This window comes from Thunnus albacares, chromosome 18 (assembly GCF_914725855.1).
Source record: "Thunnus albacares chromosome 18, fThuAlb1.1, whole genome shotgun sequence".
NCBI lineage: Eukaryota > Metazoa > Chordata > Actinopteri > Scombriformes > Scombridae > Thunnus > Thunnus albacares.
This window is the reverse complement of record NC_058123.1, coordinates 6,052,059-6,113,006: the sequence shown is the minus strand read 5'-3', so window position 1 is coordinate 6,113,006 and position 60,948 is coordinate 6,052,059. Positions and strand designations below refer to the sequence as shown.

Here is a 60,948-nt window from a genome sequence, read left to right as displayed (position 1 = left end):
CTATACTGATACTTTGCACTTTTTACATTTTACATTTAAAAGAATAAACAGTTGTGTCAATGTCAACAGTTTTTATAGGGAGAAGTTGGTGAGAAGAAAGTATTTCCATAATGTTTTAAAAAATGTTCCATCAACACATTGTGGAGGCAGAAGTCTCAGAGACAGATATCTAAAAATTTGGCAAATAAAACCAAACCTTAGCGGTAGAGATGCCAAAAATAGGTCCACTGAGAGGCAAGAAAATGTATTTTGTTCGGGTGAGCCAACTGTTTAAAAAAGGATTTATTTGTGATTAAAGTTAGCTCTGCCAAATTACAAGTTAGAGGCAAAAATGTTAAGATGTCAATGACAAACACCACAGTGTAGAGTTTGCACATCCAAAAAAACATCAAAACCAAAAAAAAACAATGCCCCATGAAAACATTGCACCGTTAAATTAAATGTATTGTAATTACTGTCTGACCTCTGCTGTCAAATGTTAAGAACTTGTAATGGAACTAAAAGCAGATATAATCATTTCTATTAAAAAAGTAAGTTGATGCTAACTATTAATGCATGTTTAATGAGCTGCTACTTACCACTCTGTCCTGACTTAAGTAAACACAACTACAGTATATTTACCCAACTCATGACCGTCATGACCTAAAAGATTTAGTAAAACATTGACCAATTGTTTTTACTTTTTATGCTCATCTAAAATGTGATCATCTCTCATCTATAAAAGTGTTTTTTGTGTATTTATTTGTTTTGGGTTAGGGTTAACGAAGGTTAAGGTGGCTGAAGGAAGGTGGTGCAGCCAGTGTAGTGGGGGAAGCCTCTGCTGCAGTCAGTGGCTCTGCATCAAGTTCACACAGGAAGCAGGGCTGGGCTAGGACACCTGTGTATTGACAGGCTGAATCGGGCTGAACCACACACAGAACCGTCCATGTGGTAGCATCACTTCTAGCATCACAAATAGTAACTGTAGAATTGCACAAACCACAATGTTCACTGTCATGAATACCCACAATATGCTGCATAAGTTTCAAGCCTCTGTGCTTTGAACCTCATATCGCTTCCCTCACTGTAGACGTCCGTTATCCTTTCAATTGACTTGAATGCCATTATAAGTCAGACGTGGTACTGTAGCAATATGCTTTGAGTTTCACATAGCTGGCATTTACTGCAAGGAAAAGTTTCGTCCTTTAACCTTTGACCTGGTAGCAGGAAAAAAGAAATGGTCTGTTGAGTCACCTTTTCAGTGTCTGGTGGACCTGGATGCCCTCTCATTAGGAGTCACTGACCCAGATGATTTCTCTTGCATGGTCATGAAACAGCCAGAATATGCAATCATTTTACAGGCACCTTATGACAGAAACACCTTTGCTTCATCATGTTCTTATATTTCAAAATGATAATGCTTCCATACACGCTGTCAAAAGGCAGGACATTTCTTCTCCAGTTAACATCATGAAGCCATTACTGGTATGTTCTGGCTTTCAAAAAATATTTCCTTTTCATCTCAAAATAGCATTTAGCCATTGTAAAATGGTCCAGTGTGTCTGCTGCTCACAGTTCAAGACCGGAAGCTGATTTGGAGGACCAAAAAGTGGCCCTAAACACCTTATTAAACCATTCTGAACACTTCCCATACTTAAGCCTGCTTTAAGTTTATTTTCTGGCAGTATCCATGGAAAGTATTATTCATCACAGACCCCCTGCTTTGTCTCAGCTTGTCATCGTTACCCTGGCATCAGCTCCTCTTCCCTGTCGTGTACAAGGGGAGCCATTCTCACTCAAGCGGATGACGACCGTAATTCTGCTAGAGAGAGAAAAACCGCTGAGTCGGCAAAGCCTGCCTGTCTCGGGAAGGTCACAGCATTACCGTGTCACTGACAAATGAGCTGTATTTCAGGCTGCCGTTCTGCTCTGTTGTCTTTAAAACGAGGGCGGAGGGAGGAGGGAACACACACGCATACAGCACTGATTCAAGATTCAAGATCCCTTTATTCTTACATCCCATTTTACAAGTATAAGAGAGTAAAATTCTTCCATGTGCATAGGCATATTGTGAAAAAATGTACTATGTTCTTCACCCAGATTACAGTTTCCTACACTTATAAAACTTAACATAACTTTCAGCACAACAGTACTTGATGCAGATTGAATATCAATGTCGATGTAAATTGATTGTGTCGACTTTACATTTGCTCTGTAAGACTGAATAATCAGTGTAACACCTAACTTGTAACACTTAATAGGTTATATTGATAAGTATTTCCTGTGTTTCACACTATTACAATGACTTTTTTCTTTTATATCATTATTATTATTATTATTAAGCTTTATTTATTTAGGAAATCTCTGTGAGATCAAGATCTCTTTTGCAAGAGAGACCTTAGAACAAGTTACATTTACACTGGATCACAACAAGATGGTTCATTCACATCACAATCACAATCAATCATCAAACACACTCAGACACACTGCTTAAAACAATCACGAACGTTGTGAAGAATAGCAGCTAGTAAAACTTTAAAGTCCCTCAGAAGAACAAGTGTCTCTAATTTCAAGCTGTTTTGCAGTTCATTTCAGAAGTGAGGTGCATAGTAATGGAAACCAGTTCAGAGTTTGTGTGAAGAACTTTTAAAGCTAACCTGCTGTGTGATGTGGTGTCATGGGTATTGGCTTTGAGCTTAACTAAGGATGTTAAATAACTTGGCAACTCAGATAGAAAGGCCTTATAAATGAAGACACAACTGACTCCTGTACTTTATATCTGGACACCAATATATTGATATACTAGCATATAAGCCAATACACAGATGCTTTGTTTTCAGGGTGTCAACATTCATTAAATAGGTTTAAACCTTTATATGGTCTTGTTTTTGCCTTTTGGATTTATCACTTCAGTGCGCTCCTTTAGCTTTGATTCCACTTAACTGTAAATTACTCTAAAACAGCAGGCAGTATGTGGTAAATGACTGAGAGTCCCGATCTCTCATTGAGTCATCATGGCTCCTGTGATGCAGTTTGAAGACTGGGACACTGCCAAGCTTATTATGGCAGCTATGAAAGGGTTTCTCCATTATGAAGCTTCACACAGTTCAGTGGCTCATCCTCGTCCAGGAGACAAGTTTGATTCTGTAAATCAATTATGGAAATGGCTTAACAAGTGTAGCATGACAAAGTACTTTACTGTGGGACTGCAGGTGTGAAGAAGTGTGTGTGTGTGTGTGTGCATGTCATGCTCTGTATTGATGCACAGTGCAGTCATCACCGCTAATAACAGCTGATACTAAACAACACACACATGCAGGCATATAATGTAATCCTATATATTAATAAGCAAAATCTACAGATTTATTCTTAACATGGAACTTAAACATGGACTAATGTAAACTTTCATTTCCTTTTGTTGTCATTTTCTGTTGAGCCAAACAGCAGATACAGTGTTCTTTAGTGATTATTTATTATAAAATTACAATATCAGGGTCAGGTTGACAGCTGCAGTCAACTCTGAAGATATTCTTTTTACAGAATTAAATTTAAGTTTTGTGACAAAATGAAGGGACTAGTTAGTTAAGGGTTTGGTTTCTGCATACATATTAAATCCTTGTATTTCAAGTGACTACACAGCATTTTATGTTCAATACAATTTGGCATAATCTACTGCTATCAGTGGGTGGCTAACAAAAGCTAAGACTAGAAACTTAAGAAAATCCTAAATATAAGAAAATGTAAATAATTGTTTTAAGTAGAAGTTATGATATAAATTTGAGCATCTGTTTCAAAAGAAGGACTTCAACACACATCAACATACTTTTTCTCAGAACAGAGAGCTTCAAACTCAGATCCTCATTATGTCAAACTGGTGCAAAGGACAAAAAAGAAATAAGGGACCATTTACCAAAACACCACACTGCCTTCTACTGGTTACCATGGATACAGAGCGACTCTGTGGTTTGTCTCTCTGTGGATTATTCTAGCAGAGGATGACTTTACTCAAGGAGCCATTATAGCATGCTGATCCAACAAACTACTCTCTTTTACTTACTATCTATATTTCTATTCCTTTAGACACAAAAGCACTATTTCTACTGAGGTTGCTGGTTCATAAACATGCAATTTGCAGGTTGACCCAACGTTAGCGTCCTGCCTCCTGGAGGTAAAGAGTTCACATGATTCATTTTCATTTTTAAACAGTTTACACACTGAAAAAGAAAGCAAGAAGAAACTCCAGTCTGTGATAGAGAAACGTATTTGTTCACAGCTCATCTGACATTTTTTTCATCTCATAGTGTCACTAGCGTGGAAACTAATCAGCTGGGATGTCTGGATTTGTCTAATAAATATGCTGTCTGCAGACTTCTTCCCCTCTGAGTAGTTCACGTAGGATGAAGTGATGTCTAAAGGAAAAAAACTAGTTATCTGTCTGAAACGGCTCAGTCAGACAAGTATCATCGACCTGATTTGTAATAAGGCTTTGTGTCATTTCATAGAATCTTTTGTACGCTTGAAGGACTGTCTGTTCAGTTAATCTCTGAGAAGCCTAAACAATGACACCCAGATTAAACCGGGGGGAGACAATGACCCCGAGTGTCTCAGGAGAGAACTGAAATACTGTAGGTTACACAGATAACGCCTGTTGCAAGAAACAGAGAGTGTATGGTGTTTTATTCACATAAGAAATAAGTGCAAAACATCAAAAGAAAGAAAATAGCGATCATGCTGATAAAATTACTGTAGTTTAATAACATTAATTATTAATAATATTGGCAGTCCCAAACAAATTATCCTTTTTAAACCTTATATCTACATACTGATGAATCAGTCATCCATTGGCATTAACACTAACAACATTTTAGTTTATTATCCTTTCAGAAATTCCTTAATATATAATATAATACCAATATAATACCCCACCACAACATCACCATCAATCAAAATCAAGAACTACAACAAAATGCAAGTGGCACAACTCTTATATAACAATGATTTTTTTTAACAAAGCTATACTAGAAGATATAAAGGTGGTGCCCTGTACCTTCATCCTGGGGATAACAACTCATATTCACCAAACAAGGTGTGATACATCACTACGGATTGCCTAAGATCACATTGATTTCATAGTGATAATATAATTGCATATTAACACAGTAATGACATTGATTCAGTTATATTTACAGGCAGTCCAGTGCAGTGCCTTGTCACATTTAGGTACTTAACTCTTGAAGGTAAAATACAACACATGTGTACTCTGGAGGCACAAGAAATCTTTCCATAGTATCACATCTCAAGTAGCGATGATCATTTGTAGATGCAGAATGATGGACTATAATGATTATAAGTTAAAGAAATTACAGTATGTCAATTAATAGCTCATGAAAAATCTTAGCATCAAAGCCAATGTTGATGTCTCTTAATGAGTTTTATAAATCTGTGGGTGAAATTCTGTATTGAGCCACGGTTTCTTCAGTTGGTTTTCTGCGGATCCTTTACTTTGTCACTTTGTAACCCTAACCCTATTTTACTTTGTTTGATTTAGAGTATCTGTCAAAAGTTTGACAACATTTTCTCATTCAAGTGAATGAGAAGGTGTGTCCAAACTTTTGATTAATACTGTAAAACAACTAGGATTTGAAAAATTATGTATTTAATACTATAATGGACTGGATGGATACCCTGGATAAACAAACACCATATCAGACAGAGTTGCAAGAATTTAAGCTTTAAGAAAAGAACTTAACACAATAACTACAGTATCGTTAGATTAAGTTACTTAAAATTCTTCAGAGAAGTGTGACATGAGGAGATGTGCTGCAATAATTCCATTCATATTCAACAGTGATCTCATTCTGTTGCTGAGGAGGAATTTAGAGCCTCTCTAGGCAAATATTTCTCATCTGTCTAGACAAGAGAGCAGCGAGGACAAAAACTGACTAGCCAGCATCCATAATGCATGAGTCCAAACTGAATTATCTGACTGGACACACTTAGAAAATATTCTTGTTGCTTTATACAGTTTATCTTTCCATTCCTATACTCTCTGTGCTCCACAGACATGAAAGATAGACTATAGAAATATGTCTCGGATGTATATACAGCATGTGAGTGAGTATGGTGGAGGATAAAAATATCACTATCTTTTCAAAAATTATACTCAGTCCATATTTAAAAGTTTGTGATTGACACAAAGATGTGCCAAGGATCTAATGGATGGATATCAAAGCAACGGTGATGACCGCAGGCCCTAAAAGAAGAATTCCTGATCAGGAAGAATGAAAGAGAAGATGCCTTGTGTAGACAGATATACCAAATACTTGTACAAAGTAGCTGAAAGTATTCTTGAGACTTAAAAATGTTGGGATTTTATTTGTTATTGCAGCAGGATTAAAGTCCCCCTCCACTCCAAAATGTGTTTTTCTTCTTGTTCCTTCTCTTGGATGTTTGGTATTCACCGTGTTGAATTATGTAATCTGCAGAGTTTGACACTAGAAGACTGTTTTTACATTCATCTGCTGAAAGTGGAAATTTTCTCTGAGTTTAAGGTGTGTACCTACAAGCATGACTTTGTGAAATAAAAACTCGTTTGGAGCCAATTGTGGTTCAATATGCACCTTACAGTGTGAAACTTGAAGTCCTCAATGAAGTAGAAGACGTCTTGTACCCAGCAGTTAAACTTTGAAATGAAACATCGCATATTCATAAAAATTGGATTCTTAAATGAGAGAGAAGGAGTAGATGTCATTTTAAGGATTTTTTTAAAAAAAAGTTATGGCCCTGGTGCTGTGGATTGGTTGTTTTTGTGTCGCTGTCCTCTCTCCTTTGCCTCAGGTACCGCCCCTCCCTCAGTGGAGCAGGTTAATCACACTCAGCTGACTCCACTCACTCATCAACAGGCACACAAAGGTGGAGAGAAGGAACCCGGCTAAGGCCAGCGGGCCATGTGGCAGCTTCTGTGCTGTGTGTTTCTGCACCGGGATTGGTAGGTTTACTCCTTTTTGAAGGGAGGGTGATGATTGGTTTTTAACTTTGGTCCATCTTGGGTTTGTTTTTTAACTGTAGTCTAATTTATTATTCCAAGCAGACGTCCCTAAGCATGTCAGGGGTGGAAATTATACTGTATGTACTGGTCTCAGCCAACAGAGGGCACTATCTCTTAAAAATAAAATGAAGAGAAACTGTAAACACAATGGACATACTATCCTGTATGTGTGTTAAGCTTATTGCAACCAGACCAGACTCCACCTCTGTAAGCTTGGTGTGAAAGAACTAAAAATGAAGTGTGTTTTATTTTTATCTTTGTAGTGAAATTCAAGGCCATATTCACAACATGTCACAAAACATCTAGGCTCCAGGAAATTCAATTCTAACTACGACTAGAAAATGAAATAACACAGTAAAATTAAAGATTTTACCCCCTTTATAACTAGTCCCAATACCAAAATTTGAACCACAAATGTATTTTGCATCCATTGATATCTTATCAGTTATTAATAAATGGGTGATTGATCCTTCATTCATGTTTCAGAGAGAGGAGAGTGTTTTCTTTAGGTTTGACACAATCACACTATAGTATGATCTCATGTTATCTAAAACAGGAGAACGTGACAGTCATAATTACTTCTATAGGATGCAACAATATTTGAATGGTAGGTTTCATTATAACCATTAAAACACCCTCTATGTGCAAAAATGTAAACCAGCTGCACAAATTTAAATAAGTTTGAAATATTTCCATTTTTTGTATATTCTGGGTCACTTTAGGAAAAGTCATAAAATTTCAGGCTTAAAGAATGTAATTTAGGGTGTTTTTATTGTTTTCAAATGTATAATTGGGTCAAACAGTATGTAAGGGTTAAATTAATCCACACTCGTGCACATGACATACGCAGCCTGTAGACAGTTTAATGCTTCCTCTTGGGGACTATTTCCATGTCGTCAAGTAAGGGATGTAAAGGTGTCAGGATCTGTGTCACAACTGTTGCACCTTGATGAGATAAAAGCACACACACAGACAAACACACACACACACACAGTTTTATTAATGTGTATGTGTCTCTCAGCACCAGCAGAGGGCACAGCGAGCTTATGAGGCGAGTGACACTCTGGTCCAATGTTTACTGAGGTTTCTGTGCTCGACTCTCCCTGATATCCTCCCTGAGACTACTGCTTGCCAGTCACGTCCACCACACATGCAGCTGGTGTAAATTAGCACATTACTAATAAATACATTTTGAAAAACTCACCCCTCTGAGACTTAAATTAACTGCTGCAATCAGAAAAACACCCTATCGGCACTGCCAAACAATATGACAGAGTGACTGAACATGTTTAACTTCACTCCCGTATATAAATGAGTGTCTGACACCAATATGAAGTAAAATAATCCGTCCTCGCTGGCCAGCTGCTTCCTTCCCTTTTGCCCACTTGGAGCTGCTGACCCGTGAGGAATATGCTGCCCAAAAGAGGATGTCATTTAATCACATTACTGCCCGATCAGCCCTGCCTGAGTCATGGTCCTTGACTCCTGGCCTCTAAATGAATCACAGATCTACTAAGTCAGGGACAATTTGTATGTCACCGTGATTAAATCAACTGCTTAAATCCCGTCCAGCGAAACAACAGGTTATCTTCAAGCTCTTTCCCAGGCACTACTGGATTTTCAAGGACTTAATGTGAAACGAAGGGATTGACTGCTAAACTAGAGCTGATTTTACTGGTAAAGACTGAAAGAGGAGGGAAATGTCTTGTTTTACTCACCTTTTCTAGCAAATATCATACTTTGTCTTTCCTCTCCTGCACTGTATCACAGCTAGTGTACAGAATACAGTTAAATTGTGACATTTAATGGCTTGAAAATAAATGATTTTAACAAGGAAATAGATAGTATTTCCCAAAAAGCCCACCAATGAAAACGATTGTGTACATTTTCTATCAAGTATAGGTTGAAATAGTGAGTTCGCTGTATTGCGGTGGTGGCTACAGCTGTCAGAAACTTGTTAGCTGAGCTATGTCTAAAATCTCAGCTTCCTGCTACTCAGACTTTTCCTTTTAATGGAGGAGAAGAGTCGGATTGTGCAGCTAATAGAAGTCTTGTGGTTTCCTTCGTTTCTAGGTCTCATGATTTCATGGAACTGCATCAGACTCACAAAACCCATGACATGGCTAAAAGCTCTCCTCTCCTCTCCTCTCCTCTCTTCCCTCTCTTCCTTTCCTCTCCTGTAACTAGTAATCTCTGAAGAAACAGTGGTGTTTGAGTTGCATGGCGACTAGGTGTGTGTGTGTGTGTGTGTGTGTGTGTGTGTGTGTGTGTGTGTGTGTGTGTGTGTGTGTGTGTGCGCCAGCCAAAGGATTATCACATGACTCAGGGTTACCATAAGAACAGGCTTATGTCAAGGAAGGAAAGGTTGACGGAGAGAGGGAACATACTTCATGAAGGAATATGTTATGTCATAAAGTATTAGGATGTTAAATACTTTAAAGCGTTTAACTTGAATTAGAGTACAGTACGATATTTTAATACCATCATTTGACTATTATGCATGTTTGTTTATCAGGCTTTTTGGTTTATTTCTCCTATAGGGGAAACCTAAAACAATTTTTTATTATTTTTAAGCTCTGACTGAACTAGGGCTGCAACTAAAGATTATTCTCATCATCGATTAATATGCTGATTATGTTTGTTGCTTAATTGTTTTAAAAAATTGTCACAAATTGTCAGAGTGATGTCTTCAATTTGCTTGTTTTGCCCGACCAACAGTCCAAAACCTAATGACGTGTAATTTCTGTCACGTATGACAAAAAAAAGCAGCAAATCTTCACTTTTAAGAAGCTGAAACCAGAGAATATTTGTCCTTTTTGCTTGAAAAATGACAAATGATCAATCAAAATAGTTGCTGATTTATTTTCCTGTTGATCAACTGATCGATTAATAGCTCCATTGACATCATAAACGGTGAGAAAACCCTAAAAAAAAAAAAAAAGAAAACAGACAAAACTTGTACTGCAAACATTAAACCAACATGGCAATTTATTCTGATTTATGATGGAATCTCAAATTTCTAATGGTTTTCTTCCCATTTAAGATTTTTCTTCCCTTCAGAAACAATCAGAGATAATTAGATTTCTCAGTGGATTATGTCTCTGCCTTTGCTCTGCCATTTCAACCCTCTTAATAATTTGACTTCACAGATATGTGCAGGCCTCACGAATGTCTGCACCAAGTCTTTGCTGGTTGTGAAAGAGAGGAGAGGGTGCTGCTGGGACTCGAGCGGCCCTCATTATGAAGAAGAGGTGTTGAATTTCACCAGGATTTAATTACAAAAAGTATGCCCTAAAGTGTAAAGGAAACAGTTACAGCAATTTAAACAACTCTCTCTCGGCACAAAATCTTATTAAACTTGCTAAACATAAAACTTTCTGTATATTTTTCCAAAGTTTAACTGTGATTATTGCTTATTTAATCGTGCATGATCAGTGTTTTAGAGAACTATGCAAGAGTTTAAATCACATTTGCAGGAGCTTTAAGGCTCACATAAATCATGACGTTAAGGAAATGCGTCAGTGACAATACTCGTGGGTGGGGGGAGGCGTGGAATGCAAAAACGTGAGAGAATGTGCACTTATTGAGCATATTAAATTCTCTCACTTTATTGCATTTCATGGCTCCACTCCTTTTTTTCCTGAGTTTTTTCACTGACCCATTTGGGAGGCCGTTTTCCACTGTTTTTCATGGAAAAGGAAACGTGTGTCATGAAGGGTGGGATACTATACCCAGGCAAAGCAGCAACTACCCGGGGCCTCAGACTCTCAGAGGCCCTGATTATATTCATTAGGTTTTAGTAATTTGATCAATTGCAAAGTTGCATCTTCAGCTCAAATGACACAAGCTATGCATTATTATATACCTCTATTATATAACTGCTGCTCCAGTACTTCACCAGAAGTCCTGTAAATAACTGTTGTAAATAATGTAATATCACTCAGACCATGCTACTTTTGATTTTTTTTAACTTTAATCATTTAAATTTAATTTAAATTTAATTTTAAACTTATTTCTCTTCTTAACCTGACTGAATGAACCGCACAAGAACTCCAACGTGCGTGTTTTTCACAACATACAGTATTTGTTTTTAAAGAAATTCAAATGAAGAAGCACATCAAAATTACCTTGTGATGTTTGGAAATGTATAAAAAGTAGTTTTCAACCCAATCTTCCTGTTTGGCCCCAGATAAGTGCTCCTCCTTCAATTAGTCAAAGGGTTAAAAAAATTTTACCACAAACAGGAAGTCAGTGGGGAACCGCAGCTTTTTTTTTTTTTTTTTTTTTTTTTTTTTTGCTAATAATTCGGTTATGAAATAAAAATCAACACCTAAAATCAATAGCTAAAAGTCTAAATTATTGTTTGTTTTGGTGGGGAGAGCACTGCAATGGTAATTTAATCGAGTTCAGGGATTTCCTTCCAGTGTGTTAAAGCTAAATTCGGTTAAGTGTTGCACCTTCAGTAATCTGGAGCATCGTATTTATGACAGTTTTGTGCTCTTCGACTCTATTTTCAGAGCGCCGTAAATTGGTTCCAATTTAGGAGTGGATTTGGTGACGTCACCCGAGCCAGCGCCCCTGCGCGCCACACAAGTTAGAACACGCGCTCGCCCACCGAGGAGAAGACGCTCGAGACGTCAGTTGAACATGGCGTTGAGCTGGAGAGCTGTCACTAGTCTACAGCAGGGGGAAACAAACGCCGCCAGGGCCACAACGTTTATCTGACAGTCAGCGACGGGTGTACGTCAGACTGCCGGAGCCTGCCCGAGCATATTTATCTGCGTTTCATCCTTTTTTTCCGCCACTTCGGGGGACTAAAGCTGAAGAAAAAGGGGCGGTGGAACAGCGGAGTTGACAGCCAGCCTCAGCGAACGTTAACCCGGACAGTTTGAGCACAAAATGCGGGACAACCTTTCAAGCTGACTGACGTTAACGTACGCGGTGGGGAGCTACTATCGATTTGAATCGCTCGGTTATTTGGGTTAACTCTTCCTGCACACAGAGCGGTTATAACGATAATAACAACATGGTTCCGTGATCTGTTGCCTGTAATTCGCTTGTCAGGTCCACAGCTAATACTGTCAGCTCAAACCGACTCACCTGAGCGTCGTATGCCGTGTTTATATTGTGTTGTTTTTTTACGATAAAACGTTAAAGAAATGTCAGATAACCAGAGCTGGAACTCCTCCGGTTCCGAGGAGGATTTGGAGCCGAGAGAGGAGCCGGGACACCCTGTAGGTATCGCTGAGTTCAGCGGTATCCTCAGCAAGGTAAGTCACGTTTGTTTCGGCCGGAGTCACTGCCAAATCCTGAGGGCGTAAGTGCCAAGGGAGGCACCTGTCTGCTAATCAGGGTGAAAGGAGGTAGTCTGGTGTTTTACCACAAATCCTGGTATGTCTATTTGAGGAAAGGGTGCATCAGGATCCTTTCCTGTCTGTCAACATTTACACGTTGCTGCTCAGCTATATTAGACCGGTAAAATCCCCGCTGAAGCAAGAGGAAAACCCCCTCTTGAAATTGAATCGGGGGGGTATGTAATGCATGTACTGGTGGCAATGGTTGAAGTTTATACCTCATTCCAGGTTTATGCATGTACGATTATAAAACCTGGATCATGGCCATGGTAATGTTTACACAATGCTGTTACCAGTAACGTTATAAATAATTGGGACAGCTGTTATTTTGCAGACATTAGCGTTTCCTTATCAAAAAGAGATCAAAGGTCTTTGTGTTGATTTTGTAGTCCATCGACTATTTAATGACTCCTTTCAAAGGTCAAAGCAGGTCTGCTACACATTCTCATATGTACTATAATAACAGTGTGGATGCAGCAAATGGTGTTACTGAGTGCTGTGGGCAAATGCAGTGATACTGTAAACATTGCTTTGACAACAGTATGCAGGGTGCAAGAAAACATTTGCTGGGTTACTGCTACAAGTTACTGAGTGACTGTTGATGAGGAGTGCACCATGTAAATAACTCTGCAAGCTATTGTTTATCTTTAGTAAACAGACAGTTAAGTCTACTGCCAGACAAAGTCTCAATAACCTATTTTGCCATATGCTTCTGTTCCCTTGTGCAAGACTTTGTTTTGGGCAAATCAACCACAGTTTTAATTAGTTAAGCTGCTGGCAAGCTAACGTGGTGTTAAGCACTGTACAGTGGATATCTGTAAACAGATTGCACGCTGACCCGCTAACCAAGCATATTGTGAGATTAAGCAGATCCAGAAAAGCTCACCTGTTCGATCATACAAATCCCTATATACGTCATATGTCATGTGAGGATTAATGAGTCTACACCCTGCTTAAATCCCATGTGTCCCAACTCAGGGTTTACCCAGAAGTTTTAGCATCTGGGCACATACTGTTTGTGTTTGTAATAAACAACACAAACCATTGTAACAATCCAGTACAACAGTCATTTAATAAAGACTGACTTTGTTCATATACATGTTTTTTTTTTTTTAGCATTTATTTGACAGTCGATGGTGTAGAGCAAGACAGGAAACATTGTGGGGGTGGAATTGGGAAACTGTGACCATGTGATATGCACCTTCACCATTAAGGCGTGCCAACATTGAATGTTTTTATTGTTGTTCACACTGAGTCAGAGAGGGGTTGACTCAACTCTGTGCTAATTGTTGAGGCTGTACTTTGTGGTTTTCTCCTATTAAATTTTATATTATAACATGTAAATGGGTTGGACAAACCACCACAAAGTGCAGCCTTAAGCATACATGCTATACCATACCTACCAAATATGCCACAGTAGTAGTCTCAATAAAAGCTGAACATTTTATAAAGATGTATCATGTTCCATTACATTGTACATGTGTTTGTCTTGGCCCTCAGCTTACAAAGACATTGATAAGAGTGCTTTTATTTTTCAGTGGACAAACTACATCCATGGGTGGCAGGACCGTTGGGTGGTTCTGAAGAACAACACACTGAGCTACTACAAGTCTCAGGATGAGACAGAGTATGGCTGTCGGGGTTCCCTCTGCCTTAGCAAAGCTGTTATTACTGTGAGTACTGTTGCAATTCTTAACTACAAACTTGTACTTTTCGTTCTTTTCTGTGCTGCAACATGCTGCAGTCACTTAACTGTAAGTATTTTAGAAGGTACAGTTTAGTTGTGCACTGCTGAATGCAGCATTTGTGCAATTTGTGCAAGTGTCTTAACAAGAATGAACGCTGTTGTTTGTGCAAGAGGGCAATATTTGCTAAGAGAGAGGAACGGTCAACCTAGCTGTTTAAGCCACCAAACAGTAGAACTTACTGTGGCACACATCCAGTGCTATTCAAGACCTGAGAGGACACTCTGTAAATGTTTATGTAAATTTCAAAATGTAGCCACAAACTACCTTTCCGTGTTACTTCACCTGCTGCTAGCTGATTCTCTGTAGACTCAGTGTTGCTCCTGTTTGACCTTTCATTAAAAAAAAAAAAAAAAAAAAGCCAACAAATAGTTGGTCATACTAAAAGGGATGGTTGTTTGTGGAGCCTTGACCATCTCCTTATCTTGGTTGCTTCTGGGCACATTGACTTAGCGGGGATTAGTCATTGTTGTCTGACCTAATTATTTTGTTATTCAGAGTGTACATAGCTGTGTAAACCAAATCAGGTGGGAGATTTGGAGGAATAGCAAGTAAAATGAGGAAGATCTGTCACCGTCGGCTGATAAACTCACTCTACACAGGCTATCAAGACAGCGATAGACCCGCTGAGTCACTGACAATATCTATCTAAATGATGCTCGGATAGCTACATGTACTGTTTGTTAATGGTTTGGTTCTTGCATGACAAATTCACCAATGCATGAAATTCAAAAAATTTCACCGCTGGTCACACTTTTTCCCCACATTGCATGCTTTGTTCACATTTCAATCAGTCCCTGCATGTGCTGCAAAAAAATATCAGTTTCTCATTGAAAATATGTTTTGTTTTGTGTTGCAAGTCACGTTTGGTTTGGCTTGCCTTTTGGAAAAAAACTCCACTTGTGTGAGTGACATTTCATCAGAACTGTGTAATAAACTTTCAGCAGCAGCAAAAACACTTTTTCAACATTTCATATCAAAGTGACTCCAGTTGTAGCAGCGCTGTCTTAACCTTTTAATATAAAATGCTGCTTTGATTTTCCCTGACCAAAGTATAAAAAACAGTCTCCACTATATATATTTTTTAATTTAACACAAAGTCACTTTAGGAGCACGTAACAAGAAATCTAAAGAGCGAAGACAGACTTTTCTGTTTCTGCTTCTATGGGCGTTGTATCTCCCCCTCTCTTTCTCTTCGAGCCTCTCACATAGTTTTGAGAAGTATGGTGTATGATATATAAGATGTGATTCATACGTAAGGCATCCACCATATGTTTCTCTTTAATTCTTGAAGGAAAGACTCGGCTCTTTCCTGGATCCATGTTTAGGCCTGAGGCTTGACTCACTGTTGACAACTCTAATCAGATGAGAAACTTTAGCCTGTATTTTCTCAAACATGTTCTTCAACTGCAGGTGGTAACCTATTTTTACAAAGATCTCCTGATTGTGTCCCAAGTTTTGCTCGAGGGTTAACTGGCTCGTCAGGTGACTGTTCTAGTTTCAAAACAACAAGCTATGTGGTAAGACTTAACTGTAAACTTCATCATGAGACTAATAATGTCACTGTATAGATTAGACCAAGAAGTGCAGCTCTGTGCAGTAGCATACAGTATATAGACACAGTACACTGAGACTTTTAACAATATCCTGTCTCAGAGTTTCAAAACAGCTGTCACACTCACAAATGTTCACACACCAAATGTGTCAACAGTGTTAACTTCTTGATGTTTCACCTTTCATCATGTTTCAGTGAGAACCCGGGTCAGTCATTGACTGAAGCTCAGCCTGTGCCTTTCTCCACATACTAACAAGTGAAATGAATAAGTTACTGTTCCCAGGCCGTATTTAAAACAGGCTTTTCTATTAGCTGTATTTGTACAGCTTTATCCATTTCCAGCCTATGTAAATATTAACCTCCATGTGGTGCACTAGTGTTGTCACTTCTCATTCCAGTGATTCTGCCAGTGTATTGCAAGCCCGGCAGCCCACTGGGCCTAAGTATCAGAGGATTTTTTTTTTTTAAGTATTTTTAGATGGGTTCTAAACTAAAATGTGTTACACAATGTGCATATTGGTCAAAATGTGCATAGCGAGTGTGTAGTCGAGAGAGAGAGCGTGTGTGTGACGGTGAGGCTGCAGCGCAACTGGTCTGCAGTGCACGCAGATGCGGGGATGGGCCAGAGGATGGCCGCTGCTTAGAACCAGAACCGGAGCAACCCGCCTGCCTACCAGAGAGAGACATACCAAGAGCAAGCTGAGCAGGCAGAGAGCGGGAGAGTTTCTCCCGAAAACGAGCACCAAGACCCGGGGAGACACGAGAGCAGCTGCTCACTAACAGCTACGTGTGTTTACAGCAGAGAGCAGGAGGGAGGACAGATGTCTCACTCTGCTACTCTTTGCTGCGACCCTGCTGCTGCTGTGGATAACACGATGTTGATAACACGCTTAGTATTTTACAAATTAGACTTTTTTATTTGATGAACGTGGGCGCTGATATGCGACATGATAAACGACAGTGGGGGCAGTGGCCAAGTAATGTAATCAGTGCCCGAACACCGTGTATCACCGTTAAGACCTTTACACATAGTAACATGTTTTGACTGGTATTTCTTGAGATACATTTAAAAGGTAAGAGGGTATAGCTATTTTCACATCCATTGCAACAACATTTGAATATGCAGGGCTGTCGTATTATACTGAATTAAAAAAAAAAAAACTGGCAAATGAGTGTATGTCTTTAGTTCAGAGGGAAGTCAGCGTTGTAAGTTGCAGCATGAGTTATTCACAGATTTCAGTTAAGATACTGAAGTTGAGAAACCTAAGCAGACCTGTAAGATAACTTGATTTCTCCATTGTAGAAAAACCAGAGCAAGTGCTTGGAATCATTTCTCAAAAGAGTAAATTGAGACAATATAATAACCCAAGATTGGGCAGGACTGAACACGACTCCTGCAGTTCAATGCTGGTGGCCCACTTTTTTTTTTTTTTTTTACGGTGTTTCTTATGGTTAGTTTTCATTATTGACACTAATCTAACTATGATTTTAACAATTAATCAATTCATTGTTTGTTCTATAAAACATCAGAAAACAATGGAAAATGTGCATCACAGTAACAGAGCAGTAAGTGATGTCGTCAAATGTCTTGTTTTGTCTGCCAAACAGTCCCCAAAATACTCAATTTTACTATTAATACAAGTTTGGTGTTTTTGTTTGAAAAAAATACTTAAACGATTAATTGATTAATAAAAAAGTTGCCGGTTAATTTTCTTTTGATCAACAAATCGATTAATCGACTAATCATTGCAGCTGTAGTTCAGTCATACCCAGCATACCCAACAGGAGTAAGTAAGTAGGTGTGTAGGTGTGTTTGGGACGTATGTTATATTGGCTACAAGAACTGTTTACAATACAATGCCATTAAATAGACCTACACTTTAAACTACAGCCTTAATTTCAACAGAAACAGTAATGTAGGCTTTTAAAGGGAGAATTCATTTCAGGGCTGCTGGACTGCATGGCTTTATACACTCTTCATTTCATTGTGTCTGTCACTTGTCTATACAATAGTAGGTAGTAATAGGTAAGTCATGCACGCCCTACCCTTCCTCCATTACTAGGGAACTTGATAACACTTACTGAATTTGACGACACATCTGTGACTAAAGGTGGACACAGAGAACTAATGTTACATAACATCAGCGTTAGTAGTAGACATTTTGGACATTAATTTACCAAGTAAGTAAACATAAGTTATCCAGTGATCTTGAAATGATCTTTGATTGGATTCATTCTCTTTGAGTGTTTGGTTGTGTATATTTAATACTGTATATATCATTTGATTAATTTGTTATTCATTTTGGTGAAGATTATGTTGGCAAAGGCTCATAGATAAATATGTGTAGCTATATAGTATTTTAGGAATTACTACGGCCTTTCTTTTAGCATCATTGTACAATCCTCCAGCATGCATTAGCTCCCGATTTAGATCCTCTCTCTCTCTCTCTCTCTCTCTCTCTCGAGGCCTTCGATCGACCACGTAAGAGCGATGCCCTTCTTGTTCATCTGTTTCACACCTGACTAAGGCAAACGGGTTTTAAATCCTTCTCAGTGTTGTCCCACTTGCAAAGTCCTGACTTAAAAATCAACATTTACATTGTTACCACAGCAAACAAGGACAACCGTCAAACTGTTACTACGGCTGACTCACCTCCATGACACTGTTTTTTGCCATCTTTAGATCTATGGTCAGTTAAAAAGAGCACTCTGGCCTACTTGTAATTGCCTCTCTCAGTGGAATCAGTGAGTAGTGCAGACTGGATCCATGAGCTGGCTTGTTTCGCAAGGCAGTGGCACTGGATGTCATGATGTGACTTTTCCCCCACAATATCTTATGAAATGAAACTCATGAGGCAGTTTAACAGATAGGGAAAGAGAAAGGAAGCTTACAGGTCAAGAGGATGAATAGACGATTTGTAAGTGACGTGAAGCTTTGTGGAAGTTGCAAAATGTCTTAAGCCAGGAAACTCTTCCTCCATAGCATGTGACTTCCTCTACGTAGGTCATCGAGAAGGGTCAAGAACCACATGTCCGTGTGTGTGTTTTGATGACAGACCTTACAGTTTTGTTTTTATTACCACTCCTGTTGATTTATCCTTCCCTTTATCTGTCTTTCACTATAAGCACTTGGTGAGTCAGTGTTTCCTCCACTAAGTGCTGCAGGGATCCCATTTTGGTGTCCAGATTCCACAGAAGGATGTTCCTGGCACCAGGCCCGCTTTAGTAGTAATGTCGATTCTGTCTGAATCTCCTCTGCAGAGAGCATAATTATATTGTCCAAAAATGCACAAATGAGTAATGCAATTCAGTCAGGGCTGGTGCAGCTTTGTAGAGTTGAATGTTTGTATTGGTTTCAGTCCCTCCATTCAGTTCTGGAGATTGTGACTGCGGACACGTAGGCCAGCTCAAAAGGGGTTGGAAGGGTGAGGACAGGAGGGGAGGCTTTTTGAAGCTGGGTGGGAAGTTTGTGTTAAGAGGATAGAGACAGAGTGAAGCTGTTTTGTCTCATTTTTGATTTTTGGCATTCATATTACTTGCCTACACAGCAGTAAATGATTTCGTAATCTCCCCTTTCTGTCCAATTTTTTCTCCCCCTAACAAGCTCCCTTAAAGACCTCGACACTGACGACATGAATATGGGATATAGTTGTAGTTGAGCTGCTGTTGGGCCCCATAAAAAGGAGGCATTTGTCAGACATTACAAGTAGTTGCTGGCAGAGGCTTCTTAATTAACTAAACAATAACCGTACTGACTGCTCTGGTATCTCAGTGTTTATCTCAGTGTATCTTCCACAGTGGTTAATGGTGTTGTGGGTATTTTGTTGATATCTTAACTCGGCCTAAACCTTGCTGACAAAATGCATCTCCTTGTGGTCAAAGTTTACTTTTTGTCCCAAGTATTTGTAAAAAAAAAAAAAATTACTGTAACATTGTGGGGAACAGCTTTCAATGCACAATAAAAACTTCATCTACAAGAGATGGATGTTTTCTCAAATTTGTCAATACAATTCTATTATCATCGCGTTACATATAGGCTTGTCCTTGATTGGCGATCGGATCGTATATCGACGATCGAAGAGATGATGGATGATTGGTTTTTCCTACGCCGATATTAAGGAGATTTTAACTAACTTATTATCAGAACTAATGTTATAAAAAATAATCTCAAGAATCTGCGCCCTACTGTGCATGTAGAGATGTTTCTGGCAGAGCAGCATGTTTGCCTGCTGAGTTAATCAGCATGAGTGTCAAGTAAATTTCAAATCCTTAATTACAAACCAGTTTGCTGTCTCTTTTCCATTTATCTGACACCCCGTATCTCCGTTCTCCATATGTCTGCTCACCAGAACGCTGCTCTGCGCTCCATAAGAGTAATTAACGTTGTGGATATGATTTGGATCGTGATATTAAAGATGAAAGGGAACCGTTGATTGAGTAGAAGATACATCGCTATTAAATAGATTTTTTTAAATGCTTAATTATTTTTAAATAAAATGTTCTCATGCTTTTATAAATGTTTATTCATGTAACTTTAACTGTATTGCTTGCAGAAAGCTTAAAAGTTCAACTGTTTGAAAGCTCCGTCTGACGCTGATACACGCTCAAGATGATTATTGAAAATCTTTAATCCAAATTAAATCTTAACGTCAATAATAATTTTTAAAAATGCTAAACAGAGAAGAAATTTTTTAACAGTTTGAACAGGTTTTAACAGTAGAAATATGCTATTCACCCATAAACAGTTTACACTAATCAAATTTGGATAACAAGTAACTTTATTACTTACTCTTAGAAATCCAAACATACTTAAAATGGACAACTGCACGTTTAAATCAAGAGGTCAGTGCTTAAATTCCAAAAAGCAAATAGTACAAGTCTATTTAGATACATGAAACACTCAGATACATGACATATATCACCAAATACATCTTTACAAATTTTCCTGGTCACAGAGGGCTGGAAGGTATCCCAGCATGCACACTGGGCAACATACATTCTCCAGCCCTTCACTTTGACTTTGTTTAGCCTGTATTTCCCATGTTCTTCATTTATTAACCTACACACACATCCGCAAGTTCCCACAAAGTAAACACTCATTTATACATTAATTTCTTTCGTCTGCTTGCCTTTCACATACGAACCCAGACACTCATAGTCAGCTTTTTGTCATGTCATCATCAAGTGCAAGGCTGCTGCGATGACCTTCCTGTGATGGATTATTGTTTACTGTAGCCTTGGATCCCAGTAACCTTCTCAAACCCAGTGCAGCCTTTCATTTCTCAAACCCCCCCCATTCTTTACCAGTATACCCACGACCCCTGCGGCCCAGAGGTGATTCAGAGGAACCCATTTTCTCACCTTCCTAGTAACCAAGAGACACTAAAAGATCTCTTGCAAGTTGTTTGCAGGAACATTCTCTGCAATTTCACATTGTTTCAGTGTTATTTGGTTTTAGGAGCTAGAAATGTTTTTTTTTTTGCTTTCCTTTCCACTTGAATAGATTAGATTTAAATTTTTACCTCAATTTTACAAGTACAGTAGGGTCCAAAAGTCTCTCTCAGACTTTGGATGCTATTGTACATGGAAAAAAACTGTTAAAGTTGTTAGTTTTAGGGTTGAGACCAACAATTATTTTCATTATTTTGGATTAATCAGTAAAAGTCTATAACTGGTCTAACATGGAAAAAATGGCCATCACAGTTTCCTGGAGGCCAAGTTGATGTCTTAACAGTCCAATACCCAAACAGTAAGTTAACTATAATGGAAGGAAAAGCAGTAAATCCTTACATTGGAGAGGCTGGAATCATCAAATCCTTGACACTTTTGCTTTAAAAAATGACTTGTACAATTAATCAATAATCAAAATAATTGCTAGGCAGTGTAATCCTGGGTTTAAGAACTTGAAGTTGAGAGCTGGTCTTTTTTTTTCTTCCTCAAAACAGATGCAACACTTGTTTCCGTCCTTGCTCGTGTTTCCTCCTCATGTCCTTCTCTGTGTTGATCTTATGCAAGCGCTGCGTCTGTAATTTTTAAACCAGCATCTGAGTTGGAAAGCTTTCAGCATCCAGCCTCACGCTGCGCATTATTGACACTGAGCATCTGGTCTTGGCCTCGCTGCTGTCCAGGTGTCGGGCAACGCAGCCAAGTCTCACTCCTCCATTGAAACCTGTTAAAAGAACACCATATTGCGCCACTTATAACTCTGCCAACTCACGGAAGTAATACAATCTTCAGTAATGGTTTGGACTCACGCTGTGTCTGGCCACTTGCTTTCACTGGGTGATATTCATTTGCCAGATCGCAGCTGGTACTGATTTTTTGTGCGTGTTTTGATACAGCTTGTGTCTCGGTGAATATAACATTTTTAAATAGGGTTAATCTTTTATAGATTAGATGGAGTTGGTAGACAGGAAGAATCAATAAAGTGTAATTACAGTATTTTCCCTCACAACACCCTATTGATTGACTAACTCATAGAAGCAATAAATACATTAACTAAACAACATTACAGTTGTTCATTTCAGTCCCTGATTGTTTCTCTGACGATGTTGCAGACTCTTGGCCCTTCACAGTAAATGACTTATTGTGCATTACAAATATACTAATACAGCAATCCCAGATGTGTTTAATGTATTGCGGCCAACGTAGGAATGTAGAGGTCTCTTCTCTGATGTGGTTTCTCTTTTGCTTACAGTTACTCTGCAGTCATTTCTGCTCGTTTAGTCTTTTCCCACTCTCAGTCCTCCTTTGTCCTCAACTTAGCTGGAACAAGCCAGACTCTCCCTCATATATCAGCCTGCTCTTTCTCTGCCATTAGACCTTGAGAATGACTTAGCAGCGGGACTCACAGTAGAGGCGTCCTTTTAGAACGCACATGTTTGTACACATGTCGATCCCATTTCTGTCACCGCCATTCTCATAGCTCACACACCTGCAAACACACAAACACACACCCAGCCTCTGGTTGCCGGCCATGCTTGCGCAGCAGTTCGGCAGCACTGACAGTACTCTGGAGAGCTATTAGTAATATGCTCCGTCCTGCAAGTTGCCTTAAAAGGCCAGTTTATCTGCCACTTCTCCTCCTATGGGACGGTGTCTGAAAATGGAAGCTGTTGGTGCCTCTCACACATTCTTCTTTGTCTTCTATCCTTGTGAGATTTGTAGATAGACCTACATGGATGACATTCAATTAATTCACATCGCCGTGACTGTGGCGGATTACCGGGTTTCCAGTCGTCAATGCCAACTCGTGAAACAGATTGTCGCCCACCATGTAACGCTCAGGAGAGAGATTAGCAGTTTGCTGTTTCAGTGTCATTTTAATGGCTATTTACAAGGAAGGCCACTCCTCACATATGCCTCTCCCTGCACTCTCTGTACAGTTAAGATATTTGTTTCTCTTCTTGCAATGAAAAGAACATGACAGCAAGCTAAGAAATTTATGACAGAGTCATTTCACAGAAGCCTCGGCCACAGAAGTATCTGATCACTATCAGAGGTCAAGCGAGGATTTGATAGTAATGCGTGACACCACAGATCACAGATCACACATTGACAACTCTAACTTCCTGTCTTCTCCTTTCTCTGTGTATTTCTTTAGCCTCATGAGTTTGACGAGTGCCGACTGGATATAAGTGTAAACGACAGCGTTTGGTACCTAAGAGCACAAGACCCAGAACACAGACACCAGTGGATCGACTCCATTGAGCTGCACAGGGTAAGTCACGCTCACTCTAACACATCCTAAAAGGTACCAAAAGGAACCAAATCCTTGTCACATTTGCAACAAACACAAAAGTATAATCTATCACAAGTTTGCATTTGTGAATGTGTGTGTGTTTATTGTATGCGTGTGTGTTTCTATCAGAGTATCAGAGAAGGAAGGAGAGAGAAGGGAGGAATCCAGGGAACAATAATCATCCCTCCACCACTGGTGCGTTTGTGAACAAGTCTTTATATACTTTAGGACTTACCGAGTGCTTCACATGACTTGCGTGCTGTACATTGTAATGGCAAGTGTGTGTGTGTGTTTGTGTTAACCTGTGCACCTGTGTTTACTTAGTCCACAAAAAGCGCACATACAGTATCTACACATACTGTACAAAGACTTTTGCATAAGTCTGTATGTTGTGTGGATAGTTAAATCCGAGCTGGTTACTGTTGGTGCATGACTCACGTAGAGGCTTTTAACAGTGCACGCTTAGCTGAAAGTTATCTCAACCTTTGGACTAACAGTTGGCTCAAGGTTGGTGTAATTCTTTTTCACACATAGACATTTAACACATGGGTAACTCAACTGAAAAAAAAGGTTACAAGACTCGCTGAGAAAGCACAGCCAGAAGATAACCCTTGGGACAACCCTGAAAGGTTGACATTAACCTGCGCTAGAGGAGAGTCAGCAACTCCTGAACTAAAGTGAAGGCTTTCTCGCTTTGTTGTTTGCCTACAATATCAGTGCAATGTGAATTTACACACGTCCTGAAATACAAGTTCAACCTTTAAGTGCTTTGTGAAAAACAGTGTAGTGCAGGGAGAACAAAAGCGGTGGCAGCCATTGTGTTCAGTCAGAGTGAAGGACAAAGGAAGCAGGTTGTAATTCCTACTGTCGACCACAGAACAGAGGACAATGGAGGCAGGGGAGATCTTTTTAGATTATTTTTTTGGCATTTTTGCAGAGAAACAGGAAACAGGTAGAGAGAGGAGCACATCAGGCCACAGAGATCTGTGGCCGGAATCAACCCACAAACATTTCGTTTATGTGGTATGCATGTTAACCAGAAAGCTAGCAGCGCAACGAGAAACCAACAAAATGTTTATGCTCATATATACAGAGTACCCAACCATCACATATGTATATGTTTTGCATTGTTGCTGAAAAGAATCCCATGTGACAGATTGTAATTTAATTCATGCTAGCGAGAGAGAAAAATGATTTGTGAGTGCATCAAAAAAAAAAACATCAAAAAATGTTTCTATAGACTGATTTGTATGTTTGGAAGCTGCGACCCGAGGCAAACATAATCCAGAGTGGAGCCATAGTTGTGAATATGTCTGACATAGATGAGGGGAAAGCAGTCACCACACCTACAGTTCGTATGCCAAAACACATGCTTCTCACTCGTGGTCCTCAGTTTGGGAAACCCCCACCCCCCCCCCTCCACAATCCCCTCCCCCTTCTTCCCTCCTCCTCACTCGCTCATCCCAGCACCAGGGAGCCTCCATGACTCACACAGAGCAGGAGGGAGTACACATGCACACACACACACCCCGGCCACCATCCCACCCCACAATGAGTCACCGCTGAAAACTTCCTAGAAGCCCCGCTTCCCTTTCAAATCCACATTACTCACAGCCCACAGCAGCCTCACGTCTCCAGGGTAACACAACACACCACAGCTAACACTTCCTCCAAGTGAAACGTCGCAAAAATGAAAACAACACTTGTTTCTAGGATACTATCTCTATTTAAGCAAGCTGCTTGTATGTTTTGCATGCACGGAACAGTAATATTACGTAAAAAGGGTCGTCTTTTACAGCGATTTGATCTTATTTTTTTTCTTTTTATCACTAAAAAAAAACAGCTTTTTGATTTGGACAAGTTTGTTTCTGTTCAGAGCAGCTTTTTATCATCCACCAGCCTTACGTCTCCTATTATCAGTATTTTTCCCTCCTGCATGCAGCTTAAAACATGCTGTTTGTATATTTATGTGCACGTGTGTTGGTTTTACTGTACGGTTGAGATTGTTGACAGGAGAGCCAGCAGCTGATAAATGTTACTGTTTTATTTAGTGATTTTTATCAAATACTATAGCTGCAACAAAACCTGTGCTTGCTTGGATTTGTTTTCCCTGTCAAACAGATTAAGCAGCCCTCATGCTGACTGTTAGATACCGCTATCTGTGCTGATGAAGTCAGTGGGGTAGCAGTATGTTGGCTAAAGGGCAAGCTGCAGTGACTGAAATCCATGTGAACGCAGGCAGAGTTACTCCTGGTCGTTGACCGACAGTTACCCCAGGCTCTTACAAATGCCAGTCACGTGTGCTTACCTTTACTGCCCCTCGGTGGTTAAAAAATGGAACTGTCTCTTAAAGGGACATATCCACTTCTCCTTTCCACCAGCTGTTCCTCTCTGCTGTCTATCTGCCAACCATCTATTTTGAGGGCCAAGCTGTTATGTAAGAGGAAAGGGGAACCACTCGGGTTTACAGGAAGTCAGCTGATGTTTCGTTTGTGCTGCCTTGGTCACTGAATCTGTGTCATGTTGTGCTGCTGTATCCTGATAAAATGTTTGATGAGAGCAATAAGGATGTTATTCCAAAGGCTTTCATTAAAGCAGTTTGTGCAGTTTGCAGTAGAAATTTAACAACACACTTTTGGATATAGCACAAAAAATCATCAAAAAATGTAATGTCATAGTTTGTTACTGAATAGAAAGAGAATAAATTATCTTTAAAATTTGATGTTATGTTAAATCAAATCTGAAAATGAATATGAATGAAATTGACTTGATTACAAGAGACATGGCTCACAATTACATTCAAAAATTACTCCAATAATTACATATTATACTTTCATGAAGTTAAAGGACTCACAAAAGACAGATTTTAATGTCTACATTTGGTTTAAATGAATAATTCTAATGTGTTTCATTAAGCTAGGCGACTTTGTGACAACATCACTGACTTGTTTCCTCTTTGCTGTGTCTGTTTGTCCCCACACCTGTGGGTTTTCCTACAGGCTGATTCTGGATATGGCTCAGAGTCCAGTCTGCGGAGACATGGCTCCATGCTGTCTCTCACATCAGCCACCAGCGGCTACTCCGCCACCTCCACATCCTCCTTCAAGGTGAGAGTTCTGGTTAATGTTTACTTTTTGCAGAGGACATTGGCACTAGTTTCGTTTCTGCACATGTGAATGTCGTGTGGATGTTTGTACACACACTTAAAAGCTTTTAATTTTGTCACACGTGTAGCGGAATGGTTGAATAGTAGTCTATGGAAAATAAACACAAGCCCTTCAACCACATTTTCATTGTTTCTTTAGAAGGGCCACAGCCTGAGAGAGAAGCTGGCAGAGATGGAGACCTTCAGAGATATCTTGTGCAGACAGGTGGACACGCTTCAGAAATACTTTGACAGCTGTGCAGACGGCGTGTCCAAAGATGAGCTGCAGAGAGACAAAAGTAAGAACCTGCTACACTCTAATCCACAGCATCTTCAGGGTCATGTTTTTTGTGTTTTCATGGGTGGATTTTGGACAGAAAGTCAAGATTTTTTTCTGTTGAGATATGAATCCTCTTTTATGTTTTCTTGTTGTCATCTGCGCGTTCAAGAGCTGCAACTATTATTTTCATTATCCAGTAATCTGTCATTTATTTTCTTGATTAATCGATGAATCATTTGGTCTATAAAATGATAGACAATCATTGTTTCCCGAAGCCCAAGATGCAACCAAAAATGTCTTGTTTTGTCCAGACCAACAGTTTACTATCACAGAAGACTAAATAAACCAGAAAATATTCACGTTTGAGAAGCTGGAATCAGAGAATTTGGACATTTTTTCTTTAAAAAATGACTCAAAATGATTAGTTGATTATCAAAATAATTTTCTGTGGATCGACTAATTGTTACAGACCTATTGCATTCCTTTGTTTCTGCATTACTACATTAATTGTACCAATGTGTAGACAGACTGGTAGTTCAATATTAGAATAGAAGGTAAACATTTATAATTGGTGAATTCTGGGAACCAAAAACTGGCAATTAATCACAAAAAACGTCTTACAAGACACTGGTGTCACTAAGAGAATCTTTAGCTAGCATATTCCATATAAAGATCATGAAAATATTTGTAGTTTGGGATAAACATGTACTGAATTTTGAAATGAATGTGTTTGTGTGTGTTGCGACTCAGAAAGCAGTCATTCTACGAGCCCCCTCACCCTCACCTCATCTTGGCTGGCTGAACATTTGCTCATGGCAGCCTGCGCTGGGCGCCTGCGGATGACCGCAGTGAATGAAGCCCTGCTTTTGTTCTCTTCACCTCCCTCTCTCCGTCCCTCGCTCTCTCTCCCCCTTGCTCTCTCACCCTCTCTCTCCATTCTGAAGATGAAACCAGACCATTGTCATCTTGTCTAGCACAGCAGAGTCCTGTCAGTCTGATGGCGTGCTGCGCTGTAGCTTAAGTTGTGAATGGGGCATTAGGCGCTCGCTTCCCTGCCCCGCAACCCTGAATGACTTTCAGTAGGGTCCTACAAGAAAAGGCTTGTGTGTGTGCTGACTACCTGTTTGGTGTTTTTATGTTTGCTTTTCCTCCCTGAATCACACTTTTCTGTTTATTTTTTTTTTTTCCAGTTGTGGAGGATGATGAGGATGACTTCCCCAACACCCGGACAGACGGAGAGTTTCTGCACAACAACAATGGCAGCAAAGAAAAATGTGAGTCATGCAGAATTCTTACTTAAAGCCCCCTGAAAACTCGGTTTTAGAGTATTTCTCTACAGCCTTTAATATTCATGTCTAAATAAGCAAAACCAAAGTAAAACTTCAGAAAAAACGAAGAGTTTATTTAGAGTTTAACGCTGCTTCATCAAGACTGTGTGGGTGCGGTTTGATCAACAACCGTCATGCGATATTGGTTCAAATATTACTAAATCCTCTTGCTCAATCAGCTTTTTCCAACACTAAACCAGCAAAAAGAGCTCACACAAAAGCAGAAATACAGAAATGTTATGTGAAATAACAAAAGAATGTTCCAGTTTTTCATGTTGGACCACATTATCATAGTAAGATGACTGAAAAAATAGGAAAATTAGAGGACGTTAAGACTTGACCCAGCACTTAAGCCACATGCGTACAGATTTACTTTAATGTAAGTAGCATGTGCTTTAGTCCTTGTGCTCTTCTTGTGCAGTGTTCCAGTCCTTGAGTCCCAAGGGAATTAATGGCATAGACTTTAAGGGTGAGGCCATCACATTCAAGGCCACCACAGCCGGGATCCTGGCCACTCTGTCCCACTGTATCGACCTCATGGTGAAGAGAGAAGACAGCTGGCAAAAGAGACTGGATAAGGTGTGTAACAAAAGAAAATGTATCTGAGGGGGGGAGGAAAAAAAATGAAATGTAGGAGAGAGAGTTATTGTATAGTTTGATTTTATGTCAGTGCACATATATTTCCGACTTCCTCACTGGATTGACTGGATGTTTGTGTGTGTAGGAGATGGAGAAGAGGAGAAGAATAGAAGAAGGCTATAAATCAGCCATAAATGAGTTGAAGAAGAAGTCTCACTTCGGAGGTCCCGATTATGAGGTGAAGTAATTGTGAAATTCTTCCGTTACGCAACATAAATCTCAGGTTGTGTCTGAACTTTTGAAGTAACGTTCCCTCTCCTCTCCATCGACAGGAAGGTCCAAACAGCCTCATAAACGAAGACGAATTTTTCGATGCAGTTGAAGCTGCTCTTGACAGACAAGACAAAATAGAAGAACAGGTAAGGGATACAAATTATTCTCATCATTCATTAATCTGATGCCTGTTTCATCGATTAATTTACTATCATGTACATCAAATATAAGCATTAAATCTTCACATTTGAGAAGCTAAAACAAGCTAATTTTTGGCATTTTTGCTTTAAAAAAAAAGGAAATAAAATTCTTTTTGGTTATGTTTTTGATGTAAATTCTGTGTTTTTTGGGGGTTTTTTTTTTCAAAGCAGTCTCAAACTGAGAAGACAAGAATACAGAGATCCAGTCCAGTTCCTCCTGGAGACGTCTATTCCAGCACCGGCACACACAGATTCTCTGACAAGGTTGTTAAACGCTTCACTCTCTACAACTGTACATACTTGCTACTTCCATCATTCCATCTCCATTTCTTCCTTCTCATTTCACACTTATTTTGATTTTTACATCTCACATCCTTCTGTGTAAAAATTGTCTCTTTTTTTTCCCATCTTTTTTTTTTTTTTTTTTTTTTTTTTTTTGTCCATCATCCCATCATCTCATCTCTCCTGTAGCTTCATAGTCAGTCCTCCCCTGCTCTGATAGTCAGGGCTCCTCCTCAGGAAGTCCACAGATTCAGCGCAGAGGTAACTCAATACAAAGCCCCAGACAGTCATCTTTCCTCTCTCCTCTATGTTTCACCTGCACTGCTTTAAACACTGTGTTTGCACCACTGCTTGACTCCCAGTAACTGCATCAGCTGAATCAGGAATATGATGAAGGATCCTCTAACTCACTGTAGCAGCATGAAGCAGGTGCTCCCTTTAAATCTATGTGTGAACTCATGTTTAGAGATGCTACCTGGCCAGTTTCATTCTCCAGAGTTCATTTTTGCTCCTGATTTTGATTTAGTTTTAGTCTTTTAACAAAAATTAGTTTCAGCCAGTCATTTGACTTTTGTTAGTTTTAGTCAACAAAACATTTTTGTCAGTGAAATTTGAAACTTGATTAATATTAGACTCATTCTCACCAGTAAATCCAGTTTTTATTCCCAATTACCAAAGTTTCTTACAGAGCTGCTCACTCGCTGTAAAGTAACATATTACATCCACATTCACAGCTCTTCATGATAAAACATTAAAGTTAACTTCTTATAAATGTCAGCGTGCATGTTTTGGTGTTTAATCCAGCTGCTTTTTGATGCTTCCTCTAATTTTTAGTGTGATTTATGTCTCCCAAGAACCGTTAACATCCGCCAACATTACTGGCAGTGACGTAACGTTCCTGAAATACAAGATGCTGCTTATTAGTGCAACAGGTCAAGCTAATCAATCAGCTAATTGACTTTAAAGAAGAGGTGCATTCATCTGATCTACATACAGATGAATGTAGGTCATCAAATACGACTTTGCATTAAACCAGTAATCACTTCATTTATCTGTATGTCCATCTGTCACATTATATCGTTTGGTGTTTATTTGTTGATGAAAATTGTCACACATTTCATCATTGTTGTTGATTTCAAAGGCTACATGTCAGTTCTTTTTAGTCTCCTTATCGTTGTGAAAAAAAAGGTCTTTAACACATATACTGTCATAGTGTTTGTTGTCTAAAAGAACACTGGTGTCCTCACAAGAAATAGCGTGCAGAGTATAGAAGCAGAATATAAAGCAGCGTTGTTGTCTCCGTCCTTTTCTCTGCACACATTCACCCCATTATTCTACGCTGACGTAGTTGTCGTCACATAATCAATATCACCTCCTCTCTCTGTCCTCGGCCTTGTGTTACAGGTGGAGGAGATGGTGCAGAATCACATGACCTACTCCTTGCAGGACGTCGGTGGAGATGCCAACTGGCAGCTGGTCGTAGAGGAAGGAGAGATGAAGGTACGGAGAGTCAGGTTGTTATAATCCTTGAAAACAAGATTCTTAATCTTAGCGAGGCTCTGCTGGCTAAATAAAGGTTGAATCATGTTTTTAAGAGATTAGAGCAGATTTATATGCAGTAATTTGTGAGATCATTTTAGAAATCTCAAGTGAATTGAATTAATTCTTACAATATATTTATCTGGAATGTATAATCGGACCAAAGGCTTCTACATTTCTACAAGTACCTCATTAGTAAATGTGATAATGAATGTGTGTGTGTGCAGGTTTACAGGAGAGAGGTGGAAGAAAACGGGATTGTTTTGGACCCTCTGAAGGCCACACATTCAGTTAAGGGGGTGACCGGTCACGAGGTCTGCCACTACTTCTGGGACACTGCCTACCGCAACGACTGGGAGAGTAAGTCTTCTAACTCTAAATCAATAAGCGGTTTCTTACAATTAAGACAGCTTCATAATAATAATCATGTTCTCTGCCTCTTTCAGCCACCATTGAAAACTTCAATGTTGTGGAGAAGTTGTCGGACAACGCAGTAATCACATATCAAACGCACAAGGTAGGAGCTGCAAGACTCTGTGTTTGTAGACAGAATGATGATATAGGAAGTGCTTGTTTTTTAATGATTTATATTACGTGTGTTGCAGCGGGTGTGGCCTGCGTCTCAGAGGGACGTGCTGTATCTGTCTGCCATGAGAAAGATCCTGGCCAACAACGAGAACGACCCAGACACGTGGCTGGTCTGCAATTTCTCTGTGGATCACGAGGATGCACAGGTGAGCCGTCGAGTAAGACTCTCAGTAAGAACTTTATATCAACAACGCTGCTGCTCCTTTTCTTAATTCTCTGTCCCGTCCCGTCGTCCTACAGCCGACCAACAAGTGCGTCCGTGCCAAAATCAACATCGCCATGATCTGTCAGACCCTGGTCAGCCCACCAGAAGGAGATAAAGAGATCAGCAGAGACAACATCCTGTGTAAAATCACCTACGTCGCCAATGGTGCGTGTCCGTCAAGCTTTTGGCCTCAGTTCATGTTATGAATGAGCTGGCATAAACTGATATGAAAGTGCAAACAGGAGCTGTACAAACACTGGTTCTGGCAGAGAGGAATAAAAATATGCCCTTAAAAATCAATAAAAATCCAATTCCAGGCACTCAAGTTGATGGTAAAAAATTAAGACTTTTATAAATTTGCGTTAGTGCGTTACAAAAAATACACCAACGCATATCAGTACACTCTTCTATCCTTCCTCAGAGTGTCTCTAAGGCTTTTTTTTAATTTTCAACATCTTCTTGAGTGCCTGAAATTGGATTTTTATCAGATTTTTATCGGCAGGTCTTGAAAAGACCCCCCACCCCCCAAAAAGGCCTCAGAATCTATTAAAAAGTCTTAAATATTTTCTCTCGCCTGCTGTTGATAGTAACATGAGTTATGCGTTTCATGTATGTGTTTTGGGGCTGTTGGGAGACGTTTTACATCTATAAACTACATGTAAAGCTGGTGCAACAGTGGATTGTGCTGCAGGAAGCAGTTTTTTGTAGAGTCTCAGTCAGCAGCATCAGATCTGTCACTGCTGCAGCTACAGTATGAGGCAACAACAGCGGCAGTTAAATTTTGGCATCAAAAATAAGATCTGGCATTGAAAAGTAAAAAACACTAAAACTGAAAAAGGAAACACTTGTATATCAGTGCTGAAACAAGTTCTACTGAAAAATAAAACATTTGTAACTGTTAAATCCATTCCTCAGTAGGAATTATTATTACTATTATTATTATTATTATTATAACCAGCTGGGAAGTCTCAATAATTTAATGTAAATAGTGGTTTTCCATCATTCTTTGACCAGTATGATCATACATAAAGATATTAAATTGCTTCCACTGTGGTCTTAAAAAGGTCAAGGTAATTTTTTGTTGAACGCTGCAGAAACACTATACTCATGTTTTAGGGCATATTTTTTCCTCTTCAGAGTTAATATTATGTGATGTTAGCCTTGTGAGGACAAACTATAGAAAGCTTTTTTTTGAAGAATGATGTTTGATGTGCGCAGTGAATCCCGGAGGCTGGGCTCCCGCCTCCGTGCTCAGGGCCGTGGCTAAGAGGGAATACCCCAAGTTCCTCAAGCGCTTCACCTCCTACGTCCAAGAGAAAACTGCTGGCAAACCCATCTTATTCTGAGGCTCACAGGTAACACAAGACACAAGACTTTACTAATCTGTTCATGTTTTTCATCTGCCACCTCTGGATCTTGCAAAATGACAACATAAAGCATCTTTTTTTTTTTTTTTTTTTTTCTAGAGCACAAGAACAGAACTGCACGAGAAGCTTTGAGGAGCTGCTGTCTGCAGAACCAGTAACCAGTCAACATCCTCAAGTGATGTTTTTTTGTTTGTTTGTTTTTTGTTCTTTCTTAGCTGCAGGTTAGTTCCAGTAGGGGAGAGAAGGGTCATGATGGCGCCCTCTGGTGGCTGCATTCAAACAATTGAGTAAAGTAAAATGTTGCAGTGATATCATTTTAAAAACCTTTAAAGAGACATAACTACTCGTTCCTCCTCTTCCTTGTGATTTAACTGATAAAATACTACGTTATATTGAGTATTATAGTAGAAATAGTTATATAATAGAAAGCTAAATCAGTCTCCTGAATGAATGCACTCAGCAGTGGGCTGACGTGTCACCTTCCCTCCCTTTCAGCCGCAGTTTCTTTCATGCTCCTGTAGAAGTCAGACAGGTCGTGTCTCTTTTCTGGCAGATATATTAATATATAAATGTACGTATGTTCCATAAGAGGTTTGTAAAAAAGAATAAGCAAAAAAAACTCTTCGCTAATAGACTGAACTATTTTCTTCTTGCCATTTATAGTTCTTATTTTGTGTTTTCATAATAAATAATTCCCTAGCGTTCTTTGATGCTGCTAATTTTTTGCTAGTAAAACTTCAAATTAAGATAATTATTATCTTATTCGTCTCAAGTCCAGAGGGTTGTCATGTCAACACATGACCCCAATGATATAAGACTTGACCGTTCTGACTTCAGTCTCTCTCATGAAAACACCTGCTGTCGGTGCCGATGGTGGGACGAGTCATATATTTAATGTACAAAAGATATTTCATGTACATTATTTGCTTGGCTTTATAATTGTGTCTTTTTTTTTTTTTTTTTTTTTTTTAAATGTGTTGTAGTGAAACAGCACATGTGAATGTTTAATGAACTGTAAATAGCGTCACTAACATTTCTGAAGTCGAGCCCGAATGCCTTAGCGTTAGAAGAAATCTAGTTTCACATCAGACGAGATGAAGCGTGCTGTTAGTGCACCTGTTAAATCACTAGAGAAGTGCCTCATGGCTGTGCTCCCCTTACTGTCTTTTCTCCTTTTGGAGTCTTTTTAAAATTGATCTTACAAACGGTATTTCATCTGCGTGTGAGAGGACTGGCAGGATATTTTTTTACCAGTATTATAAGAAGTCTTCAGATTCATTTCAATTTCATTTTAGTATCAGCGTTTTCCACCCCGACCTTTCTGTCAGTGTTTCTGTTATTCTTTACATGTGCTTCATGTGTACTGACAGTTACAGTATTTAACCTTTTCTGTTCATTTGGTGGAGTCAGACCTTTGTATCTTGTGTTTTCTGTCTTAAAAAACGTTGCTAATATATGAGCAGGGCTGCAAAATCCAGAGTTTAATAAGGATTTTTTTTTTCATAGTAACAGTTTACTTATTACTTATTATCTTTATTGGCTGTTTTTATTTACTCATCCGTGAACATTTTTAAATGCTTTTAAAAGTAAAACTCTGGACTTTGCAGTTTTGCAGATGATATAGATTAAAGCAGACAGAATTCAGTTTTCATCACCTTCATAGTTTTGCAGACTCTTCTCATTTGATTCAAACTGGAGCATCAGTACCTGCCTGACTTTGTTTAGTAATATTTCCACCTGTAAACAGCACAAAAAAAATGTTTTTCTTTGGTCAAATCAATGATGATAGATGTGAAGCTATTTTATCAATCCTTCAATGGAATCAGAGCTTGTATCTACTGTAAATGATGTGGATGAGAGACAGAGTGAAACCCCTTCATCTAAAGCAGACGTTTCTAATACAAGTTTTAGTTTAAGTTGTTGAAACTGAATGTAATTAGAAATACATTATTTTGTAAATAATTTGTTCATACTAACGCTGTGGGATCAACTTATAAAATGTACTGTGACAAGGTGGCATCTCTCCTGCCCTGTTTTAAAAGTGAAATAAATAAGTTTATCCTCCAGTTGTCTGTTTGGAGACGTTTCTTCATGCTGCAATACGATAAGTGAGACAAAGAGGGAACATAGCGTTTCATTTTATTATTTTTTTTAAATAAAACATAGTACAATCTTTTGATGTTAAATAGCTTAAAAACTTATCAGAGAACATGTGAAGGGTTATCTTTAGAGACACGTAAGGCCAGTTCTGAACAGTTCAAGGCCCTGCAGAGTCTCTGGTCAGTGATCACATTATGCATTAAACCCATCATCCAACTTGAACATATAATTAGTGCACCATAAAAGCTCATTAAGTTACATTATATGGCTTTGATTTTCCGGTTTTCCTATTTGGCCTCGACACAAAGAATCATCCTGCCTTTAACAATTTATCAAGTCAGTTATTCAGAGTCAGAAGGAAACGTTTAGTAACAGAAATCTCTTAACGGCAGCTGCTTTTTCTCGGGTACACTTGCTTATACAGCAGCGCCTCATTCAGGAAAGTTTGTGCAAGAGATATCCTACAACACTGATATCATACAACATACATTCAGGCAGAAAGTTGGCATTTTAAACTTGTTACAGCGCTGTCTCAAGCGAACCTTTGGCAAGTGCAAAAAAACAAAAAAAAGTTTCAGCTGTGTTGCTTTTTTTGGAGGCACGGGTTGACGTGTTCTTTGTGCAGCTTGGTGGATTTGAACTAATCCAAAACACCGTCGGTGATTCACAGTTGTGGCCTCTCTCGAAAAAATGTAAGTCAACTTGTCTCACTAGTGCAACATTCAGATGCAGACAAATGGCACGAATAAGTAGCTGCAACATAACATCTCAACTGGAAAAAAAAAAAAAAAGGTCTTTTTGCAATCAGTCGGGCGACAAACAAAGCAAGCAGACGTCGGGTCGAGGTCTTTCAGCACGTGTCGAGTCTGCTTTAATAGTCTTTTTTTGTTTGTTGTTGTTTGGATTTCCTCGACCCCGCAGCACTTCCTTCATTCAGAGACGCTTCAGTCCTCTCAGCAAAGCCTTCTGCTGGTGTCTGGAGTGTTTTTTTTTCGTCCACTCTGACTGATTCCAAGGATGAAGCGGCGACATTTTTATGTCACGCAGCTTTCTGGCTTTGACGAAGGCGTTTGTGCTAAGTTCGTTTTAGATCTAGAAGAGAGATAAACAAAGTCAGCACTCTATGGGAGGACCACGACATTTTTCGGGCGCCAAATAGCGGAGCGAGTGATATTTCTGACCTGTTGTGGATCATGTGGCTCTTGACGAGGTGTCCGGCAGCCAGAGCGGCCATCAGGGAGAGCTCTCCCGCCAGGACAGTGGCACAAACCACCCGGGCCAGCTGACGGGCGTTCTCGCCGGGCTCGTGGGGGCTGCTGCCTTGAACACCGAGCATCTAAAGAGAAAGATGGATCATTAATGTGAAGGTTTTAAATTAATGGAACATCTGAGTGCTGAATAACCAGAGAGAAGGACAAATCATTTACCAGTATGTTCCTGGTTGTGTACAAACAGTTTCACACTGACTATAGATACAATCTCACTTCAAAAAGTGCAAACTATCCCTTTAATTTTCTCAAGCAGTTTCCTTGTGTAGTTACTGCAAACAAACATTTCTAATAGTTCAGAGCATTAAGTCGTCATGACAGGAAGTTGTCGATGTGTATAAGTGACGGTTACCTGCAGACAGGCCTGCTGTGGCGGCAGGTTGGTGCCTCCTCCCACAGTTCCCAGTTCTATGGAGGGCATGGTGCAGCTGATGTACAGGTCCTCCCCGTCTGGACCAGCAGGCTCCATCTGAGTGATACAGTTGGAGCTCCCCACCGTCTGAGCCGGGTCCTGAAATATAATATCAATGATAAATCAATGCTCACCTGTGACTTTGATTCCAAGTTTGTCTTTTATATCTAAACAGAAACACTTGTCTCTGTCAATACATGATCCATCATTTATGGATGGATCAGGTCGTCATAGTGATCACTTTTAATCTGTGACACATTTTGGAAAGTAGTACATTCCTATCAGCCATTGTTTTAAATATCTAATCAAAATCGGTGCTACAAAAATTAGTCAACGGACAGAAGATTTGTTGCTTTTTTTGATTGTTTTATTATGAATTAATCGTGAAACAATTCTCTTGTTTCAGCTTCATAACTGAATATTTTTCTGGTTTCTTTAGTCCTTTATGATAATAAACTGAATGTCGGGACAAAAGAAGACATGTGAGGGCGTCATGTCGGTTTTGGGAAACAGTGATCGACATTTTTCACTATTTTCTGACATTTTATCGACCAAACGACTAACTGAGAAAATAATCTACAGATCATTAGATGATGAAAATAATCACTATTTGAAGCCTTAATCAAAATATATGTTTTGACATAAAATAAGTTATTATTTTAGTATTCTGAAGATGCTCTGCAGTTACAAGTATTCTGTGTCCGTATCAGTGAGTTACAGCCTTGTTTCTCAGTCGTTTGTCATCTTTGCCAAATAAAACTTTAAAGTTCAGCTGATCGTAGTGATTAATCACCTGTCCGCAGGCGATGTAGATGGCTGCTACAATGTTGGCAGCATGAGCATTAAAGCCCCCGATGCTTCCCGCCATGGCTGAGCCCACCAGGTTCTTGTTGATGTTCAGCTCCACCAGAGCCGCCGTGCTGCTCTTCAGCACCTACCAGACACATGAAAGGTTTGTTTTAGTGAGAAATGTATGATTTGATACAGATACACTGGTGACTTGGGTTAGGGTAATGCTAACAGAGGAGTTTGTATTCCATGTCTTTACCTCTCTGACCACTTTGGCGGGGATGGTGGCCTCACACACAGCAGACTTGCCGCGGCCCATGATCCAGTTTATGGCGGCAGACTTCTTGTCGGTGCAGTAGTTGCCGCTGACGGACAACACCTCCATTTCTGGATACTGCTGCTTGAGCCTGAGCAGAGCCTGCTCGCTCCCCTGGGAGACGACAACACACTCTTCACTGTTTTATCGAAGCAGACGTGCAAGAAAACATCACGTCCCCGGTTCAGGTCTGACTGGGACCTTTGTTGCATCTCTCTCCGTCACTTCCTGTCTATCTGTCTACTGTCTATTTTAAAGGCTTACTGACTGACTAAAGAGAGGAACAAACGTTGCATTGACGTCTGACTTGCCACACAAGATTGGGTCATACCTTGGAGAGCATGTTCATGCCCATGGCGTCTCCTGTCTGCGACTGGAAGCGGATGTACAAGTTCCTCCCGGCTAATCCGACCATCAGCTTCTCCAGACGAGCGAACCTAGCGAGTGCAAACGTTCATTTAAGGAGTGTAAATCCTGCAGTACTAACAAAAGCATTTCACAGTTGTGACTACGGGAAACTGTGATATCTTCAATCGCGCGTGTAATGTTTTCAGCCGCAGTGTTTCCACTGACCTGCTGGTCTGTTGGAAGGCCTCTTTGATCGCGCTGAAACCGTCGGAGGTCTCGAGCCAGACTTTGACCTCTGCGGCCCGGCACGCTGAGGGCAGCCTCACAACAGGACCCCGGGTCATACTGTCAGCTAGGATCCTGCTGCGACATCCACCGCTCAGCTAGACAGGAAGGAAAACAGACACACAGATAAAACACACACCCAGAAATCTCATTTAATCATCTCTGCAGTGAAAAACAATGTTTTTTTACTTGTATTATTAATAGTTTTGTATTATAAGAATGAGGAAAAAAGGTCTTTGGGGACAGCTGCTCTGCCTGTGATAGAACATGTTAACACTTTATGCAAGATTTGATTTGCTGTATTGAAACAAGGACTCCAGCTACGTAAGCAGATGATGTCATGTAAAACTACAGGGCCCCCATCATGAAAGCAGATATGTTGCTGTAGCAGACAAAAAAAACAGTTATTCCTCACTTACAGAAAGCGCCCTGCATCCTCTGTTCGTGCTCGCTACCAGGCAGCCCTCTGTGGTCGCCATAGGAATGTGAAACTGCTTCTCATCTAACAGAAGAGGACCAGCCACTCCTACCGGCACCGGCATGTAGCCGATGACGTTCTCGCAGCAGGTACCCATCACCTACGGGACAAGAGAGCAAAAAAACACAAGCTGCTTCAGCTGCGTCGAGAGAACACAGAAACATTTCATCTGCTGAAAAAATGTGAGTAAATGAAATCTGCTAGAAGGTTAGAAGACGCTGCCGGCACCTTAGAGTAGTCGTAGTCTTTATAAGGCAGATGAGTCAAGGCGGAGGTGACGGGTAGCTTAGGTGATAACAATTCCCTCCTGATGGCGACGCCCCTCTCCGGAGTCTCCAGGACAGTTTCAAGCTTATAGTTCAAGATGTTACGCGAGGCGACGAGGTTCATCACCTCTGCGTCGCTAAGGAAACGAGCACCTCTCTGGAAAAGCATCGAGAGCGAACCGGCGCATTTGTTAAACCTTTGGATAAATACAAAAAGTGTATCTTGTGCTTTGTAGAATCTGCTCTGGTGACTTTTACCTGAGGATCTGAGAGGATGCTCATGCATTCCTCCAGCGGTCGGGGCTCCGGATCAGAGCTACAAGGAGCGAGAGACTCCTCGAAACATGAGACACAGGGGCCGTTGTTCTCCCCCGAGGCTGCTGTAGGTTGAGTCGCATCTGTTGTAAAGGAAGCAGGAAGGAGACGAAGGTCAGGTTAAGCACAAAAAATAAATAAATAAATAAATAAAGCAGTGAGCGAGTGAGTGCAGACGTTATTAAAGCTTGCGGGACTAATTATAAGTCTCACCCTTCTCTCTGAACGGCGCGTCGGCCTCAGTGGAAAGTTTAGAGTCTGACACGGCTGCGGAGGAGGGAGGGTTGCTGGTTGCTGTGGTGCTGTTCTGGGGTTTCTGAGGTGGGAATTCCCTCCGGCAGCAGTCCTCGGCTGCTCTGGGCTTCTGGGTAGGAGGGGAGCTGATAATGGGACTCTTGAGGGACAGGGAGGATTCTGTCTCCGTTTGCTCGAAGAAGACGTACTTCACGGCCAGGAGCAGGGCCAGACCCAGAGTTATCACCTGCTCCAGGTCCATGCTGGTAGACGGTGAGGAGAGATGAACGGAGTTGTTTATCGGCGGGTTATGAACGGGATTAATATGCGAAGTATTTAGAGAATGAAACATATTTCACCTGGAGAGCTGCAGAGGCCACATGGTGCCACCGGAGTCCAGTCTCTTCTCTACGGGTCCCTCCACTGTGCGGTTCTGACCCGAACGCTCGGCCGCTAGTCGAGTGTGAGCGTGAACCAAAGCCAGGCCCAGAGACTGAGAGGTGACATCACACAATAACATATTTAGCCTGATGTGGATCCAGAGGAATAACGCTTTGACTTAATAGCCCCTCTAACAAAGTAGTTCCTCACCATGATGATTTTAACCCTCTGGGTGACAGGATTTGGTTTGTTGTCTTCTTCTTCAGCCAGCACACGGGCGAAGTGGCTCAGCTGCCAGATAGGACGGCCTTCACGACTTTCCCTGGACAGCTGTTCACACAAAAAAAAATCACTCATGAGCACCGAGACGCAAAAAACTCACTTCCACATCTTATAATCCTCCCGAAAGTCACGGATCATTCTTACCTCCAGGACCAGCGAGACGCAGGCAGGGAAGAAGGTCATGAAGACGAAGTAATTGGCCAGAACAGACATACAGCCAAAACAACACATGATCTCTAACTGAGGCACACCTGGAAAATAACAGAGAGGAGAACTGCTGTCAATTCATGAATATTAAGGCTGCAGCTAAAGATTATTTACATCAGCAATCAATCTGCTGATTATTTTCCCGATTAATTGATGAGTCGTTTAGTCTATGACATATATTCATAATCATCATTTCTCAGAGGCCACAGTAATGTCTTCAAATTGCTTGTTTTGTCTGACTGAAATGTTGAGACCTGTCATAAGTGGAACTAGAGCTGCAACTAATGATTACTTCATTATTGATTAATCTGACAATCATTCAGTCAATAAAACATCATTAAAATGGTGAAAAACACTTGTTACAACATCCTGGAGTCCAAGCTGAGATCCTCAAACATCTAATTTGGTCCAACAAATAGTCCAAAATCCCAAAATATTAAATATACACTCATGTAAAACCAAGAAAAACAACAAATTGGCACATTTTAGAGCAACTTTTTGCTTGAAAAATTGATTATTTCATTATAAAATAGTTTCCAGATAATTTTCTGTCCATCAAAAAAAAAAGGCACAGCTGCCACTTTCAGAGAAGAATATAAACATTCTTTACCCGACATGGTGCCGATGCCGATGACCAGACACTCCACCAGAGCATCCAGGGTGAAGGTGGGACCCAGGATGGCCATTCCCTGGGAGATATTCTCCCTCACCTCCTCCTGCACACAACACACACAGTCAGTGACACCTCAACTACATTCTCCATATGAACATATGAATTTTAGTTCGGTCACAGTTTGCACATGTGCCAAGACAAAGTGTGTGATGTTACCTGAGAGTTTGAGCTGAGGGCGAACTTGGCCAACGCGCAGGCTTTGGACAGATCGATGAGCAGGAGGAAGAACGGCAGCGCTTCACTGCGAGGGAGAAGAGTCAATGATGACAATCAGGGAATGAGGAGTTATTCTCACTGCAACCTCTGTCCACATTTCTGGAAAGCCAAAGCGTTCCAAAAACTGGAGCAAAGAGTCCTCTGGCAACAACATGCATTCAGTAATATCTTTGCTTTTACTATTGACAATCTCGACTAGGGCTTTTTTCTTAAAGAATGACTCCAAACAACTATCAAAACAGTTGGAGATTAATTTAATGGTTAATTGACTAATTGTTGCAGCTCTAATCTCAATTTTCTTGATCTCTGGAAAGGGAAAGCACTATATACTCAACAGCAATGCTAAGCTAGCGAACCATCAGTATATGCAATATATATTAGTGCATATTGAACACTTACTTGAGGCCTGTCAGCTCTTTCCCGAAGAAGTGGATGACCACTGTACTGAAAACAAAGCTGGAAAACACTGTGAATAAACCTGCGATACCTGCAGAAGAGAAAACAAACAGATTACTGACAGTTTAAACATAAACTGTGTGTTGTATTTATAGTAAAGCTGAGTGTCATCACATGCACCTGCACAAACTCATTCACATCATACTGACCCAGTATATATTTGGATCCCAGCTGTCGAAGATTCTTAAACTGGAAATAGATGTAAACGATCGCGATGCAGCGTGTGACCGTTAAGATGATGACGTCACTGCTGTGGACTTTCTACAAGACAAAAAAAGGCACAGACGTGTGTTCTCGTTAACATCTAGACACAACTTGAGCAGTAATTCTTCCTCAGCCGCACCCACACCTGTCTCTCCTCTCTCTCTCTCTCTCTCTCTCTCTCTCTAGCGCACTCACCTCTTCCACTTTGGGACATTCGTTCCAGCTGCACATCTGGCTGTTTGCTGCCAGGCTGTTCATGGACATGAGGCAGACGGTGACAGCGAGGGTGCCTATTATCACCTCCCACGGGTGGGAGGCCACCAGCAGGCCGTGCAGCCTGAACAGACGTGCCAACATGGTGTCAGACTCGCACCTTTCTGCTGTATTAAAAAAAAAAGGAGGAGTGAATCATCCCATTAATTGATCTAACTTTAACGTGCACGTATAGATTTGCAGATATACAATTTTTACTATATACCACAAAGAAACATGCTGACGGTATCTATACCACCGCCTGGACATGACTTTGTGTATTAACATTAGTTGTAAACACACTGAAGCGCGGCTAGTTGACAGGTGTTTAATCGTAATGTTCAGCGAGAGAGAGTCCAAACTTTCTGTATAATAATCATGGTGTTATGTTCTGTGTGTGTTTACAAATTGCAGTTTCTGAAAATATAGTCCAACAAAGCTGTGATCGTACCATTTACTGTGATACTTATACCTATGATAATTGTGGCTTGAACATTTGATACCAGCACATCCATATTGTAAAATAAAAGATGTTGACACTAAATGTAGATACTACTGATTGGGCGACACTGACAAAACCAAACCTACAAACTGTCTCTAATAGAGCTGCAATGATTAATCGATTAGTTGCCATCTATTATAAATTGTTCGCAAACTATTTTGACAGCCAATCGTTTCTTTAAGATAAAAAATGTCCAAGTATTATCAGCTTGATGTAATTAAATTAGTGGTTTGGTCCCTCTGACTGAACCACTGGGCTTTAAGAAATAGTGATGCATGTGTTTCATCATTTCCTGACATTTTATGGACCAAACAACAAACCAATAATGAAAATAATCGTTAGTTGCAGTCATATAGTTCAAAAACTGCACAATAACTACGGTATTGTCGTTAGCATTTATAAATTAAAGAACTATCTAGACCAAACGACTAATCGAGGAACTGATCGAGACGTTATTCGATATTGAAAATAATAGCAGCCCCTTATCAGTCTGGGTGTGACAGCTAACGCGGCTAATGCTAATTCTAACCAAAGACAATGTTAACTGTATGAACATACAGTCCCACATTAAGGTCTTAAACCTAAGTAAGTTAGTAGTTTCCTTTGGTTTAAGACGGATATGTGGGACTGTGTGGTAATATAGTTAACGTTGTCATTGGTTAGCATTAGCATTAGCCACATTAGCTGTCACACCCAGACTAGTTTTACACAGCCTGTCCCCAAGGTCATTCCGTCCCTCAGCCTTACGACAGCTTTATAGTTACTGTGTTATTAAAAAATATACAAATTCACGTACTTCCGAAGGTTAGTTTCACCGTGGTCAGAGAGTCCTTCCCATAGTGATATCGTCCTAGCTACATTACGCAAGAAGCCAACATGGCCACCCGGAAAACGTAACGACGTGCAACGTCATTTGGCCTGACGTCAGAGGGCGTGGTGAGTTTTATTTTCAAACACAACCCAGAATCATAATAACTTTGCATACAATAAATGTTAAATAGTATTTAACTTTTAAGCTATAGACTTCAGGACCAACCAGTAAGAATTCAGATAATTTACTTAAGTAAAAGAACCAATATAACACAATATAATATTACTTAATTAAAATAAAAATCCCATGTCAGAAATTTAGTATTAATGACAAAAGTGTCCAAAAGAAAAAAAATAATGCAGATTGGGACTTGTCAGACTTATATTGTTATGCTACTGGATCATTATGCATTAACATGTACACAGTATATTAACATTACAGTTGAGGTGGAGCTAATTCTAACTACTTTATATACTGCTGTATCTATCCATCATATTCTATAAACTGGTTATATATTTTGTATGTAAAATCTTAATATGAAAAGTAACTTTGGTACTTAGATAAAGTACAATATTTCCCTCTGAAATGTAGAGTAGAAGTATAAAGCAGCAAAAAAAATGCGATACTCCAGAAAAGTACAAGTATCTCAAAACTAGGGATGTGCAAAGAGCCCAGTATTTGTATTTGTTGAGGCAGCAAAATTATTTACATTTGTATTTGTATTCGAATAAAATTGGAAATAGGTGTAAAAATCCAGTTTTTGTTTTTTATTACGCTTTTAATTATAGGATATTAAAGTTTTAAAATAAGTGTTTATGAGTAAACTACCTAACAGAGAAAGTTTCAACACGGGTTTCTAAATCGAGACTTCCAGATCATAGATAACTACACTGACTACTGAGCAGATGTGTAGACAGACCTCGACCTATTTATACACCCACAGCACAGAGACAGCACAGCATGTAACATGTAGAGAGGAATTCAATGTCGATTCTTACTTTGCACTTTTCATTTCATTATCGATTCAACTTTGTGGGAAGGAGGAACAACACAGATGTCACACTGGAGCAGAGGAGAGAGACTGAGATAGCGATGTAACCGACCTGTGTGCTGGTATTTACATGTTTTTTTTTTCTTCCTGAAAACAAACAATTTTTAAAATATTTGTATGAGATAAATGTTCGTTCAAAAAAACACTCTTTGTGCTTTGCAGAACAATGTATTTGTATTCACAACTGTACATAAGTGCATTACCTTATTAAATGTACTTTCCACTGTTGCCTCAGACCACGAGGAGGCCAAAGAGCCCTCAGTTCACCATTCGGTTAATTGCAAATTTGTTCTAAAAGTTATAAATTTCCACCTCTAAAACTACATCAGCAACAGCAGGTCTTGCATTATTACTTGATCCTGTGGTCCTTGGTGGGGGGGGGGGGGGGGTTGAGGCACAGTAGTATTATTCCAGTAGTGCTGGTATCTAGTTTCTAGACATACACTTAATAGGAACCAAAGTCCCCAAACAGGTTTATCTGATTATGACAGATACTCACTGCTGTTTCATAAAAGTCATCTTTCCGGTAGATAGTGGTGCAGCAATATTTCCTTTTACAATAAAAGAGAACCACATATCTGCTGTACTTATGAATAACTTTATTGATGCTATAGTCTATATTGCTACCATGTTATTTTATGGGTTAATACCATATTCCCAAATATCTGGAGGTCTTACTTTATTGTTTTTAGATGTATAATTTTATAATAATCATAAAACTAACATTGTCACCGTCCATGTTTCTCTAAAATGTAAACTTCAAAATGTAAAACTTTTCACTAGCCGAGACAAACAGCTCTGTTTTCAGCTTGTGACAATGCATTTTCCAGACTATCCAAATTGTTTTTGGATGGTTTATTTAGCTCTACAGAAAATTTCTCAACCCATAAAGGAACACTTCACCTTTCAGTTTGTCTGAAAAATTCAATATCATCAAATTTGGAGAGATGTTTTTTCTCTGGACAGCAACAAATAAAGGAATCATTTAATGTCATAACCTGGCTCCTAGGCCATCACAAATGTGGGAACAGACACGACAGATGGCAATAAATTAAAAATATTTGTTATAATAAAGTGAACAACATCAGTAATGTAAGTGTGAATGCATGTGCAATGATAGCCTGCCTGTGGTTGTTGTGGTTGGTTGTTCGAATGAGTCAAGATGGAAGAGAAAGATTCACACCTACATTCTCACAGACACCCTTATAGACACAAAAGAAGAGCAAAAACTCACTTCCACTCCAGCATCAATACACTGAAGGTAGGTTAGACAGGGGGGCGTCACACTTCAAATATTCTTCCTATATTCTCACTCTTTCAAATTCATTTCTTAGCGACAAAGTTTGCAACACAGTTGTTCAAATATTATTCTATTAATCTGTAAAGTTTATAAAAGTGTGTTTTATTGTATGAGTTATTCAGCCATGAAAGAGTCTAACTTCTTCTTTCTGGACAATGGACGTCACACATGTCATGTTTCATGATGCAGATATGATTTTATGCTGGCGAGTCAATAAGTGTGAACAAGTCTAACATGTTTTTTTGATTAGAAAGATTTAGAACATTTAGATTTGCGCATAAATATACTTTACACATAAATTGTTGATCGATTCAGTCATAAGAAGTGTTTCAAAATACTTTAATTGAAGTTATATCACATTATGCTTTTGCAAAAAAAAACTGTGCAAACACTGCCATGAGACGGTGAGATAGCAATAGGCAGTGATGAAAATATTTGTTTCTTTGTGATTTATGCTCAGTGGTAAACTGTCATTATTATGTGCAAAACATGCTGAATGTACGTCTGTTCTTTCTTTATTACTATTCTATTATTACTGTCAGACAGTCGTGGCACCATGTTCAAACACTAGAGGGGTTTATCAGTGAGCATTATAGAGTCGTGACCTCATATTATTCATGGACATTATTTTTCATGCTGCAAATACACAGCTGTAAATATCAGTACAAGTATTTATGAACAGTCTGAAGTAGTAGAAGCTGGTGTTCAGGGCTCTGAAGCCACTAGATGTCTCCTCCGAGACATGCAGATGTTCTTAACTCTTGTTTTTAGTCACAAAGTTTAACCTTTAAAGTGTCAGGCTATTTTGCCTGTTTATTTCTTGACTTCTGTCTGATATACACCTGACTATCTCTCTGATTCTTCAACTGTTGTGTCTGTGTTGTACACCTGGTCTGAAGTGGTGGATTTGCAGAGTTCACTTCAGACACACTTCATGGGTGATTCAATTAAAACATCAAACGTGGATAAAAAGGTTGTTCTCTCTTTTCTAAATTTGCATTTTAATGTTTATGGTGGTGGAGGACAATTCTTAAACTTGCTAATAATTTTAAAAAATGAGAATAATCGTCATATTGACTGCCAATTAAAACAGAGAAATACGGTTAGATCATGTTATTCCTCTTCTATCATGGACAGCCTCTAGAGAAAAAGTTGTTTTTGAAGTAATTCAAAGCTGCATTCTTCCTTTCCAGCACTAAAATCTCTTTCACTCGTCCTATACATGTTTCTAATCCAGGCTATGATGGATTGCAGTATATTTTTTAAATTAATTTCATAAAACACAGCAAGCCTGTCCTTATTTTGTATTATTAAGATTTTATCTGCTTTATATGAACACAATGAAACATTATAAATCTAAGGTTTCTTTTCTGCGCCAAAAACAAAGACCAAACATTGTGTTCCACCCCACAGAAGTGTGTCCAAAACTGCCCGGAGAGACATGATGTCTGTCTGCTTCTTTTCAAACACATCTGAAAACTAATTTTCTAAACGCACAGTTAGAAGTTGATCCCCTGTTGTTTCAGTATCTGTTTGGTTAGGTCTTTCGGAGCCAGCAGAACCTGTATGAAGACACAACTTTCACAGCCCGGTGACATCAGTGTTGATATTTCTAAAGCTCGTGTGTTTTTATTTGTGTCACTGACTCTGACATGCTTTGCAATATCTACTTAACTGTAATTACTAACTTCTTTCTCTCTCACACGAATGACTGATTCCAGTTACCATAAGCACAAACAATGAAGGGAGGATCACATGGTAAATATTCTGTACAGTTTTAGTCCACATCTTTCATGCAGCCTTCATCTGGCTTGATCTCACCTGTCTGACTGGTATACATTTTAAAATGTTGGAGAAATGAATGTTGCGCCACAAAAATCAAATTTTTGATATAATCCTGACTTGCTCAGCCACATACGTCTCTCTCTCTCTCTCTCTCTCTCTCTCTCTCTCTATGTCTCTCTCCCTATGTCTCTCTCTCTCTCTTTTAGTGAGTTCAGATGACTCTAGCCACGGGGTTTTCATTCATCTTTAATTCTTTAATCAGTAGCAGGTCTGCCATTAGACATATCTGCCACAGCTCTAGTTCTTTATCGGCGCTGTTTATTCACCCTCACAACATGCTACATGAGATGGTGTCTGATTGACATTGGTAGTGACATGAAACGGCATGTTTGCAGCACATAAATAGTAGTGGGTATGTCCCGCCCCCCCTTTCCGGGTTATTTCTGAGATAGGACTGGGCTCCGGATAACCATGTGGCAAATTAAATCTCGCAACACGATCAACGGAGAGATGCCTCAAGCTGGTAGATGTCGCACGAGTTGTGCGTAAAAATGGCACGGAAGATACAGTCCCCCTCTTGTCCTGACATCTATAAGGTCTTGCTTATTTATAATTATAAAGCTTTATTGTCTGAGCAGGGACAGAGGTAGCACACGGATGACTACTTAATTTAAACTCGGGTTTTTTTTATGTTTATTTTTATTTTTTACAACTTTCAGGGTGTGACTTTATGAAACTTTGCGAGGTGTTCGGCAGACCGGCAGCTGCGTGTAGACCAAGGTGGGTGAGCTTTGCATATTTATGTTTGTCTTGTCAAATCCGCACATTTGATGTTTTGGGTTTCATGTGATTTTCATACTCTCAAGGTTTAAAGTCCCCTCCCCCTCCCTCCCCATCACGCAAAAATGAGTTGAGATGCTTGAGCTTCACTGTGCAGAACATGTTCTCACATTTGTCTGCTGAAGGAGGAAAACGTCTCTGTGTTCATCTCGAGTCTGAGTGAAAGACAAGATTTGGTGACACCCCAACTAGTTTGGAAGATAATTATGGTCCAGTATGCAAATTATTCAAGTGTGATGTGGAAATCATGAAGCCCCCAGTGCACATACACTGAGAACGAACTGGTGTTTAACTGTTAAACTGTTGAAATAAACAATGGTTGCATATTGTGCAAGTCAAAAGCTTAGCCACATTCTCCCATTCCCTCGGGAAAGTGTGTCCAAACCTTTGACAAATACTGTATATTTGGGACTTTTTTTGCGGAAAAACTACATCAGGAATAAATGATTCCAAGCACAGTATTTTTATATTCAGTTTTAAAATGTGTCTGAATGGGATATTTAATCTTTATGTTGATTAATGTTTTTATGTCAGTTTCTTTTCCCTCACATCATGTTTTCTCTCATCACAGAATGAATGATGTCATTTCTGAGACTAAGAAGAAAGCAGTACATCCCTTCACTCCTGTCACTGGTCACTATCTGTGTCCTGCTATTGGTCAGCATGAAGTACAGCTCCATCACTGAATCTTTACCTCCCTTCGCTGTTCCAGGTCAAAAATACGATATTGACTGCTCAGCTGTATATGACATGGACCCAATGGAGGTGGGTAAATCACTGATCATCAGGGAGAACCAAATTGTGGAAGACAAGGATGAAAGTCTGGTTAACCTCACTTCAAACTGCCCTTTCTTCATCAAATCCAGAGGTTATGATAAAGTGTGTCTCTTAGAGGAGGAGAAAGACTTCCCTCTTGCTTATTCTGTGGTTGTGCATAAATCTGCATGGATGGTGGAGAGACTCATCAAAGCAATATACTCACCGAGTAATATCTACTGTATCCACTATGATCAGAAGTCTCCAGCTCAATTTATCGCAGCCATGGAGGGTTTAGCGCGCTGTTTGCCCAACATCTTCATCGCCTCCAAACGCGAGGCAGTCTTTTATGCAAGCATCAGTCGACTGAAAGCTGATCTGAACTGTCTGTCTGACCTTTTGAGGTCAGAAGTTAAGTGGAAGTATGTCATCAATCTCTGCGGCCAAGATTTCCCCCTCAAGTCCAATATCGAGCTAATCTCAGAACTGAAGAAATTAAATGGCACTAATATGTTGGAGACAAGCCGACCAAGTGAGCAGAAGAAGCAGAGGTTCACCTTTCACCACGAGCTGAGAGACATCAGCTTTGAGTATCAAAAACTACCGGTGAAAACGGACCAGACTAAGACCCCGCCACCCCATGGTATTGAGATGTTCTCTGGCAATGCCTACTTTGTCTTGTCACATGACTTTGTTGTGTACATGGACTCCTCCGTTGTGGTGAAAGATTTTTTGGCGTGGTCAGAGGACACCTTCTCACCTGATGAACACTTCTGGGCCACGCTTGTGCGACTGCCTGGTGTACCTGGGGAGGTGCCCAGATCCCAGCCTGATATCACTGACCTGATGAGTAAGACCAGGCTGGTGAAGTGGCAGTATCTGGAGGAGAACCTCTACCCACCCTGCACAGGGAAACACATTCGCAGCGTTTGTATTTATGGTGCAGCGGAGACACGTTGGTTACTGAACTACGGTCACTGGTTCGCCAATAAATTTGACCCCAAAGTGGACCCCATTGTCATTCAGTGCCTTGAAGAGAAGCTGGAGGAAAAACAAAGGTTTTTCCGATCAGTATCACCAGCCTGCCGGAAAGGATAATCTACCTAAGCTACAGTATGAAGCTGGAATAATTAGTCAATTAACTATTGAGTTGACAGAAAATTTTCAGAAAATCAATCAATAATTTAATTAGGTAGTCGTTTTCATTACGGATTAATCTGTCAATTGTTTTCTCAATTAATCGATTGGTCTATAAAATGTCAGAAGATGTTTCCCAAAACCCAAGATGACGTCTTCAAATGTCTTGTTTTGTCTCGACCAACAGTCCAAAACCCAAAGATACACAGTTTACTGTGACAGAGGACTAAAGAAACCAGAAAATATTCCCATTTGAGAAGCTGGAACAAGAGAATTTTTGCACTTTTTCTTAAAAAATAACTCAAAATGAGTAATTGATTATCAAAATGGTTGGTGATGAATTTTCTGTCGATCAACTAATGGATTAATTATTTGTGAAGAAAAAAATGAAAAATATTTGATAGTTCCAGCTTCTCAAATTGCTGCTTTATCTTGTCTAAATATTCGGCAGATTAATCAATAATGAAAACTGTTTCAGCTCTATTAAAGTATGTAATATTTGGTAGCAGGACTGCCTTAATATGACATCAAAGAGATGGTTTCTTTCTCACTGACATTCAGTTTCAAAGGATGCAAACATTTTAGAGCTTTTTAAAAGTCGACGTGAATGTAGTGCGGGAATTTTGTATCATAAACACCTGTCACCTTAAAGGTTCCTTTCACCCAAATTACTGAAAAACACGTTCTCTCTCACCTCTCGTGGTGTCTAGTCATACATATTTTTGTTTTAATTGACCATCCTGTATCCCTGTGAGCAGTTTTTATTAAAGAAGTGAGGAAGTAAGTGAGAAAATATGTTTTTGTTTTGTTATGTGGGTGAATTACTCTTTTATGATGAGTTATTAGAATGTAATGAGTAGTTACATTTGAGATCTAACATTCCCTGCCCATTTCTTACACCTCTGATGAATGTGGAAATGTTTTAAATATGATAAAGTTTTGGGACATAAAGAAACTTGTGATCATATCAGTTTTGAGTTTGCTTCAAAATCAGTTAATAAAATGTAACTAAACTAAACTTCACTAAACTAACTAAATATGTGATGATTGTGATGGTGTCTGTATTTGTGTCAAATGCAATGTAAGCAGAAGATTATATTGTTTGGTTTTTATGATTGTTTTGTTTGTTTGGCTTTCTTAGGCTGTAATGACTGATTTTGTTTTGGGAAATGGGTGTGGGGACAATTGTTTCAAATATTTTTTTTTATCTCAGGGAGCATATGTGCAGAAAGAAATGAGAATTTTGTGGAGTGAATATAATGTGTCTTTTCAAATGTACAGTATGAAAACAAAAACCAAAAAGACGAACAGTACAATAGAGAAGGGGACATATTGAGGATGTATGCGGACAAGCAGTCATGGAAATCAGAAAAGTGGTACATACTGTACATACCATACAGTAATACATGTTCAAACTACATTCCTTCTGTCAGTGAATAACTGTGTTTCCATCACCAGATTGTTCAACATTGCATCTACATTTAAATGTTAAGTTTACAGGATGTAATAAAAATGTTGTGAACAATTTCAAGGTCACACAATGAGCTGTATGTTTCCTGTGTACACTTGTGTAGACAATTTTTCCAGTCTGTCTTAAAACATTTAAGCATTGAAACAGGTTTTTCTTGCTGTAATCATTCCTCCCATTCATACTGACCATTAGAAGATCCCCTCCAAATATATTTATGATGTAAGTGATGGGGAGAAAGTCCACAGTCCTTGAAAAAAAAAATGCATCTAAAAGTTTATCTGAAGATAATATGAGGCTACAGTCACCTGAGTTAGTCATATAAAGTGGATATCTTCCACAGTTATAATCAGATGGACAGTGTTTTCCTGTGCAGCTGCAGTGAAAGGACAGTAACAAAAAGAGGGAATTTGGGAACTTTGAAAGATGTTTTGACTCACTTGGATGGCTGAAGCTTCATATTAGCTTCAAATAAACTTTTAAATACATTTTTGCACAGAAGGAGGACTGTGGACTTTGGCTCCCATCACTCAACATTTAAAGAGCACTATGAAGGGATCTTGTAATGTATGAACAGGAGGAATGATTACAGCAAGAAAAACTATTGTTTTAGGACAGACTTGAAAAATTGTGAACCTAGCCTTATTTTAGCTATTTGAAGGGGGATTCAACCCCCCTTTTTAGTAAAATGACCAAAATGCATCCCCCTTGTTAACCTGACATCCCCCTCTCCATTCCCCATTAGCAGAGAGAGTTGCAGGGGCAGAGGGGTTGCTTCGTTGAATATGTTAGTCTAGTCTGCCTGACTCATTGATCCTTTATCTGACTGAGGTTTGTGCAAGTTAGAATCTATGGCCCTGACTATGGCTCTGAAATATCAGCAGCCTAACTGTGCTGTGTATTGATAAATCCATGGCGCTGTCCGTGGTGCTGAAGTAGCAGACGGATTTACGATCGCCCCTTTTTCTCTCAGTCCTGCCCTTCTGTCAGTTTCGTATTGGATCTATAATATTCTCTAAACTATATACTATAAATTCTATACCATATTGTAGCCTATATACTCTATAAAGTAGTGTCACCTTCATGATCAAAGTGACAAGTAGCAACATGTAGTTGCGGAAGAGCGAGAGGATCATAGAAACACACTGCTGCCTGTAGTATTCCTATAATATTCCTATAATATTTCTATGATCATTCAGTAATGTCTGTGCTGCTGAATATACACCCCCAGTCCAAGCCACCTCTGTAACAAAATATTTTAGGGGAGACATTACTTACAGATATAGTTTTTACTATAGATGTTTGGTGAAACCTGGGAGTGGAGCAGGTAAAGTGACAGAGGAAATTAATGTGCACTGACCTCATCGCGCTCAGATGCAACAGCTACATAATTCAAGGTAAATAATTATACATCATTTCAGAGTTTAGTAAATGTGCCTAAAAATCAGTTCAAGGGCCAAAAAAATAGGCTACCCTCTGAAAAAAAAGTAAGGACAAACACAAGGAAACCCTCCACCCAACCCCCCAGCCCAGAGGACAGCTTGACCTTCGTTTACTTTTCAAAAAGACAAAGACAAGTGAGAAATAAGCTTGGATTTGATTCATGTCCAGACAATTAAATATGCATGAAAATTGGCTCGTGTTACTCAGGTTCAGATGTAATTACTTTAAAAATGTCATTACTTTAGTAGAGAATGAACAGAGTCAGATAGCAGCAGGAGTTGGGCAACAAGGTGGAGAAGGGAAGGGGTCATGTGGGTCATGTAACCTAAAATGTCCTTGCTTTTAGTGTATTGTGGGAAACATGAGAAAACGCTGCCTGAATAAACTCTGCTGCATAAAATTTAGGTGTATTTACACTTACTACAATTACTTAAAGACAATTGTAGCAGGGAGAGAAGGAAGATAACTGGATAAAATATTAAGGCATCCTGCAACAATGTCCTTTCGGAGGTGTACATGGATGTATGTGTTGGTTAGTGGTTCGGGGGCAGAGGGGGTTGCTCCAACTGGGGCATCTCCCCTGTTAAAAATGAACATATCACCTACTGCTTACATATGTTACTTCAGACTGCCTCATTGGCTGAAATTTGGAATTAATTTTTGCACAGAATGAATATGGACTATATGACCCCAATGTCTTACTCTGAAATTGCTTTAAAGAAGGGATGTCAATTAGAGTGACCGACAGTGCTGTCATTGTACTATTCATGTTGGCGTGAGAGTTTAGTTTTACAAAAGAATGTGAATGTGAAAACATTGCAGTCACAAGCACTTTTTTTTTTAACTTCTGCTTTCTGAAAAATATCGTGAGTAAATAAGAAAACAAGAAAACAAGAAAACAAGGAAACCTCTCTCTTCCTCCAACAACATCCTATCCGCTGAACAGATATAGAAAAAATCCTGTCAAAGCATCTTCATAATTTTTTTTTATTTTTCATGATCTGTTACAGCTTGTGTAGTATATTAACCTGGATCATATTTACTCATAACTGAACAACTGCAAAAAACAATAAATTTCATGATCCCCACTGATCTCCTATATTGTCATCTACAGTATTGGCGTAATGTTTCCAGTTGCAGTGTAGGCTGACAGAGAAACGTAAAGCAAACCGTTTATACATAAATGAGAGCATTTGCAAGCATGTATGTAAGTGTGGTCAGTGTACATGATACACTGGAAGGTAATGAAGTGACTCAAATATAACCCAAACATAGGTAACATTTTAAGTCCCCCTATTTTGCATTTATAAGCAGTATAAACAGTTAATAAATGGTTCATAACACACTATAATGTATTTGTTAGCAAAAAACCTCCATTGTTGTCCAAAAACTATTAAAAACACATCAATGAACCACACCACCAGGGCTTCAGTCACCCAGTGCTACTACTGTAAGACTGACAGGCAAAGTGACGGAAAACTTATAGGTATAACATTACATTACCATGGATTTGGGTATGGGCGGTGGGGACATGTCCCTACCAATATCAATGTGTTGCTGAATTGTCCCCACCAATATTTTTAACAGCGCTGAACGATCTTGCAATTTGAATTACTCCTAGCGTTATCAGTAAGATCACTGCAGAGTTGTAAGGTTTGTGGGTTTTCTGCAAAAAGTGGGTTATCATGATCAAGAGTGATGCTCTGCCAACCCTCAGCTGGCTGTTTTACACAATGTCAGCCAGCTGCAGCCCGGCAGCAGTAGTAGTGGAGTCAATGATGTGACGCAGTTATATTTTAAAGATCCCCTCCAGACATGTTATAAGATGTATATAAAATACTCTACTTAAAATAATAATGTGTGTCTGATATGGTTTTTCCGCAAAAAGTTAAATTATCTTGTTAAAATCCTTAAAATTACGTCTACTCCTTCTCCCTCATTAAAAATTCCAAAATCTATAAATATGCAAATGTTTTTCATTTCAGAAGTTTAACTGCTGGACAAAAGATGTCTTCTACTTCACTGTAAAGTCTTTTCTCAGTGTTTGTGCAGTGGAGGCTTCAAGTTTCCACATTACACTTGTAAAAGTTATACACCGGGCCAGGACTGTCTTCCAAACTATTTGTGATGTCACACGTCATGCTCGGAGGCCCACCCCCTTAAAATCTGAGCAGAGCGAGCAGAGAGAAACTTTCCACTGTCAGCAGATTAATGTGAAAAAAGCCTTTTAGTGTCAAACTCTGCACATACATCATTCTGCACAGTGAAGTTCAAACATTCGAGTGTAGGAACAAGAAGAAAAAATAATTTAAAAAAACATAACAGAACTGAAAACGTCTTCACTGGACAAAAGTAAGATCATTTGATATTATATGATAGCTAAGTTGCTCTGACGTGACATTTTATTGAACACCTTTAATACTGTTGGATGCCTCCCGAAGAGGAACCAGGAACCTTTGCTGAGGGTGTCAGCAATCTAAATGATCTTCTTTCAAATTAGTGGGAGAAATATTTACTATACAATGCCACCACTCCCCTTTTCCATGAGTGGATAAAGAGCTTAGAGTTATTATTGCATGTGTGTCATTAATACATGAACATTATTTATAAACTAAAATTAGCCACAGCTTGTCCAACTGATCTGTTTGTGAATGTCAGGCATCATTTCATCATGAAAATTCTGTCAGCAGCAGCCTGAGCAGCACAGAGACACACAGACAGGTGAGCTGCGGCCTCTCAGGTGAGCTCTGATGTTATAGTGAAAGATTATTAGTTAGGAGCTAAATGAAAAATAAAAGGTTTTCAAGTTCAAGCAGAGCACATTACCTACAGGTTATTATACATTTATTTTCTTGTGACATTTATTCTGACAACATATATTCATTTTAACCTAATATTTGTAACAATTGTAAAAGTCAGAGAAAAATTCATGATACAAGTTTGGTTTCAGGCAAGTCAGCAAATACATATTCATTAAAGCGAACAATTGCAATCAGTCTCTATGTGTGTGTGTGTGTGCATATAAAAGAGACAAGAGTTAAAGAGGAAGTGAACATACAAAATTTTGATTGTCTGACAAAAAAAAGACCCCTGACAAAGTCAGGTGAACTCTACAGCTGAAACACTCTTGGTCCTTGTTCTGTTTGAACTGAAACTTTAAACTACTGTAGATGACTCTCCTTGAAGTGTGAGATATTATAATTCACAAACTCACCAGCATAATACACAAGATCACCAGCCTTGTTGTTCTCACAACCCAGGTCTTTCTCTTTTTTTTTCATGGTTTTGCCACAACATTCCTATTGGTTATGACAACATTTTACTCAGCAGCTAGACACAGCTGGAGACAGTTTCCACAGAAACTGAAGCCACACATCAGATCAAACCACTTCCTTAATACTAAAAAAAAAATACTGTTCAAGACTGAAAAGACCTCATAGTTGCAACAGTTGTAACTCGTGTAAGGAGATTCAGATATATTTTTTTCTTACTGTAAAAGCAGAACTAGAGACTGAGTTGACATATAGTATTTATTTCATCATCTCTCTCCCATAGCCACTCAGCTGTGTCTGGGTTCAACTTAAAGGGGACAAATCATGCACATTTCCAGGTCTATATTTTTAATCCGGGGCTCTACTGGAATATTTTTGCATCATTTACATTTCAAAAAAACACTTATTTATCTTATAGTGGCCCTTCAGCTCAGCCTCTGTCTGAAACAGGCTGTTTTAGCTCCTGTCTCTTTAAGAGGCTACATCAACAAACCATGCAACAAACTATTGAAGTAGTTGGCTTTTGACTCATAGGGAGCATTTCTACATATGTTCACCTCAAGTTTTGGAACTTTTACCACGTTTAGCATCCGACATTATAACAGTATGTAACAGAGAATCACAAAAAGCATGATATGTCCCCTTTAACTGCTGAAGCCATGTGCACTCTGCTGGGGAACTGATGACTGAAATACAACAATTTCTCACTCTCTTCTCCTGTCTTCAACTCAGCAACAGTTATTTACCAGAATGCATCACTTTTTTTTTCCCTTTTCTTCATGAAAAGGTCACTCAAGTTGTACAGTATATTGGTACGCTCAGCTTGTAGTTGTCCTCATAGTAGAGCTTATGATGTAACTGCTTCTGGATTGAAAAACATGGGCTGGGCTGGACTGGGTCTTTTCTTTTCATGTTCAACACAGTCAGTAAATAATATTTTCCATCTTCCTGTTTGTTTCATGATATAAAGAATTTACACACTCGCGTGGTTAGATACGCACTTCCTGTTCACCCTATTTTGCTCCCACCGCAACGTCAGCGGTTATTAAAATGTAAATTTCTTTTCCACTTCTATGTTCATATTTTTTTTTCATTATTCTCTATTGATGGTGGCCTTAATTCACAAGTCGCAGTAAAAGAATATTTAACATGTGAGTCAAAGAGGAGGAATAAGTGAATGTCTGAGAAACTGTTTGTCAGCCAAATGTAAAACTGGAACTCGGAAAAATCAAGCTGCTGAGGCTTTTACAGGCTGGTGCTGGTGCTGCAGAAGAAAAGGTGAGTCATGCCAGAGGCTTTGAATAGCTCTCTGTGGCCCCTTACTATCCACGTGTCTCACAAGTGTCAGGTTTCTATCTGGGTTGCAACTGCTCTGCTCATGCACAAGAGTAATATGAATCATGTTCACACATTTAGCATATGTAATATGACTAATAACCACTGTTGACTGTGTTTGTGTTTATGTTAGTTTGACTTCCGGTCAATGTCCTCTGATTGCCCTCACAGAGTAATAAAACAGATTCTATCATTTTGGTTTGGCTGATTTGCTTTCAGACATGCAAATGTAAACCATTAAAGCACATGGAGCTGGATTTTGAACCCATTAGGTACATTAAGTCAGCCAAAGACGGCTGCCCTTAAAGAGGAAGCCTGAAAAGAAATTTTTAGGCCCCAGTGAGACAGTCAGTGATGAAAATCTTAAGAGCAGGAAATTCAGTTGTAGCAAAACAGGTCTTATCTCTTCATTTTGCTGTAATGTTTTGATGTGACTGCATCATACATTTCAAAAATGTACTGAGACTTGCTCAGTTTTTTTTTTTAATCAAAGATTTTGCAGAACTTGTTGAACTTTGTTAGAAAGGAAGTCCTCATTACAGGAGCTGTACTTTCAGCTACAGTTGCACAGTCAAGTAGTCAAGTGGGATTTATGCTGTTGACTAATATAATCACTGCATTCAAGTTCAAGTTGAGCCTTAAGTTGACACAGTACCACTCCAAAGGCAGCAGATCCTGTCTTCCCGGATCTATGACATGTAACAAAGACTGTTGAATGAAAGTGGCACCATCTCTTTCAGAGGAGGCTTTGACTGTTATTTTAAAACTGTTATTATGCCTGTTTGGTAACTCTGAGTATCTACATGAAGTTTCAGTTTTCACTTGAAGAGGTTGATTAAGAGGTTTATGTTTTTCATTCAAGGAGGTATGTAGTTATTTTGAATGTTGCACAATATCCTAAAATTAGATTTAATGATTTCCACTGCTGTGGTTCACTTTCCCCTGGTGATTGAAGCACACTGCCACACTGTGGCTTCTGTGTAAACTGCATTACTCCGGCTGCTATATCTGCTAAAACCAACAGGGATACACAGTGTATATGTCAGCTTTTTTTTTTTTTTTTTTTTAAATTGTATTAAACTTTTCACTGTGTAAGTTGCAAATACTCCTCTTTCTTTTTTTATTTTATTTTTAGGATACAGATTTAATATCCAAATGTATTTCTGATCAGTGTGTAAACTTGAATAATTTAAAAGTATTTAAATGATGATAAAACAATGGCACACAATGAAGTGTTATATTATGAAAAAAGAAGAGTTGGAATCTACTAATTACTTAACTCAGTATGAGTATGACAACATGATGACAATGAGCAGCTTTGAAAACTTCACAGATGCACTGTCACGTCCTACCAGGACTTTTTCTGTTTTTTGGACTCTTTGTGTCTTTGTTCATTTGACTTCCTTGGTTTTTGTTATCCTCCTGATGCCCTGAGACTTTTTCTGTTTTTAGTTGGACTTTTTGAGGGGCTCTTTCATTTGTGTTGCATTTGTTTCCTGGTTTTTGGTTTTCTCTGCTCCCTTGTGTGTTCCTCCTGTGTTTTTTTTTATGTCACTTGTTCCTGTTTTATTTTGTAACATTTCCTCCTTGTGTCTGGTCACTTTACCTCCTGTGTTTGATCATTTCATGTGTCTCACCCGTGTTTCATTTGCAATCACTCCCTGTGTATTTATAGTCCAGTTTTCAGTTCCGTCTTTGTTGAGGTGTCTGCTTCTGTTCTGCTTTTGTTTGATGTTCCTGTGTCGCCTGCGTTCTGGTTCGTTCCCATGACTTTTTGCTCTGTCATTAAAAAATATCTGCATCGGATTGTCCTTGCCTACCATCTCTGCATTTGGGTCCACCTGCTCCACTCACTCACCCACCCTGACATGCATAATGTGCAGTCATTTAATTACAGCTCGGAGAAGTTGTTTTTTTTTAAATTCTTTCTTTAATTCTGCAACTTTGAACTTCATATTTAGATGCATTATATCACTCTGCATTCAGATTAATCACTGGAGATCGTTATGAGACACACCATCAAAAAACTGGCCTGCCTCCTTGTTACACCCCACCCTTAGTCAGCTCTATGGGGCGAACAACAACCCACCATCGACACAAAGCAAAACTCTAACAACACCTTTTAAAAATACCATAACCATGAGATTTATTACCATAAAGACATACAAAGCAACCAAGACACTAATTAAAAACAGTCAAAAGACAACAGTAACACTACATAAAATCCCAGGCTGAGAGGAAGCAAGTCCACAAACCAGAAGCTTCTCTCTGCAACAGGAACTAGGAGCGTTAAACCACTACCTTTCCTGGACTGGGTTCACCTCATGGAGGACTAATCAGGTGTAGAAGACAGCACAGAAAAAGAACAAACAGCACAGGCAACACATACAGCTGTAGTTGATCTCTTTAATACCATTGAGTCAATGTCAAGGTTTAATTGCTAATTGTATTAATTGTGACTGTCATTGCTCTTATTTTTTTTTTTTAATTGTTCTTATTCTTATTGTTTTATTTATGTATTTGTCCCATTGTTAGTTCCTACACTTCAACTCTTTAGC

At 39.3% G+C, this 60,948-nt stretch overlaps 3 protein-coding genes across 9 annotated transcripts; 2 read left to right on the top strand and 1 right to left on the bottom strand.

Moving 5' to 3' along the window:
* Positions 1–11,614: 11,614 nt before the first annotated feature.
* On the top strand, positions 11,615–36,079 carry LOC122968943 (ceramide transfer protein-like). 4 transcript variants are annotated; one of them, XM_044334488.1, is made up of 19 exons: positions 11,615–12,297; positions 13,920–14,054; positions 23,285–23,401; positions 23,552–23,617; positions 26,422–26,529; positions 26,728–26,866; positions 28,038–28,121; positions 28,597–28,754; positions 28,900–28,992; positions 29,087–29,173; positions 29,399–29,491; positions 29,699–29,770; positions 30,914–31,009; positions 31,276–31,408; positions 31,495–31,565; positions 31,654–31,782; positions 31,877–32,006; positions 33,060–33,196; positions 33,308–36,079. In XM_044334488.1, the coding sequence occupies exons 1-18, from the start codon at positions 12,187–12,189 to the stop codon at positions 33,185–33,187; spliced, it is 1,950 nt and encodes a 649-aa protein (XP_044190423.1). In that variant the 5' UTR covers positions 11,615–12,186; the 3' UTR covers positions 33,188–33,196; positions 33,308–36,079. The 4 variants fall into 4 exon arrangements, with proteins under 4 accessions (XP_044190423.1, XP_044190421.1, XP_044190425.1 ...); XM_044334486.1 differs by having other exon boundaries at positions 29,396–29,491; XM_044334490.1 differs by lacking the exon at positions 29,699–29,770.
* LOC122968942 (3-hydroxy-3-methylglutaryl-coenzyme A reductase-like) lies at positions 35,714–44,100 on the bottom strand. Of its 4 annotated transcripts, none has more exons than XR_006398915.1 (21): positions 43,989–44,099; positions 42,634–42,818; positions 42,384–42,495; positions 42,178–42,265; positions 41,719–41,803; positions 41,500–41,605; positions 40,827–40,933; positions 40,611–40,730; positions 40,379–40,512; positions 39,999–40,282; positions 39,729–39,868; positions 39,433–39,627; positions 39,146–39,304; positions 38,667–38,824; positions 38,425–38,530; positions 38,037–38,207; positions 37,782–37,922; positions 36,929–37,087; positions 36,490–36,644; positions 36,223–36,400; positions 35,714–36,187 (listed from the first exon to the last, which is right to left on the bottom strand). XR_006398915.1 is itself a non-coding variant. In XM_044334483.1 (21 exons), the coding sequence occupies exons 2-20, from the start codon at positions 42,793–42,795 to the stop codon at positions 36,343–36,345; spliced, it is 2,640 nt and encodes an 879-aa protein (XP_044190418.1). In that variant the 5' UTR covers positions 42,796–42,818; positions 43,989–44,100; the 3' UTR covers positions 35,714–36,267; positions 36,322–36,342. The 4 variants fall into 4 exon arrangements, 3 of the variants coding, with proteins under 3 accessions (XP_044190418.1, XP_044190419.1, XP_044190420.1); XM_044334483.1 differs by having other exon boundaries at positions 35,714–36,267; positions 36,322–36,400; positions 43,989–44,100; XM_044334484.1 differs by having other exon boundaries at positions 35,714–36,270; positions 36,325–36,400; positions 43,989–44,100.
* Positions 44,101–45,464: 1,364 nt separating this feature from the next.
* On the top strand, positions 45,465–51,019 carry LOC122968575 (beta-1,3-galactosyl-O-glycosyl-glycoprotein beta-1,6-N-acetylglucosaminyltransferase 4-like). The gene is made up of 3 exons (XM_044333925.1): positions 45,465–48,112; positions 48,859–48,919; positions 49,551–51,019. Exon 3 carries the CDS (start codon positions 49,556–49,558, stop codon positions 50,831–50,833), a length of 1,278 nt encoding a protein of 425 aa, XP_044189860.1. The 5' UTR covers positions 45,465–48,112; positions 48,859–48,919; positions 49,551–49,555; the 3' UTR covers positions 50,834–51,019.
* Positions 51,020–60,948: the final 9,929 nt, after the last annotated feature.

Bases quoted from the DNA above. Each gene is read 5' to 3' on its own strand.
- LOC122968943 (XM_044334486.1), top strand. From the start codon at position 12,187: ATGTCAGATAACCAGAGCTGGAACTCCTCCGGTTCCGAGGAGGATTTG. The intron at 12,298-13,919 runs GTAAGTCACGTT...TTTATTTTTCAG, and splicing joins TCAGCGGTATCCTCAGCAAG to TGGACAAACTACATCCATGG. The intron at 29,174-29,395 runs GTAAGGGATACA...TTTTTTTCAAAG, and splicing joins AAGACAAAATAGAAGAACAG to CAGTCTCAAACTGAGAAGAC.
- LOC122968942 (XM_044334483.1), bottom strand. From the start codon at position 42,795: ATGTTGGCACGTCTGTTCAGGCTGCACGGCCTGCTGGTGGCCTCCCAC. The intron at 39,869-39,998 runs GTGAGACTTATA...CCTTTACAACAG, and splicing joins CGCGCCGTTCAGAGAGAAGG to ATGCGACTCAACCTACAGCA. The intron at 36,401-36,489 runs GTCAGAAATATC...TCTCTCTTCTAG, and splicing joins AGCCACATGATCCACAACAG to ATCTAAAACGAACTTAGCAC.
- LOC122968575 (XM_044333925.1), top strand. From the start codon at position 49,556: ATGATGTCATTTCTGAGACTAAGAAGAAAGCAGTACATCCCTTCACTC.